General features: G+C 36.7%; 1 protein-coding gene across 1 annotated transcript; it reads right to left on the bottom strand.

Annotated features, from left to right (window-relative positions):
* Positions 1–13,795: 13,795 nt before the first annotated feature.
* Positions 13,796–48,172, bottom strand: LOC131037375 (uncharacterized protein At2g39795, mitochondrial). The gene is made up of 3 exons (XM_057969504.2): positions 47,764–48,172; positions 14,418–14,758; positions 13,796–14,250 (listed from the first exon to the last, which is right to left on the bottom strand). The coding sequence occupies exons 1-3, from the start codon at positions 47,953–47,955 to the stop codon at positions 14,070–14,072; spliced, it is 714 nt and encodes a 237-aa protein (XP_057825487.1). The 5' UTR covers positions 47,956–48,172; the 3' UTR covers positions 13,796–14,069.
* Between the last annotated feature and the right edge of the window lie 23,917 nt (positions 48,173–72,089).

Here is a 72,089-nt window from a genome sequence, read left to right as displayed (position 1 = left end):
AAATCGCATGCCCTTCCATGCCATACAACACATTGTGGGACTCACCATCAGGCTTTTGATGTGGAGGCATGTTGTCGCTTTGCGGTTGACGGAAAACATTTGCACATGGCTAACATTTGTCTGCCACTCTCCCCATCACGCCTCACAAGCACAGCTATAGTTTGTAGCCACGTGTGTCCAAAAAATTTAATTTTAATTTTAAAACTCCTCTCCCGCTCCCGCCCAAACATAATTTCAAAAATATGTGTTTTGAATTCTACCACTATTGCTGCAATTCCATTTTTATTTTCTGATGCTACAATTTCATTTCCATTTTTTGATGCTAGGTTTGGATGTCGTTGGTTGTTCAATCTGTCAGATGTGGATTGTCGGGATCTGGTGAGCAATGAGCATGTAGGAGCAGCCAGATCATTTATGTGATGGGCCAACTGAAGACTTGGTTAACGATCTCTTGATGACAACTGAGCTAATATAATTGCTCACCATAGGAATATCTTGTGGCCTACATCCATTCGAAAAATATGTAGAGATATCAAACATACCTTTTATGTTTTGATCGTTGAATTTCTTGGACTTGTGATACAAAGATTCAATGTCGCTAGTTGTTGGGGAGTGTTGTAGAGCTCTCTCAAAGCACTCACAGGCTAAATTGTACTCGCCAAGTATATGCAGAGCCCGCCCCTTGCGGCATAAGGGTTTGAGGTGCTTTGAATATAGATCTAATAATTTATCACAATCCTCCACAGCAGTGAAAAATTCTTTGAGCATCAATATGGACCCTGCACAACTAGAATATGAATACAAAAGTGCCTTATTTAGATCCTCTTGAATGTTTGAAGAGCCCATAGTATGAGTGGACCAAATTTTCATCCGAAGAAGAAGCATGTCTATGCAAGTGGAGTAAAATTCTATGGCACCTTCCCACTTGCTATCTTGAAGCATTTGTTACCTTCACCACGCAATTGGAGCGGATCAACAAGGAAAGTATCATGTTGAGACACAACAAGAATCTCAATGTTATTAGGGTTATCAACACATACCATAAGAAGACTGTCGTCAGCTCACTTAAAGTTGGTCTCTTTCACATTATCTAGGGGATTCAAACACACTCTGGCTAGGGGATTAGGTGGCATGCTTGGGATTCGAACATGCTTGGAATTGCCTGTTGAAATTTCTAGTGTCACAAAGTCGGAGTTTGATTCGACTTTGCCGCCTGTAGATCTTGAGATCCCTCTTATTTCTTTGGATTGTTTTATTTTTTTGTAATTAGATTTGAGTCGCCTATATATATGATCACACACAAGGGGTTTTGTAAGGGGGATAGCGATTGTTAGGGTTTAAAATCCAGATCAAAATGGTAAAGTGTATGGGCTCATTATAGAGAACTATTCACAATGTAGTGTGTCGATATTACAGGCACTTTTACAGGTATTTATAATTTAAACTTATAAATGGGGTGTATAAATTTGGTTTAATTCTTTTGTATGTTGTCATTTCATTAATGGATGTAATAGAATAAGCCATGGCGATGACTGCTTGTTCAATATTGAGGGAAGAAGATTCAATATGCTTTGACACCACTTGATGCAGATTGAAGAAGCCTCTACTGAATCTTTCTCCATCAAGTAGTATCAAAACGTGGAGGTTGAGTTAGAGAAGTATAGGAATGCAGGAAACTTGTGAGTTTAAGTGAAGAATTGCCCTAAAACTTGATGGCTCTTGAAACTTAAGATGTAGTAGCAAGGTGAGTGTGAAAAACAAAAGAGCCTGACTCAAAATTTTATCCATTGAAGAGGCACGTTGAAGTTGTCATCAAGAAGACATAAGCATGAGTTTGGCACCTGGATAAGGGGAGAGTTTATGTACTATTTTTGTCTCTTGAAAGATCTGAGGATGTAAACTTATTTCACTTTGCGACTTATATTGTTTAAATGATCTTGTAACTTTTGTAATTTTTCATCCTCCGATTTTTTTGTTTGTCTGTAGAAATATCAATTAACCTATGCATGCTAGAAGGACTCGGCGGTTTATACATTTGATCCTTAATAGCCATTTTTAGACTGGGATATTGTGCTTATTGCTTTCTATCTCTAGTAGGGTGAAAAATGCAAGAAAATAAAATGCATTCACATTTCTGATTGTGGGTTTAGTCCACTAAAGAAAACATTTATAAGGACCTCAAGATTAGAATTTTGTTTGAACAAAAAGCATGAATAAAACAACTTGATGATAAAGAGCCCTCTATTATTGGTGTTGCATTAGTTGCTTTGGTGTGTTATGTTTGGGCTTGGTCATTTGAACTCTTTCTTTAGTAAAGAGTTGGTTTCACTTAATCTTTAAGGGTGTGATCCCATAGTATTTTATTAATATTGTAGTATTATATTTTTAATTAAAGATTTGTATAGCCTTATTTATAAAAAAAAAAGAATAAAATGGATGGAGGTAAGAAAGTAAATCTTAGTGATAACAAACCTTAGGTTTAATAATAAGAAAGAGATATTTTAGATATACAAGAATTATTAGGAGATGTGAAACATTCATCAAAATATATAATGACTTAAACTTTCAAAGTCTATTGAGTGATCTACATTTACGATAAGAACTAGATGACTCGCTTCTCTAAAAGAAATGCACAAAGGCAAGATGATTTCTAGGAACGTATTAGAAGGGTAAGATGGAATCATGTATTAGCTTGGACATAAGACCATGAAGATGACTAGGAGATACTACTAAAGCAAAAACTAACACATACTACTAAAAATATAATACACGCTAAATTAAAGTCTAGGTAGAATGAGAAATAGTCATGAGAGATACAAAGTTCTCATGAATTTCAAGATAAAATCTATCATGATTCTAATTATGAACACCTAGATGCAAGATATATGTAATTAAATTTAAAATGTCTACACAAATAAAATAATAACAAAGGCTTCATAGTTTTTTAAATTTTAATGTTAACTCATTTGATGTTATCTCAAATGAATGGTTGGACGCCATAACATTCCTTTCTAGGTAAAAGAAATTTGTGCACCCCAACAAAAGTGTATTCCTCTTTTCATGTTTTTGTAGGTTTGTGATAAAATTACATCGTAAACACAAAGTCATAGGTTAAATTACATATTTTGTCTTTTAAACATGCACAAAGCTTAGGTCATGGTTGGCAAGATGTGTTTTTTTTTCACATTTGATGTTATACAAAATGAATGATTTATATAATAGAATGTTCCTCTTTAGGTAATAGAGGCATTTACACATGAGATTGTTTGGTATAATCCTTGCATGCTTATCACATGTTTATATAATAGAATGTTCCTATTTAGGTAATAGAGGCATTTACACATGAGATTGTTAGGTAATTATCCTTGCATGCTTATCACATGTTAGTACACATGAGATTGTTTGGTATAATCCATGGCAAAATCATGGAGTATTTATTGTTTAAATTAGGGAAAATAAAATGCAATAAAGTTCTAGATTTAGGGTTGAAGGAGTCATTTAATTTATCTTAAATATTTTTTATTGGTGGTGGTGGAATGGAGTGGGTATATATAGGATTCGTGTATTTCACCAAAATATTCTAGCAATCAAAAGTCTTCAATTTTTTGCAAAAAACTAAATGATAGAATTCATTATATATATTTTTTTAATATGAAAACCTTACTTGTTCTATTTAAGAGATAAATATTAAAATTCTAAAGTAAATGTAACAAGTAAATACAATCATATAACTTAAATGTATTAACAAAAAGATGCATACTAGAAAATTGTTTTAAAAATATTTAAATGTTTAATATTATAGAGATGCTTATATTTTGACTCAAAAAATTAAAATATCTTCATCTCCTGACCTAACCATCTTTCCCATCCCATGTTTGATCGAGACCCAACCATACAGTGTTAGCCCATTCATGTTCACTTTCCTTCTAATCCTAATATCCTTCAATCATCCTAGCTCCATCTACTATCTAACCTTATTACTTGCCCATAACCTTTACCCTCTTTTTAGACTACCTTATACCAAATCATACCCCTTTCCACATGCTTAACCACCAAATTCAACTTATTTTCCAAATTGTTCCACTCAAGTATTTTATAGAAAGGACTTCTCAACAAGATGCATGGTTAAATAGTTCAAGATATTTAGTGATTTTGGCATTGAGTATGTGGATTGCAAAGAAATTAAATAATAGATTTTAGTTGTCACCCCCTGCCATAAAGACAATGCTCACACAAAATAAATTACAACTTACATTACTAGTTTTCCTTGCCAATAGCATATAACTAATTAAGGGCCGACTAAAATATAATTAAAAAGAAATAATTTCAAATTATTTGTAAATACAAAAAGGGTTGACTAGATGATAGGTCTTAAGGTAGTGATTACCAAACCTTACCTTCATGTAGTGCTTGATGAAGAGAGGCATCTCTTACCAAATGAAGGGGTGTTATGCACTCTGTTGAGATCTGTTATTTTCGACTTACCTTCGTGTTATGCATGCATTCTTCTTTCTCATGTTGAGTTCATCATAACTCAGATCTGGGATATATTTTATTCTTCAAACATTATAGGTTATTGACAGGATGTCGTATAACATGAAGGTAACCACAAGATAAAATTGCAGATTATTGACCAGATTTTGTATAACACGAAAGTTATTACAAGATAACATGACAAATTATTGACTATATTTCATATAACACGAAGGTTTTTTACATGATAACATGACAGATTTTTTCAAGATTTTGTAATACACGAACGTTATTAGGAGATAATATGATCAGGTTTCACCAAAGTCAATAACACAATGTTTATTACCACTTTTACCCCCACCAGGACATGGATAAACTGACTCCAAAAAATGGTTATAAAAATCATGTTCTTGACTTTCAAATTTTTTTTGCAAAATCAAAGTTGTAGCTAGTTCTAGTGATCATGATCAACAATCTATAATTGATTTGACATGTTATATTGTGAAACCCTACTTCTCTGTTGAGTCATTTAGGGTTTTTTGTAAAACCCTTCTTTCTGTTGGTTGATTTAGATTTTTTGCTTTGGGGTTAATGGGCTTTTCTCTCTTTTTAAACCACTTCTTAGTTCTCAGTTCGGGTTGAAAAGGACGCTGAAAAAAGTTATTATGATAGATTGGTCTCTGTTGGTTCCCAAATTAGCCAGTCCCTAAATCATGTTATTGACTCATCATGTTATTAAAAATGGCAAATTATTGACCATATTGGTATTAAACATGGCAGATTATTGACCATATTGGTATTAAAATGGCAGATTATTGACCATATTGGTATTCAACATGGCATATTATTAACAATGTTGGTATTAAACATGGCAGATTATTGACCATAATGATATTAAACATGGCAGATTATTGACCATATTGGTATTAAACATGGCATATTATTGACCATAGTCATGTTAAACATGGCAGATTATTGACCATATTCGTATTAAATAGAGGAAACAAAGGAAATTGCTTATCCTGCGCCGATCTCAAAACTGCAGTAAGGGGTCGCGGGATAAGAAAGATAAAAGGATGACCAACCATAAATGCTTATCCCATGTGGTAAAAAACATCCCTAAGCGAGGCCCTGTGACACAACCATTAACCCCTCAGAATTCCCCATGTGCTAAATAAATTCCACTTAAGTGTTGGCCTAAGTGTTTCTATAGCGCGGGATAAGCAAGTTGGGCAAGACAAAGGAATAACCTTTCCCCGCAAGTGCAAATTGGGTATGATCTATGTGAGCGAGATAAGCAGGTTGGGCAAGACAAAGGAATGAAGAAGTGTTAACCCGTGACATCCGAAGGGCATCAAAGAAGCAGTGCAGGATAAGGAAGAAAGTAAGAAAAAAAGGAAGTTGCTTATCCTGTGCAGGTTTTAAAGCTACAAACATAGACCGCAGGATAAGTAAGGTAAAGGAAATTATCCATGGGAGACCTTATCCCACGTGGTAAGGTTACATTGCTAACAAGGATGATAGAAGAACGAAGAAGTCTACCCTGCAGGATAATAAACGAGAAGTTATTAAGGAAATCCTTATCCTGTATGATCCTATTACATGCTAGTAGACAAAATGTATCAAACAAAGGAATAGCCTTGCCCCACAAGTGCAAAGTGGATGGGATCAACTAGTGTGGGATATGGAATGGTCTAAAGGGACGGAGAAGTGTTACCCCGCAGCATCCGAAGGGCACCGAAGAAGTAACGCAAGATAAGGAAGTAGCAAGGGCAAGTAGAGTAAGATTAAAGCAATGTGGGATAAGGAGACACAAGGACATGTGAAAGCGAGAATAAATTTATTATCCCACGGGGGTAAAAGAGACTTGTCCAGGACAACGCGGGATAAGAAAATAAGGTGAAAGCAATAGGAGGCTTATCCCGCATAAGTGTCAATGGGTCACAAAAGGTTGTGCGGGATAAGTTTTCAAGCATTTAATAGTAACATTCGTGTTATATGGCAACACAGTCAATAATTTATCATGTTATCCAGTACTAACCTTCGTGTTATTCGGCAACTGGGTCAATAATTTGTCATGTTATCCAGTACAAACCTTCGTATTATTCAACAATTCGGTCAGTAAATTGTCATGTTATCTAGGACTAACCTTCATGTTATACGGAAACACGATCAATAATCTGTCACATTATCCTTGCAAAAAATTGGTTAAGCAGGGTGCACTACTCTTGATAAACTGACTCCAAAAAGTGGTTATAAAACTCGTGTTATTGACTTTAGAATTTTTTTTGAAAAATCAAAGTTGCAGCTAGTTCTAATGATTACAATCAACGATCTATAATTTTTGAGTGATCTCAGTTGTGAAAATCACAATTCATTGTTTGATATGAACATTCAATTTCAATGTCTTTCATCTAAATTGTAGGCATTTTTTAATCAAAATGAAATAGTAAAATGTTTATATTCATATATGTCAAATATAACAAATAAATACACAAATTTTATTTAATGTTTTATATGTTTTATCTAATATATTTTAATTATATTTTTAGTATAATATTTAATATATTTTATTTATATTATATTTATATTATATTTATTTTATTTTTAATATATTTTATTTATATTATAATTTTTATGTTTTAATATATTTTAATTTTATTTTTTTTTTAACTTTCAATACTATTAATTTTTAGTATAAGTTTTAATATATTTTTTATATTTTAATTATATTCTTTTTATTTATTTTTTATTTTAATTAAATTGATATTACTTAATATGTTGATATTAAGTTAATATCAATTGTATGAAGTTAATATCAATTAACCTAAATGATAGTAAGTTAGTATCAATTAAGTAAATATCAATTAGGTTAATATTAACTAGGTTAAATCAATTAGATTAATATCAATCAGGTTTAATATATAAATTTGATCTAAAGATTAATAAAACATTATTCAAATCGATATCAATTATTTTGTTCATTGGCTATTTGGGAATCGATTGGATGCAAAAAAATTATTGTGGGAACTTAATGTCTATGATCAATTATTTTTTGAATTATTAAGTTAATAGAAATAAATATAATTAAGTTAATATCAATTAGGTTAAATTAATCATAATATAACCTAATTGATTTAACCTAGTTGATATTATCGTAATTGATTTAACCTAATTGATATTAACCTTATTGATTTAACCTAATGTCTTTTATTTATTTTATTAAATATTGGGTTAGTTTTAATAAATTTAATTGTGATGGATATAAAATGGTTTATGAATTTGAGTTTTGTATCTTATATTCATCTAGATACATCATTTGAATGATCGTTGAATATGTAAAATTTTGATTAAAGCATTTTATGATGAGAGGTAAATTATTACATTGCCAATTATCGTGAGAACATGATGATCATACTTCATGATGCATTGTAGCTTTAGCAAAGCACTCTAATCTAAATAGAGGAAAAAGTCCTTCATACCATACAAACTTGATAATTTAAAAACAAAAATCACCCTTTGATGACTAATAAGATATCCATTCATATAATTTTTTTGACTCTTATGTTGTTTCTAAATTGTTTCATTTAATTGACACTAAGCTTCTATATTAGTTAGATTGTTATTTTATTGTCACATTATATATATTTTTGTATTTATTATAATATAACAATTAATTTGATATCAAAAATATAACTTATTGTATACTTTCGTAGTCAAAATTTACAAATGTATTTCAAAATTTTAATTCTTAATATATGAAATGTGTTTAATGTATATTATTTATTTAACTATTTTTTATTACTAGATTTTTGGAAGAAGAAAAATACATTGAAACTAAACTAACCATGTAAGACATGTGATAGTTAAATAAATAAGTGTCTCCAACATTTATCTTTACAATGTGCCATACACATTTTGTCTCCTAGTGTGACTAACACGGTGTGTTATATGATGTTTGCAACAATACTTCTGCCAACCTAGGACAACATCATCTCTGTCAATCTAAACTCTACAAGTCTCTCCAATGCATCTTCTCGATTGTTGACATCAATGATGTTTGCAACAATACTTCTGCCAACCTAGGACAACACCATCTCTGTCAATCTAATCTTTGCAAGTCTCTCCACTAGATCTTCTCAATTATTGACATCAATGACAATCTAATGCCAACAATCTCCCCCTTTGACATTGATGTCAACACATAGACCAGGCAGTGCTTCTCTCCCCCTTTGACAACAATGGCAAAGGGCTTGTTTTCACTCTTCCCGTGTGATCCAAAGAAGCAAATAGACTAATATTCTATTGGAAACATGCATTCTCCACCTGTGATATTGTAGAGCTGAGCAAGATGAACCATTATCACAATATAAAAAACAGTGCCAATACAGCTTACAAAATTTTCAAAACTCCCCCTGAGACAAACTCGAGGTTCAAGGAAGAAAAACAGTAAAATAGTATGCTCCCTCTGAGCCATAGACGTCAAAATATTGAGATTCAATCATAAATAACATAGGCATAACTGGTAGACATTTGAATTGAGGCCCCTTTTGGAGGGACTAGGGTCTTGGCACCATAGTCCTCTAAAATATCGACAAGAGAAAGGGGTGGTATAGTATCAAGATCCATAACATAGTCTCTAGTCTCAAAATTAGTATATGACAATAGTAGGATAGGATAGGGCCCAAATAGGCTTAAAATGATCCAAGAGAAGGCATACTAAAGTAGGGGCCCAAGCAGAGTGTGAATCTTGTAAAGGATTACAATTTACAACACTCTAGAATGATAGTAACATAATATAAAAAAGTCCAATTAAACACTCAAATCAAGAATTCTAATGATAGTAACTTAAGGATTAGCTAAGAAAGAAAACACAAACAAGAGGAGGATAATGAGGACCCAAGTCAAACTTTGTTACCACAAAACTAATGCCTTATATCAAAATAATTATAAAATTTACATCTCACAATCTAATTGACTCATCAAGAACCAAGGAAAACTAGAACATTTAAATATAAGATTTGACAATAAATTTGAGTAGAAATAACTTGGGATTCATCGTTCTTTTTGGAAATATGGGGTGTGTATGCGAGGAACGCCATGTTTCTAGCTAGCTTTGTAAGTTATTAGTGAGGAAAATGAATAACACAATCCCACATTATTAGGATGGTATATTATCCCCTCTCTAATTCTCTCCCTTCCTCTCCATCTCTCTCTCCATCACCCCTTACCCATCTCCCTTTATGAACTTTCTCCTTCGTTTATCTCTCATGTCACCTCTTTATCTTCCAGAAACTCTAGACCTATTACTCTCCCTTTCTTCTCTCTATTTCTTCTCTCTCCCCTCTTTAGGTCTCTCCTATACTCTCTCCCTCTCTCACACACCTTCCCTCCTTATCTCCATATCTATCCTTCCTTCCCTCCCTCCATCTCTCTTCTCCACCTATTGTTTCTCTCCACTCTCTCTTTGTTCTCTTGATCACTACCTATCCCTCCCAACCTCTCTCTCCATACCTATTTTTCTCTCTTATTTTCTTTTCTCTCTCCCTCACCTATCTACCTCTTCCCTCTCTAGGTCTCTCAGTGACTCCCTACCCACCTCTCCCTCTCTTCTTAGATCTTTCTTTCTTTTTATTCTTCCCTCTCCTCTTCTCTCTCCCTCCCCTCTCCAAGTCATCACTTCTCCCTCCCCGATATAGTATTTAGATAATAGGTTGTAGGATATAAGATTTACGATATAAGGTACAAGATTGATGGTACATAGTTTAGGGAACATAGGGTTGAAGGTAGCGGTCATATTGATTCCTTCCTCTATCTCTCCATCTTCCTCTCTCTCTCTTCTCTCTCACCTCTCTCTCCATGAACCATGGCCTCTCCCTCCCTCTTTGTCTCGCCCTTCCTTACCCTCATATATATCTTCCTTCCCTACTCTCTCATACTCTCTCTCTCTCTTCCCTCTCTCCATTGTCTAGGTCGTCACCTCTTCCTCCTAGCCTCTCTCTCCCTATCTTGCCTTTCTAGATTTCTCCCTCCTCTCTCCACCTCTATACCACTCTATCTATGTCTCATTAGGCACCTCTCTCTATGCCCATGCATGTATGTCTCCCCTCTCTCTTCCATCTAGGTATAGGGTATAGGGTACAAGATTGATGGAACATTGTTTAGGGTAGATAGGGTTGAAGGTAGCACAGTGGTATTGATACTTCTCTCTATCTCTCCATCTTCCTCTATCTTTCTTCTATATCACCTCTCTCTCTCTTCTATGTCACCTATCTCTCCCCTCCCTATGTCTCTCCCTCCATCTCTATCTCCTCGTTCCTTACCCTCATATATGTCTTCCTCCCTTGCTCTCTCATACTCTCTCTATTTCATCTATTCTAACACACGTGTTGCCCCTTACAAAGATACCTAGAGGGCGAGATAGAGGTTCGATAGCTAGATGGGAAGAGAGGGGTAAGATAGATAAAGGGGGATAGAAGAGGAGAGTTGATGACTTAGGAGAATGAGAGAGAAGAGGAGGGAGAGAGAGCAAAGAGAAAGAGAGGGCTAAGGAGAGGGAGAGGGAGAGGTATACATGGAGTGAGAGACCTAGAGAGGTAGATAGGTGAGGAAGAAAGAGAAGAAAATGATAGAGAAGTTTGAGAAGAGAGAGAGAGAGAGAGAGAGAGAGAGAGAGAGAGAGAGAGAGAAGGGAGGGAGGGAACTAGAGATGGGTTATATAGAGATATAAGATATCTAGAGGGGGAGAGAGACATGAGAGACCTAGATAGGGGGAGGGAGAGAGGGTTGAGATAGATGGAGGAGGATAGAGAGAGGTTGGTAATGAGATATGGATGGATATGTAGAGAAGTGGAGAGAGAAAGAGGGAGAAACCTAGAGAGGGTGTGATGGAAAGTTGATGATGTAGATGGTAAAGAGAATAAGAATTAGTAGGGAAGGGGGAGAGAGATGGGGATAAGGGGGGAGAGAAGGATAGAGAGGGAGAGAGGAAGAAAAGAAGGGTGATACCTAGAAATGGGAGGAAGGGATAAGAGGAGAGATGAAAGAATAAAGAGAGAGAGAGAGAGAGAGAGAGAGAGAGAGAGAGAGAGAGAGAGAGAAGTAAGAGGGGATTGAGGGAGTATGACCTAGACAATGAAGATAGTTAATAAGAGAGGAAGAGAGATGATGAGACAGTGGGGGAGGGAGACAGAGATGGAGAGGGGAAGAAAAGAAGGGAGAGACATCTTAAGGGGAAAAAAATTGGCATCTCAAGACCCCCTTTTGGTACTACAACTTGGTGCACATACCCTTTGTGAATAAGACTTGGACTTGTAAAAGCATATAAAATATATAAAATGTGTCTCAATGTATTATCAAGTACAAGGCTATATTAGAAACATTCCCTATTCAAAACCTTCTTGATGGGTGTTCAAGGTCAATTTTAAGTTACCAATAAATTATAGGCCTAATAGGCTAAAATTTATTAAGATCTAACTATGAAAACCCCATTTATAAATCATCAAAGAAAGTATTAGAAAAATTCTATGAGGTAAATTATATTAGCCTTAACTGAAACCACTATCCTATGGATCTTTGTTATATTCAATAATTTGAAGACTTTCATAATGCTATAATAATTTTGGAATTAGGTAAATTTTTAATGTTGTTTTTAGTTGTGTTTGTCCCTAATTACAATTGGATGTGCTTGTCCCTTATCACATTTGTTGGGTGATAATGATTGGATATGTTTATTCTTAATCATATTTGTTGATTATGATTGGATGTGTTTGTGTCAATCATAATTACTATGAATAGAAGTGTCTCCTATTCAAAAGTAATGACAAATAGAAGTATTTGCTCCCATCCAAAATTTGTGTATGACCTCAAATAGATGTGTTTATCCCTATTCTTGGTTATATGAGTATATGTGTTCTTCCCTATCCTTGGATGAATTCCAATAAGGTCAATCCTTTTAAGGAAGAGTAGTGAGGGTAGATCCACTATTGCTTGTCACGAATAGTGTATTTTTTATGAACTAATGAATGTTTCATCAAGTATTGTTAGTCCACTTATCCCCATTGAAGAATGATGTAATAAGGGAGGTATTGGGAATATCACATCATTTTCATTGGTTTGTTGGTTTGTCATAAAAAAGAACACCCCTCCATATGAGTGCCCCAAAGTAAAAATTACATGCAAATAAGGGTTACACATGCAAGTTGAATGGACAAGATGCAGGTGGCCCACCACCCCAAGTGCCCTTATCACAAATTGTGACCCTTTGGCTTCTACTAGGTGTCATGAACTTTCTACCAAGTATCAAATGGGCCCTTCCAAGATTCCAACCAAAGGTAAACTTCCAAAATGAGAAAGATACCATTTGACCTTGAATAATTTTAAGTGTACATCCAAGATTAGACCACAAAAATTCCAAAATTGCTACCAAAACAAAAAAATTGGTTGATGCTGATTGCTGGACAACTGAAATGCTCCTACATCACCAAAGCATACCCATTGACAATAAATAATAAGATTTTACACTGTAATTAACATCTTCAATTTCTGCACCAAGTTTTGGTTGGGGTATAGAACCCAGTATTGAAAACAAAAAAAACATACAGGTAACCTCGAGCATTGTCAATTGGTTTTCCCTCTGGTATCACTGCTGCAATAATTCAATGAATGTGAGGGATGTCACCATATATTGGTGCTTTAACTCATAAGTCAAATTTGGAAAAAAAATTGGCAACGGTCACATACATACCTATCCTTCCTGCTCACTAAGAAAATATCATTTATGTTGCCACTGTACAAGCACATAGGCACAATAATATGGACTAAAATCAAGAAGCTAGTGGATTGTTATGGTCTGACAACAGACTATTAAAAATAAAAAATCAACCTAACAAAAAATTCGACAAATACTGACCCGAAACATCCTATAAACGAAATATTACTGCAAGAACAGTTACAGTACTAATAGTTTTAGAAAACACATTTAGCAACAATTAGAGAGCTACTGCAATAAACATGAACTAATTTCAGCAACAACAGACAGCAGCCTGAAGAAAGAATAATCTGAGATACCTAGTGCCTGAGTAATTGAAGCATATCATTAGACCTGAAGATGTCTAAATCAAAACCATAAGCTTTAGCAGTTGCTTAACAACACTCAAATATATGATGAATTACAGTATACATTTACTGAAATTAATTTCTCTAATCCTAAGACTGTTTCAGTATTTACTTATGTATTGCAATAAGCTTAATTTGGTTGTGAATTTCTCAAAGCACTTGACATACTCACCATACCTGCTCTAGTTTTGACCAAATACTAATATTGAGCAGTAAAACAAATTGTATCATATATGTGAGCACCAGAGACCCAAAAAAACTGAGTACATGTACTGAATATTATGCCATGTCAATTCATTAATAAATATATCAGAACCCACTAAAATAACCTGTGCAATGTTCATACCACATCCTCTTCTGCAAAAGTGAAATACGTGCCAAAATTTATCCACAATCAATTCAGCTGCACAGTGTCACTTGCAAATGGCTGAGCTTTTGTATTGTGTAGAATGTCTATCAATAAATGATTTCCAACTAAATTAACTGCTTCCAGGAACTGTTTGGTTGGAAATGAAGGTACCAACAGTTTTTAGCCACCGCATTAGATGTCGATGTTCTTTCACATATAGCCAAGCTTGTAGAAATGGAAATAGTTCCTCATTTATGCCACGCTCTTCCAAATAAATGCGGAAGGCCTTCTGGAGTTCCCGATCAAGATCCCTATGGAGTTTTGAAACAGTATCAGATTTCAGACACAATATTTTAGAGACAAATTAGAAGATAACTTTCAATTGCTAAATATTGCTAAATATTGCTACCACACTGGAATTGTGGAGGCTTCTTAACTCCTATAAAACTTTCCTCTCTTAGAAAGGTTTAGTATTTACCGGAAATCTGGTCCTTGATAGCCTTTAGGAAGAAACATTGTTCGAATTGACAGGTTCTCTCTCTCTGTCAAAGATACAGATTGTATCCCCATTGCATCTGGATAAAGGTCACATAGGAACTGCAGGGCAGGCCCTTTATCACCTTTTGCAATGACCACAATCAAAAATAGTTGGTTGATGTTCTCTTCATTAGAATCATCCCCGTTATCAGTCTCTCCAAGATCAGCTAAACGTGACACAGTAATTTTGATCTCCTCCTGGTTATAGTTTCTAGACAAGACTGGACCAGACGAGTCTAGAGAACCCTTAATGACAGCAAATGGTTTTGGAGGGTTTATCTTCTGCAAAATTCAAAAACAATATAGAATAAATGTTAGCCTCTGCAAAAACAAATTAAGTATTTTTATTTCCTAATGGAAATAAATATATTAAATTTTAATTAATTTTGTCAAACTGGTATGATGTATCTGAAAATCCAAAATCAACAACACAAACCCTCACGTGAGCACATGTGAAAAACAATCTACTTGCTGTCACCTAAAATGAAGAATATAATCGATTGCAACAAGCAGCTCATTGGGCCTCTCATGGCCATTATACATTTTCACTTATTCTGTGTTAAACTCGTATCATTTATTGTAACCAGCTACAACCACTCAAGTAATCCAATGTAACCTCAAACTTAAACCATTGAAATTAACTCCCACAATGCTAAACACCTATACCCACTCAAGCATCATATATGTACACTGCTCTCGTTTCCTTGGTTTTGATCTTGGTTCATGCCTTCGGGAATTGAAACTTTGATTTCGAGACTATGTTTGTTAGTAGTCTTATTGAGGAGGCATTTGACACCTGCAGAATCAATTTCGAAGCCTCCAGGAACCGTACAGTACATTTTGGTCTTGTGCACAGTCCAGAATTGCCCTTCTTAGAAAGCAGCCATTCGCATTGGTAAAAGAGGTGATCCAGGATAGCCCTGGACTATTTCAACTAGTAAAAGGGTCAATTTGGGTCCAAAAGGGGGAATCCTAAACAATGGGTAGTTGCCAACCATTTACAAAAAAAAATTCTAAATAAATGTTGTTCCCTAGGGTCTGCTGTCAATGCTTATCATCCTGGTTTGGTCAAGTTTAACGTCCTCTTGTACTTTCTCTCCCCTTTGAGTTGTAAATTGTGCAGTGTGAGGAAATGAGCCATCTCTTGCAAGATTAGGATGACCAAGTGACACCTTACTGTTCAAAATCCTAGTAGACTTTTCTTATGTTTTGAATGTCATTTCCACATCGTTTTAGGATATATAAATGTGTGTTGGTTTATATGATGGGCTGGGACAATGCTCAAGTTTCTTGGACTAGGAAATGGGAATCATTCTCATCCTTTACTTATCCATTTGCAAGAGATGGAAATCGTGGTCTAGTACTCGGTCACACCGCTAGAGAAAACTCTATCCTCTTGTATGGGCATTGAGGTAGTCACACAATAGCATGCACATCTTTTTCTTGTGCTGTCACACTTTGTGCATTGACATTCATGCTATGTGTTTCATTGTGTCGTGTCACAACAGCTGTAATGCATTAAATTTTGTCAGTCTGTTTGTTCACTGTTATTGTCTTGGGTAGAAGCATGGGGCTTTGCACAGTACATGCTTTAACTACAAATATTGCCTTTTTGGGGGTGGGGGTGGGGGGAAGGGAATTGAAGGTCTAGATTTGGATGTTATTGCAGAGCCAAAGAATTTCACCCCACCAAACTGCAAAAAGGAATCATGAACAAATCTAAGGAGAAAAAACCAAGAACGACGAAAATACAACACAGTTCTTTAAGAAGAATTAATGGAACCCAAATAAAAGAGAGAAACTAGAGACTCAAGGAAACAAACTCGGATGCTAAGGTGAAACGGGGATTCAAATGGTTCACATGACTGGGAGTGGGGACAAGGCCAAACCCTGGAAAACATAATAAAAAGCAAAACAAGGTGAAAGCATCAACATGGTCATGATTCTCGTGGAGCTGAATTGCATCATAGGTTTTGAAACCCCTGTGAAAGTCCAGACATGATGCATCTCCTCCACCACGTCCAAACCCTCAACAGAAGCTTGAGACTTCAGCGATGATCCCATAAGAAAAGCAGACCTAAAATGCCAACGATGCAAACTTCATATGAGTATGATTTTAATGCCCATAGGCCAACGAGGAATGATATTGGTGGACAAGACTACACTAGGACAGGTCCACAACATCGCATGCAAAATATTGAAGTTCCAAATTTTGATAGTACACTGACATTTTTTCCATAAGTATGGATGCATAATTAGAGTGTATTTTAAAATGCTCCTCTGTCTGATGTGGGAAAAATTCAGTTTGTTTAGCTTCATCTTTAAGGAGATGCCTACGAATGGTAACATTGCTATGACTCGGATGCAAAATGTGGTGAACATGATGAGTTATTCACTTGGCAAGAATTTATGGATTTGATTATTGATGTTTTCAGCAAAAGGGCTGCAGATGACAAGAATTACGGAGCTTTGTAACCTGCATCAAGGATATCAGAAGTCTGTTAATGAATATAGTACAAAGTTTCAAAGATCATGCCAGATTAGTTTGAGGTATGTCTAACACACAACAAGCTTCCTTGTTTGTTGATGGACTTCAAGAACTGAAAAACCATCTGGAAACACTTAAGACCCAGGGACCTTGATAAAGACATCTCACAAGCAAGGTCCAAAAGAAAAATGCTTAAGAGATGGAGCAAAGGGAAGAGCTTCCTTGCTGCTCCAACAAGACAACATAATCCTCTTAAGACGGTCACCTCAAATGAGGCTAAAAGTTCAATAGATAGCAGCATCAATCCAAATAAACTTGCTCAAGAAGAGCTTTGTAATCAACGAAGTCGTTCATATAAGGAGCCATGATCCCATTACCATAAATGTTCCACTAAAGGTTGAGTTTGGCTAATTGAGGTGGCTGGTGTCTCCACTGCAGTCCACCACATCATTAGTAGCCGTGAGAGGCGTATCCATTCCCTCTAAATTACAAGTGGAGGGCTTTATCAAAGTGAAAAAAGTTGTAGTTTTGATTGACCATGGAAGTGCTCATAACTTCTTCGATTTAATAATATACCCTGCCCTAGGTTTATCAAATACAAAGTTCCTACCTTTGACATTAGTATTGCTGATGGGTCCCACCTTCACTGTCATACATGCAGTAAAGAGCCCATCCTGCTCATGGGGACTTATTCTGTGAAATCTGACTTTTATATTGTCACTAAGTGGTGCTGATGTAGTCTCCGGGATCCAAAGGTTAATAGTCACGACTACTTGGTGATATTAACACAAATTTTCAGGAGCTACCTGTTGTGACATTTTCACACATCGCTCCATTGCAAATGGAGACCCCATTTTTTTGCTTGGTAGCATAGTTGTCTTAGCTTAGTCGTATAGCTTGGCAATAATTTCAAGTCTGTAACCTTTGCTTGTGAGAGATGCGGTGCCTTTGATTGTCAGGAAGTGATCAAGGCAGGCAGTCTAGCAGCAGTCAGGTCTCCCTTTGGATTGATTTGAGGTCCTCTCAGCTCTAAGTGCTTAAGTGATCGATGAGCAGTCAAGCGAGCAAGTGGATATCTTCAGGTTAGAACATAGAAACGAGGAATAATCAAGGAAAGATGAGCAATCAATTGAGATGAAGTGCTTGATGAGGATCAATCAAGGCTGAGGTGATGATGAGGTTGCCTTGATGAATGAGGATAAGGAGGCTTTGAAGTAAATTGAATAAGGATCAACATGATAGTGAAAGTAAATGGATAGGCTTAAGTGTTGAAGTTAGCAAAACTGAATAAAGAGCAAATACTTCCTTCACTGCCTCAAATCCACGGGCAGGAAGGTGGATGATGATTTTTGTCCCTTGACTTGATAGGATCCACGACTTGGCAATGGTAAGTGCAACATTCTGATATTTGATCAAGCAAAGGAATAAGTTTGATGAAGGGTGAAAGTGATTAAGGCAACCATAACTTAAGGGAGGCAAGCAAGTTTTCCACTTCCCCTCCAAATCCACGGCCTTCCTTGACATTTTCCACTTCCCATCCAAAGCCCCGGCCATCATCCTTCCTTTACATGCTCAAATCATCGACCGTATTCAAGAACTTCCCTTACCTCCTCAAATCCCCGGCCAAGGTGGACGTTTTTCCTTTACCTCCTCTAATGCACAGCGTAAGGGTGCTTTTCTCCTTGAATTGCTAGGATCCGCACCTTATGGAGGTTGAACAATTGAAGAATTTGAAAGCAATGATGAGTAATCTCAATACCTTGTTGAGTGATGATGAAAATTCCTTGATGAATGATGATAAAATGCTTTAAAGTAAATTGAAAGAGGAGAGTTCTTCCCTCACTGTCTGAAATCCACAGCCATCATGATCATCTTCCCTTGCATGCTGAAATCCACGGACTTCCTTGCAAAATTCCCTCGATCCCTCAAAACCCCGGCCTAGGAAGAAATCTTCCCTCACACCCCCAAATCCATGACCAAGGATGCATTCTTCCTTTACATGCTGAAATCCCCAGCCATCATTAGATTTTTTCCTTTATCTCCTCAAATCCACGGCTGGAAGGAAGTGGATGACAACCCCAAGGTCAAGAAGAAGATCAAGATAAACACATATTAAGAGGACTTTATCAGCAAACATAAGTAGATCAAGACTCGACATGAAGATTGGGATCAGCTCCAGGACAAAGATGACAATCAAAACCTTGAAGGTAGAGGATGAACTTTCACAAGGAAGAAAACTTCCTTCCCTGGCCAAAATCCATGGCAGTCCTAGGCAATATTCCTTCACACCTTGAAATCCACGGCCTAGGAAGAAGTCTTCCCCGGCACCTCCAAATCCACAGCCAAGGAAGAAAACTTCCTTCTCTGCCTCAAATCCACAATAGTATTGGTGAAATGCAGCAAGTTTGTCTACCACTTGGTAGAAACACCAATCAGACCTGAAATCAGTGTGAAATCAACCCTAGCAATTCAGAAATCGGACGTGTAAAGCAGAAAACAAATCATCATTTCACCATCATTTAGAGCACATATCAGATTGAGGGTTTGTGAAGTCTGTCCATACCATGTGTGTTTGATACATTCTTTGGTTATTTTGCATGATTGAAGAAAAGGATGAAGGTGCAGACTGCAGACAGCATCAAGAAGCTTACCAGTGCAAGGGAAGAATCAACATTAAGGATGAAAAGCTCTGCAACACTTCAGGGAAGGAACTTCATGATATGAGAAGAGACAAGGAATGCTCCAACAAGGCAAGGAAGATCAATCACCAATACAATGGAGGACTTACAACATTGAGATTCATAAGCATGAAGGAATCATGACAGGGAGGAGGCATCAAAGGAAAGGCACTACAAGGCAAGTGTAGAGATCAACATCAAGGAAGGAACATGTGACTATCTTCAATTTCCTTCGGAAATCCAAGAATACTTGTCAAGATAAGGAGGTAATCTAAGATAGGAGATTCAAGATGGGGAACAATGCAAGAACAAGTTCTGGACATCATAAAGGAGTTTCCACACATGAGAAAGAGAATGCAAATGTGATCAAGGCAGAAGATAGTTTCAAAAGAGTTAATCAAACCTAACAACTAGATCACTTTGAGATGATCCAATTTGGGAATATCGCCCACCATGATCACCTCAGGCAATTGGAAATGTGGAGCATCAAGAGATATTGCCCAATCACAAAAGCTTATGATGAGTTACAAGGAGTGAGCTGAGGTGGTGCCTAGTCATCTTCAACCCAATCACATCATTCCAAGTCAAGGCGTCCAAACTCAATGAACTTGACTCAACAAAAGAGGAGGATACCTACCAAATGTGGAGGCACAAAATTCGATGTACCTAACTTCATCATTCATTGGTCACCATTCAAAGAAAGACGTGTCCTATTTAATGTAATTTTATCATTGGTTGAGCATTAAATGTTATGTAATGGATGTAAAAAACCCTAATTAGGGTTTCTATCTTTCAATCTTGATCATTGATTTGGATTTGATCCAAGCCATTCGATTGTATTGAAAACACTATATAAGGCTCCACTCTCTCATTTGTAAAGGTTAACAGAATAATTAGTAAAGTTAGCAACCAAATCATTAGCAAGTAGAGTGGAGTAGGAGGAGAAGGCAGAAATTGTTGCCAAGCTTGTAAATAAACATCCTTTTCATTGAATTCATGGCGGATAGTGGTGTTTTTTCTACATATTGCATGGTTTCTTGTTATATCCTCATGTTAGATGAAGTTCATTGATTGTGATGGAGTAATGTGTGGATGTTTGAAATATCCTAACTACTGATTTTTGATAGAAAGTATGGATTTGACTGATTTTAAGCTCAGATTTAATTCTCAACATAAGTAAATTTGTACATGCAATCGAGAAGATTATAGAAAAAAGGTGATTTCTAAAAGTTCAACACTACTGAGCTCTTATTGACAAAAAAAACAAAGTTTTTACATACATGGGTCGAATTATGGGCTATTATCAAACCAGACTTGCTGTAGGTTTCAATTTGCCTTTTTAACATTCCCAGTCCCTTGATATGCTGCAATTCCCTGAGATTTCTGAATGAGCTGGGATGCTGATTTGTGAGGTGCGATTTTGAGCTGAGAAATACGCCTGATTTGCACTTTGAAACCCTTCAATCTTGGTGTATGATTTCTGATTTCTGTCTCTTCCTTCCTCTGATATGAGAATATAGTTGCAGCTGGCAAAGGTATGACAAACTGAAATATATTCGAACTAGAACCTTGGGTTTGCATCCAAGTTCCAGGCTCAGGGGTTTCGTCCCAAGGAAAAGGCATAAACACGCCTTCTTGCAGAGAGAAAACTCAGAAATAAATGATCCATAGAATGAATCCAATTCCTCAATCGAACCCTTTAAATAATAACCCAGCCACTGCCAAAAAGCTTAGATGCCTCTAGAAGATTCCTCATTAGCAACTTAGGCAAATAATATAAGTTGTTTCAATTATTAAAAGGCCCCCAAGTAAAGTCGCCTAGGAGAGATAACTTTATAACTTAAAAATGGCCCCAACTTAAGTCATAACGAATAATTAAAATATTATGCACAATACTTAAGCTTTTTGGCCTTATTTTAATTATTCACTCATTCATTATTAAACGTTACCTTAGCTCCAAATTGGGGACATTACAATTCTTCCCACCCCGAGATTGCTTGCCCCAAGCAATCACAAGATCCAAATCTGATTCAGATCAGGAACACCAAGCAATACCTGGATCCCAAAGAAGTCTCGGTGCTTCCACTTCAAATCTCCACTGCTCTAAACCAGGGTAAACATGATGATGCCCAAAACTATGAAGCATTCTGCCATAATCCCACTGTTGAAGTGCACTCAAATTTGACCAAACATCTGCTGTCTGTAAAAACAAACCATCATTCCAAGTATTATTACTCAACTGCAAGCCAATATCAGCATCGACAGTCCCTTCCCCTTGAAGAACATTGGTCATATATGATCCCACATATGTATCCATATAGTCAGATGAATCTGGAACAGTAATGTCGTCATGCATACTGATTACACCAAGGGCTGATTCAAGAGATGAATCCACTAAGGTTGTAAAATGATGATGTAATTCTTTTGCAACCGAGGAATTTTCTGAGTGTATACCTTTGTCAAGTCCCATTGCGAAGCATGAAGTATCATCACATGAAGATATTATATCTCTGTTATCTCCATGTACCAAGGCTGTCATGACATGAATAGAAAAAGATATACTGCTGCTGTCATCAACAGGATACTCTGATTTATTCCCATACCTCAAAATGGTATTTTCATCATCCATGTAAGCTTGCAAACACTTGGCTGCCCCAACTTTTGGGTTATCACTTCGGGTAGCTTTCAACACAATTTGTTTACCTTCAAAAGTAAACTCAAGCTCCATGTTATTGAAATCTTGGATGTGCCTGCCAAGAGATTTCAACCATGGTACTCCCAAAACTATTTCAGACCCATCAATTCCAGCAACATAGTACTTATCTCCAAAAGTATAATTATCTAATTGAATGCTCAACCTCGGTATTCTTCTTATGCAATTGATTTTGGATCCATCTGCCAACATGACATTAAACCTGGAAAAGTCTTCTACTTGTAGTCCTTCCCTGACTACAAAGTCCTCATTAATAAAGTTATGTGTAGCACCGCTGTCTACCATACACATAACTTTTTGTCCTTTGACAATCCCATTTAACATGAAAAGATGATCTCTAGATCCACCAGATAGGGAAGCAAAAGTGCCATGTGTTCCATCATCACGCTCATTATCCTCATCGCTGTCCACATCAGATATCACCTCAATAAGATGAACCTTGCCCTTACCAAGACATCTATGCCTTGGTTCCCAAGGTTCTTTGCAATTAAAGCAAAGGTTCTTTCTTCTTAACTCATTTCTCGACTCTTTTTCTACCTTAGCAGATGTGCTCTTGGGCTGAATGGGAGCCTTCTCATCTGATTCATCATCCAATTTCTTATTCCTAAAGTTCTTCTTGTGTGGCTGAAAAGAAGATGAGGTCTCATGATCAAGAGCCAACCCAATGGCATCATGCAAGGTATTAGGCTTATGTGCCTTGACCAAACCCCTTAGATTGTCACTTAGGCCTTCAACAAATAGCATGGTGACTCATTTTTCTGACATATCTCGAACCATTACCGCTATCTTCTGGAACTCATTGATATAGGATTCCACATGTCCCAACTGCTTCAGCTGTGCTAGGTCTCTATAGTAGACTTCCATATCTTTTCTATCAAATTGAGCTATCAATTTGCTCACAAACTCCTCGTACGAGTGTATCAATCCATGGTCTTGTGAAACCAGTCCATGGTGCCACTAGTCATAGGCTATGCCTTCAAGATGCATGGTAGCAAACTGTAACGCCTTCTCCTCTTCCATTGGTTTCAAAGGCAAAAATGTGTCAAGCTTGTGAATCCATGACCAGGCACTAATCTTTCCACTTCCATCAAAGGTTGGCAGAGAGATCTTATTGATCGCATCTTTAAATTCTTGAGGCGGAGTGCCCTGCCTCGTTGGCCCTCTAGGTCTCCTCTCCTGTCTTTCCTAGCGGAATCTGGCTTTATCTCTTCGCTGGTTCATGAACTGATTTAGATTCATTAGCTGCCTTACATCAGCCGGAAGCATTCTATATTCATCGTATGCAACCATAACATCATCAGTGATGTTGGCTACATCTTCTTCCACCTCTGGTGCCGCCTCTTCTTCTGCAAGCCTTGGAAGGAATACAGGTCTCCTGGGGCGATCAGACCATGTTGATGTTCGAACAGCATTAGATGCACCTTGTGTTTCACATCCATTATCACTTCCATTTCCATTCTGATTTTGCACCCGCAGTTATTGGACTTGCAGGTTCCCAATGGCAGCCAGGAGTTGTTGTTGTGACTGGATAAAGGTTTGCATCATTTGTTGTTGTTGTTGTTGTTGTGCAATTTGAGCCAACACGTCCTGAATATTAGCTTGCCCATTACCATCATTTCGTTGCTCAGCCATTCCTTCAAATAATGGATCCTGCATGTCAAGTGCTTCCTCTTCTTGTTGATCCGATCTACTTCTAGTGAAATATCTATGCAGACCAGCTCCTCTAGAGTGCATAAGATTGATTCAAACTGACATGCAACGCAAATCCTCTAACCAAAACTGCTCAGATTTAACATGCAACTATCTTGGTAGTCGCCAAACTGACATGTAAGATCTGGGTAGTCGCCAAAACTGATATGCAAGTTCACTAAACTGACATGCAAGATCTAGGTAGTTTCCAAACTAACATGCAAGTTCACCAAACTGACATGCACTAATCTTGGGTATTCACCAAATTGACATGCAACGCTAAAACCCTAACAGGCAAGATCACCAACTTTGATACCACTGAAATATCCTAACTACTGATTTTTGATAGAAAGATTGGAATTGACTGATTTTAAGCTCAGATTTAATTCTCAACATAAGTAAATTTGTACATGCAATCGAGAAGACTATAGAAACAAGGTGATTTCTAAAGGTTCAACACTACTGAGCTCTTATTGACAAAAAAAACAGAGTTTTTACATACATGGGTCAAATTATGGGCTATTATCAAACCAGACTTGCTGTAGGTTTCAATCTGCCTTTTTAACATTTCCAGTCCCTTGATATGCTGCAATTCCCTGAGATTTCTGAATGAGCTGGGATGCTGATTTGTGAGGTGTGATTTTGATTTGAGAAATACGCCTGATTTGCACTTTGAAACCCTTCAATATTGGTGTATGAATTCTGATTTACGTCTCTTCCTTCCTCTGATATGAGACTGTAGTTGCAGTTGGCAAAGGTATGACAAACTGAAATAGATTCGAACTAGAACCTTGGGGTTGCGTCCAAGTTCCAGGCTCAGGGGTTTCATCCCGAGGAAAAAGCATAAACACGCCTTCTTGCAGAGAGAAAACTCAGAAATAAATGATCCATAGAATGAATCCAATTCCTCAATCGAACCCTTTAAAATAATAACCCAGCCACTGTCAAAAAGCTTCGATGCCTCTAGAAGATTCCTCATTAGCAACTTAGGCAAATAATATAAGTTGTTTCAATTATTAAATGGCCCCCAAGTAAAGTCACCTAGGAGAGATAACTTTATAACTTAAAAATGGCCCCAACTTAAGTCCTAACGAATAATTAAAATATTATGCACAATACTTAAGCTTTTTGGCCTTATTTTAATTATTCACTCATTCTTTATTAAATGTTGCCTTAGCTCCAAATTGGGGGCATTACAATGTTGATAATTCTTTTGGTTCATACTATTTGTGGTTGGATGATTTTCAATTATAGTGCATAGTTAGCCCAAACATTAAAATGTGCTAAGTTCAATCGTGGATATGTTTATTCAAGTTGCACCAGTGTATTGGCTATTTGGATGAACGTTCATTATATGAAAACCTTTCATTTACCTTGGAAGATCGCTTCCGTTTTGTATAGTTGTTGGCAACATGGCGAAGCAAAGCTCGGTAAAGGAATGTGTCCATCCAAGCATGATCCAATGCTATCATTGATTAGGAGTAGTGTAGTCTCTCTAAACCCTCATCCTTTTTCCTTTTTATCTTTTTTCCAAGTCGATTAGATCTCAAGTTCCAGACGCATTCAAGCAAGGGTTCAAGTATCAACATAAGTACCCCTTGTGATTCCAGCAATATCACATCAACCATTGGGCTTATCCACACATCAAGACCTGACATTTGGAACCTTAGAGTCACCTCAAGTGATCACTTAGTTCAGCATTCGAGGAGATTTTGTTCAAGAGAGGATAAGATACCTTCGTATTTTATTCTATGTATGAAGTGCATAAAAAATACATCAACTCTGCCTATGAAGTTTATGCAGGGTTCAATCAAAACAACCGAATTCACAAGTTCAAAACTCCAGAAAATAAGTTGGCTTCAGCACAAAAAAAGAAAGAGTTGAGATGAATAGCCTTGGTTATGTGATCTCATGCAACATCCTTACGGGGCTAGACCAATCCAACAATTCAGAAAACTATTGTGACGTATTCACACATCACCCCATTGCAAATGGGGACCCCTACTTTTTTGCTTTCTGCGGTTTGCTTTCTAGGTTTTTAGGGTTTGTTTGTTAGCCTTTGCATGATGAGTGTTGCCAGAGGGATCACTAGGATGGCAGGCTCTGCTTGAGCCAGGGTGAGTCCACGGGACCCCAGAATTAGGGTTTCTTTGAAAGTCTTCCTTAGGGCCTGGTTTTGCTCTTGTTGTGAATTGTGTCTTGCTCGGTGAGTGAGTATCATCCTTGAAGGTCAGAGCTAGGTTAAGTTGGTGAGTGATAAAGTCTAGAATGTCATCCTGATCTTCAAATGCCCTGAAATTTGGCTAAGTCTGGAATGTCTTTCTGATCATGAAATTTGACTAAGTCTGGAAAACTGAAGAATCATCCAAAAACTAGATTTTGCATTATAACTCCTGGAGGTCTGAAACCACCCTCAAACATCCTGACAGTATATATGGAATATAACTTAAAGATACATGAATCCTGACGGAGAGACTAAAATGTCAAATTTCACTCCCAACCCTTCCAAAGGGTCCAAAACGAATTTTGCTCCTAACCCTTCCAAAGGGTCCAGAGCGAAATTCTCCATAAGACATTCTAGTTTGACCCAAACTTAGAACTAACTCATTCCCAAGCATTATTGAGGGCAAAACACTTGTTTGGATGAAGAAATGTGAGAAATGAAATCAAGATTTGAGCCTAAATGTGAATTTCGCTCCTGACCCTTCCAAAGGGTCCAAAGCGAAATTCTCCCTAGACACCTTTTTTTTTAGGCATAGTTGAGGAGGCTTGGATGCATGTTTGCCTTGGAGAGGAGGTTTAAGACTACAAAATGATGGAAATTAGCCTAGTAGGAATTTTGCTCCTGACCCTTCCAAAGGGTCCAGAGCGAAATCCTCCATTTAGCCTTCTTTTGGCCTTAAAAAACCTAGTTCAACCTTGCCTGGTGCCAGTTGGGTGGTGGATTGTCTTGATTGCGAAAGGAGGAAGTTGATTTGATCAAGTTTGAAAGGGAATGAGATGAAAGAAAGTGAGAAACTAGCCAAGAGTGAGGATTTCGCTCCTGACCCTTCCAAAGGGTCCAGAGCGAAAATCCTTATGCACCTCAATTTCTTCTTTGTCCAAACCAATTTCCTAGTTTTTAAGGCATGTTTGGAAGTGTTTGACATGTTTTTGCCTAAGGGAATGACTAGAGGTGGAGGAAATGGAGGATTTTAGCCTAAACATTGAATTTCACTCCTGACCCTTCTAAAGGGTCCAGAGCGAAATTCTTGAAAACCCTTATTTTCCCTTTAGCCAAAGTCAGGACCAAGATGGAGATGCAAGGAGAGTGGTCTATGTTCGCTCCCAAAACAAGATTGAAGTTTGAAAAATGAACAATCAAGCCCAAATCATGATTTTCGCTCCTGACCCTTCCAAAGGGTCCAGAGCGAAAATCTACCTAGACCTCATTCCCTTCCTTGTTTGACCAAATTTTAATATCCAAGGCATGTTGAAAGGAAGAATGGACATGTTTTTTGCCTTTGGGAATGTTTGAAAGCATTGAAGAGTGAGGATTTTATCCTAGAAGGTGAATTTCGCTCCTGACCCTCCCAAAGGGTCCAGAGCGAAATTCCTTGCAAACCTATTTTTTTAACCTTGCTTGGGCTTAAAACTTTGTTCCTTCGATGAGAAACGATGAAATTTTATCTTGTAAGGAAGAATGAGGTTGAAAGGATAAAGAATCAAGTCAAGAATGAGAAATTCGCTCCTAACCCTTCCAAGGGTCCAGAGCGAATTTTCTCAAAACCACCTATTCCTTTCATATTTGTGTCAAGCCAGGCCTTGACCAAGGTGATAGAAGCCCTTGAGATTGCCCTTGAATGGATTGTTGTCTCCAAAAATGATGATTTTGGGCTAGAGGAAGAAATTCGCTCCTGACCCTTCCAAAGGGTCCAGGGCGGAATCCATTATAGGTCCTGTCCCTAGCCATGATTTCTAGCGAATTTCTTTCTTCTGGTCATTTTGAAGTCAAACAAAATGTTGCAAACATGGGAGAAGGATCCAAGGATAAGAATCCAAGTATAGAAAGTGAAAAAGATAGACCTTGGTGAAGGAAAACAAGCAAATCATGAATTTCGCTCCTGACCCTTCCAAAGGGTCCAGGGCGAAATTCACCAAATGTCCTTTTTCTTCCAAATTTGTGCTAGACCAAGACAATGATCAAGGTTGATTGAGCTTAAAGATTGCCACAAGCATGTCTTAGAAGGGGTTGTGAGTGAAAGAAGTGAGTGTTTTGTCCATGATCAAGAAATTCGCTCCTGACCCTTCCAAAGGGTCCAGGGCAAAATTCTCAATTTCACCTAACTTGCTCATGATAAAGGTCAAAGCATGGATTCCTAGGCTTTGGAGGAAGGAAAGCTATCATATGATTGCCTTGGGAGGAAATTTGGAGTAAACAAGTGATAGAATTATCCTGAAATAGCAAATTTTGCTCTTGACCCTTCCAAAGGGTCCAGGGCGAAATTCTTATAGGGCCTGTCCCTGGGAAGGATTTTGAGCGAACTTTATTTTGAAGTCTTCTTGTTGATGATTTAAGGAGGAAAATGCTTTGTTGAAATGAACATGTCATATGTACTTAATCACCTTTTGGTTTATTTTGCAGATGGAGAAAACCAGGCCAAGGCAAGGGCAAACTCTTCCAGTCCAGCATCATCAAGGACGACCTCTTCCAGTCCAGCATCGTCAAGGACGTTCCACATGCAAAAGGGAAGACTCAAGGCGTTCAAGGAATTGCCAGCTACCTCCAAACCTTCACTTCGCCACACTAAGGAACCACAAGATGACAATGAAAGGTGTTGCCAGCATTTCAAGGAAAAGTACACCACCCATCCATCACGTCAAAGACAGAGGATAATCAAATAAGGTCAGTGCAAGGGTCCATTGAAGAATCAGATAGTTTCAGAAGAATTAATTAAAGTTAGCTTCTCAGCATCATTAAATTGAACATCAATCAAGTTACAAGTGTCAGACAAGGTGGCATCCCAGTCATCACTCCTCCAATAGGATTGGTCCACCTCAGCATGACCAGATTCAATGTACCTAATTTACTGGAGGCGGCACAAACTTCGAGGCACCTACCCTTGCTTCCTATTGGTCCTCACTCCTGGAATGTAATTTTCTCATTGGCTAGAGGAAGTTTGTTGTAAGAAACCCTAATTAGGGTTTCTATCTTATAATCCTAGCCATTGATTCTAAATCAATCAGAGCTATCTATTTGTAAAGGGTTTTTCTATATAAGCCCTGGCTCCTCATTTGTAAAGGTTAATAGGGGGTTGATAGAGAATAGCTAGTTAATAGTTAATAGCTAGTTGGTGAATAGTCAGAGTAGGAAATAGTTAGAGTAGAATAGAAAGAGAAGGCAAAGATTGTTGCCAAGATATTGTTGTAAAGGATTTGTAAACTTCATTGAAGAAATGGTGAATTCTATGGGTCGATTCAACAATTTGCATGGTCTCTATACTTCTCAAATTTGATTTCATGTTATTAGATGAGTGGAAGAAATGTGTATGATCGATGGTGAAATTTGTATATCCATACTACTAGCAGTTTGTTGATTGCAGACTTGCCTTGTGTAGTCAGCTGGAGTCATTCAGCTTAAGCTTAACTTCAATTGTCGCTTCTTCATTGATATGCATCAGCCTGATGGTGTCCATGCCTGTAGCGATGATCTGAACATCATAAAGCTTTCCTCAAAAGATCGCACTAATCTTGTGGAGATGGTCCTGGGATGTCAAAGCAAAACTTAGTTAGAATTTCATCAAAGGCCATTCATTGCTCCTACATTCTTAGTTTTAGAATTAGATCCTTCCCTCGCCCTTATCCTTTTTTCCTTTTTCAAAATCTAGGCCAATGAAATCTTGCGTTCCAGTAATATTCAAAGCAAATCAGAAGTTTAAGTCGTCAAATGTAAGTCCCCTTGTGATTCCAGCAAAATCACATCATACCACAAAGAGCTTATCCACACGTAGAGAACCTACATATTAGAACCTTGGAGTTACTCCGACTGATCCTTCGGTGAGATCTTCAGCAGTCGGGAAACTTTGTTCAAGAGAGGATAAGGTACCTTTAGGTATTTTATTTTGTGTTTGGTCGCGTACAAAAGACACATCAACAAAAACTTGAGTAGATAGAACATGTATGTGACTTATTGCAGCAGTTTTCAGATGTATTTGGAGAACTTCCAGAAGGTCTACCACCAAAAAGGGGTTATGAGCACATCATAGACTTGGAGGAGGGCACCAAGCCAAGCATGACGCAACCCTATTGACAACCAAAAGTATTCTGGGATGAAATTGGAAAAATGGTTCAAGAGATTTACAAATGAGTTATATCAGGCCAATTACAAGCCCATTTGCTGCTCCCATGGTATTAGCACACGAGAAAGATGGATAATTCTCAATGTGTATCAACTATCGGCCCTTAACAAGCGCACAATTAAGAATCAATTTCCAATTCCACAAATTGAACAGCTGAGTAATTAACTGCAGAGTACAGTTACCTTTTCCAAAATTAAATTATGGCCAGGATACCATCAAATTCACATGCACACACAAGCTATGCAGAAGATCACTTTCCAGGCACATTATGGTCATTATGAATTCTTAGTCATGTCATTTGGCTTGACAGATGGACCTGCCACTTACCAATCTACCATGATTGAGGTGTTCCAACCTGTTGTGACCATTTCACACATCGCCCCATTAGAATGGGGACCCCCTCTTTTTCACTTTGTTTTGCTTGTTCTTCTCTCTGCTTTTAGGGTTTTGAGTGAGTGAGTGGTCTGTCTGGGCTAGGGCTAAACCTTAGGGTTTCTTTTGACGTCATTCAAGCTAAGTCCAGTCAAATTTTGAAAGTTGTTAGGCATCCTCCCGAGAATTGAGACGATTGAAGTAAGGTAGATCTTTTAGGAGGGTCAAATAGGTCTCAGGTTAGGTCTAATAAAGGTTTTTGGGTAAAATCCAATTTTGGCTAAGTGTTAGCATATTTTTTGAAGGTGAAATTGTGTTCTTGCCTAGGTGAGTTTTGATGAATTTTTGAAAGCAAGATGATGCCTGAAATAGAGAAGTCGCTCCTGACCCTTGCTGAGGGTCCGGGGCGAACTTCATCCTAAAACACAAATTCTTGTTTTGAGGAGGCTTGCTAACTGGTTCCTGGCCTTGAGAATGACCTAACTCTGCTTTGTGAAGTGATTGGAGACTTAAATTTTGAATAGTTTTGCCAGAAAGGGTAATTTCGCTCCTGACCCTTGCTGAGGGTCCAAGGCGAAAATGTTATTTAAGGCATTTTTGTCACTGACTTTTCTAATTTGTTTTGTGCAGGGTCTCCAGGAGGGATGATTGGACGTGACTTGATGCTTTTGAAGATTTGAAGGCATGAAAAATGATGAATTTTGAAGGCTAAGGGAAAAATCGCTCCTGACCCTTGCAAAGGGCCCAGGGCAAAATTTTGATTTCCCTCATCTTATAGCGAAAAAGGGACCAAGTGTTGGGCATGAATGGAAAATGAATGACTTTCTCCACCCACCTGAAGGAGCTTTAACTTGAAATGATGAAGGATCTTGTAGGAATCATTAAAATCGCTCCTGACCCTTGCTGAGGGTCCAGGGCGAAAAAACTTATTGGAGTCATTCCTGACCTTGTTTGGTCAAATTGAGATATCAAAAGCATGGTGGAGGATGAAATGAGCGTGATAAAGTATCCAGACTTGATTGAAGATGATGAATTGAAGGAGTTCTGCCCAAGGGGAGTAAATTCGCTCCTGACCCTCTCTGAAGGTCCAGAACGAAATTCTTTATATACACATTTTTGGACCTTTCTTGGACATGAATTTTTATTCATAGCGTGAAACAAGATGAAATCTTCCTTAGCAAAGACATTTCATGATGAAAAGTGAAGCATTTTGATCTAGAGGGCAAAATTCGCTCCTGATCCTCTCTGAAGGTCCAGAGCGAAATTTTCAAAAGGCACATTTTCTTGCAAAGTCAAAGTGATTTTACAATTGGAATAGGTGAAAGCAAGTGTGTTTTACCCATTGAATATAACTTGGACAATCAACAAGGAAGCAATCAAGCCAGGTTTGAAAAATCGCTCCTGACCCTTGCTGAGGGCCCAGGGCGAAAAGCCTAATATTGGGCATTTTTCTCCGAGTTTGGACAAATCTAAGCCTAGACATGAGCTCGAAATGATGTTTAAATTGCCTCAAAGTGAAGAAGGAATGTTAAGAATGCAAGATTTGAAGGTAATTATCAAAATCGCTCCTGACCCTTGCTGAGGGTCCAGGGCGAATTTCTAAGTTTCTCTCCTTTCTTTGAAGAATTAAGACAAAATCTTGCTTGGATGAAAGGAGGACGCAATGTGTTATGCCTTAGAGGCGATTTGGAGTCTAAAGGATGAAGGGCTATGTCTAAAACCAAAAATCGCTCCTGACCCTTGCTGAGGGTCCAGGGCGAAAATCATAAAACCAACATAGTTCCTTCAAAATTGTGCTAAGGCAAGATTGTGCTAAGGAAGAAAAGCCTTTAAAAAAACATGATGAATGATGATTTGCCTAGAAAAGTTGATGATGCTAAGCCAGGAAGCAAAAATCGCTCCTGACCCTTGCTGGGGGTCCAGGGCGAAAAAACTTGAAAGAGAATTTTATTGCTTATTTTGGAGGCATTAACACGATCTAGCTAGTTGAGAAGGTGTCTTGATAAGGAAATGAGGATTTGTAGCCAAAAATGGGAAAATCGCTCCTAACCCTTGCTGAGGGTCCAGGGCGAAAAACCTCAAAATCACACCTTTTCTCCAAAATTTGATGGAGCTAAGTTTGCAAGTCAATGAGAAGGCCTAGTTGGAATGTCTGGAAAAGATTTAGAACGTTGAAAAATGCTAATTTTGAGCAAAATTGGGAAAATCGCTCCTGACCCTTGCTGAGGGTCCAGGGCGAAATTCCTCCAAAAGACATTTTTGCCTTCAAGATTTTCCATGAATTTACTCAATTGTGCAAGGAAATTGATCTTGGAAATAACGATGAGGGTTCAACAATCAAATTTAGGTGGATTATAAGCCTAAAATGGAAAATCGCTCCTGACCCTCTCTGAGGGTCCAGGGCGAAATCATCATGGAATTTCACCAAGCCTTGTTTTAAAAAATTAATATCCTCCAAATTGCATTAGATCGCCAAAATTGCTAATTTTGAGGCATTTGAAAAAATTAAAATTAAATTGGCATTTAATAAAAGACATTTTGGCATTTAATAAATTAATTTTAAGCCTTAAAAATCGAACTTCTATCTTGGAGGCATTTAAAATTAATTTTTTATTAAATCAAAATTAAATATGGAGCGCTTAAGATCTTATTTTTATTTATTTTGCCAAGTAGGCCCCTCCTTTTTGGAATTTTATTTATTTTTTAACCTCTTTTTGCCAAGTCGGCCTAGAGGGAGCAAAGGGGTGAGCGCTCTATATATTGGAGGTGTTTGTTCACAATTCAAATCATTCAATCATTGCTTCAAGTGTGAATTTGGAAGGCTGATTAAAGGTGCGAAATCTGGTTTGCTTGGAGCGATTTTCTTTCAAGTGTTGGAGGCTAGAAGGAGGTGGAGTTGATTCTTGTGAAGGCTAAAGGAGGCGCATTTTATTCAAGGGAGAGCTCTGATCTACATTTTGCCTAGCGAAATTCACCTATTTTTGCATCATTTCTTAGAGTTAGTACTCAAGAGGAGGTATGGCGAAATCATCTTGACACCATTGTTGAAGATTTGAATTTTGAACTTTTGTTTTGAGAAGTCTAAGTGCTGATTAGTTAATTAGGAAATGATAACTCTAGACTTATCATGAAGTTTACTAATTAATATCTTTAATCTTCCTTTTGAGTCTTAATTTCTACACATCAAGATATAATGCTTGAGAACTAATTTTGAAATGTTGTGTAGGTGTCAAGATGGCGACTCCAAAGGCGGGAGCATCTACTAGTCGCCCGGCTCTCATGAAGGAAGATCAGAAGAACGAAGAATTGGAGACTAGGATCGTGTCCAAATGGAGCAATATCGGAGATACCAACTTGGGAAACTTCAGTGTGAAGTTTCGAGAGGCCCCCTACATTGGCAAGCCATCACCTGTCGCAAAGAAGATAATTGAAAGTGGCATCATCAAGGCGGCCGGTTTCCCTCCAGCAGTCCAGTGTCATGAGCTGATGATCGAGTGTGCCCGCCATTATGACTCACAATCGAGATCGATCGTATCCAAGGAAGGAAACACTTTGGCTTACCTTTCAGAGGAGGCTATAAGTGAGGCTCTCCATCTTCCAGAGCATAAAGATATGATTTACAAAAGTTTAGAAGGAGCCAAGTCAATGTATGAGGATGATCCCGACACTTGCTTGAATCTCATCAATAAGAATTGGTTGCTCAAAAGTCGTCCTCGCCTAAGCAAGATTCCCAACACACCACATAGGATCGACTTCCAGGAGGAGTACAGAGATTTGATAACTTTGCTCAATCGAGTTACAGGGGCTCCTCAGGCCTTCTACTTCGAAAAGTGGATGTTCTTCTTCATCCAAGTGATAGTCCAAGGAAAAGGAACGATTCATTGGGCTAGAATTATTAGCCATTGTCTAGATGTGCAGTTGAGAAGGCTAAGACCTACTAAATCATTCCACATAAGCTCATATGTCATATATGCCCTAATCAGGAGTTTCGAATATGCAGGGCTACCTCACAGAGGAGTGATCGGAAGAGGACCCGGAGAGGTGAGAGTTTGTGACTCTTATGTTCATTTGCATCATCCTCCTAGAGGTGACTACAAGTTAGTCAATGACACCTTCACGATGAACATCACTAGGATATTGCAAGGTGGGATTCATAATCGACTATCTCTGGATGCACAAGAACTTGTGAAGAAGTATGGTGCATGGTTCATCCAGTTTCAAATACATATATCAGAATTCATGGGTGTCCTTCACCTCCCTACATGTTGCCGAGGTATCCGACAGATAGGATAGTGCTACTTAAGTGACTAGACAGTTGGCAGCTTATGCAAAGGCATCCAGACACAAGTATGGACATGGAGTTCCCGTGCCCATCATATTGGGGAATTCAGTTGAGGTATGTCCTAATACTCAAGCCTTGGAGGATGCAAAGAAGGAATTGGCTTTATATTCATTCACATTCTTTGCCTCGAGGGAGAATTTTGATCCTCATGGTTATATGGAGGAGACAGTGGGTAAGAAGTACGAACACGAATTTCAAGTAGAGGACTTTTGGATGAATCTCTCAAGTGATTTAGAAGTGAAAAAAAAGATGCATTCCAGGCTACCCTTAGATCTCGTCAGGAAATGCAAAGTTTATAGGGTAGCTGATCAAGTACAGGAGAGCGGTAGACATCTCCAGTCACTTATGACAGAGAAGACAAAGCAATGAAGATAGATTGGAATGAACCTGAGGTTTTGGACTTGAGAGCTTTGATGACTCCAGTTTTGTCATGTACTCGCAGATGGGTGGATGTACAACATCAGAAGTTAAGAGAGCAGAACATACCAATGACTTTTACTTTGGAGGAAAGACCAGAAGAAGGAGGAGCGAGCGTAAGTGAAGACAATTCTCATCCTAGAGGCGCAAAGAGGAAAGAAAGACTTGAGAAAAGAGAACCCTCCAAGAGGAAGCAAGAGGCCAATCGAGATCGCCCATCAGGCTCATCTTCTCGACATGGAAAGAAGGCAAGTCAAGCTGAAGGTCAAGAGAAGATGGTACCTGAGATTGATGAATCTATGGAGTCCATGATACAGAATGATAAGCCAGAGAGGGGACAAACACTTCAACATTCATCAAGTCAACCGCTACAAATTGATGAGCTACAGGAGAATCAGGAAAATGATGATGAGGCGACATCTCCTCTCCGAGAAGATGAACCATTACCTAAGGAAATACAAGTGAGAGAGACAAGATCCGCCATTCCGGATTGGTTAAAAGAGAGACTGACAAAGGTGATTGTGATTGAAGATGAAGAAGATGTGATTAACTTAGAGAGCCTTATAGGAAATTCTCAAGAAGTAACGGAGAAGAAGAAGGCCACCAAGATGTCCAAGGTGATCAGAGATGAGACAGGATCCAGGAAATTACAGATAGCTACACCAGTAGTGGACAAGTATGAAGGTGAAATCCTTGCAGATGAGTATGATGTAGAGACATTTGAGCTTGGTCCACTCACTACTCAACAGGCAACGGATGAGGCAACCGATTCATTTGAGGCACTTAAGGGCAAACTTAAAGAAGAAATGGAAAAAAATAGAAAGCTTGAGAGAGAGAGAGGTGCTTGGAGAGGCTATTTTAGTCATCTCAATCAGCCCTTGAGACGTCAGGATCTAGCAGTATCTCCTTTGCAGGCACTTCCCCTTGAATCAGTTGGCGAGGCAGAAAGAGTCAAGAGCTTGGTTCAGCTTATGAGCTCTTGGATTGACAAATCCCACACGATAGCCGTTGAATTTGCAACAAGAATGATGAAAACAGTCCACCGAGCTATCCAGGTCCTTGAGATCGTCCACAACCTAATGATAACTGTAGCCGCTTTCGCTCACACTAGAGATGTTATCATTCCTGTTTTGCAAGTAATCAGGCAAACACCAAGGAAGATCCTAGCATAAGAAAAGATAATGGATGGAGGAGCTCATAACTTACTTTAGTAGTCAACTCTACTCCAAATGAAAGAAGTTCTTTTTGAAGACATCTGCACCAAATGCAATCAAGTTGAAGGTGTCATCCATCCAATTCAGGATAAGGTGTTTGAAGTGTTGTGTACCATTCTTGGCAGGAGGATCGAAGTTGAGACAGATGTGGACCTCAAGAAGTTGGAAGAGAGAGTCAAGGTCATCTTTTGCAAAGATGAGAATGTCATCACAAATGAGCAACGGGATCTAATGTTCACTACTATGCTCCTGATTGAGAAGATCAAAGAACTCGAACCTGGATGGGAAACAGCTCTTCTCACTGCCTTTCATCAGGTTATCCACTTGGAGGAACGAATGAAGAATCTTCCCAAGATTCCTATTGCTGAGATTGAAGGAATTGTGTCCAGATTCGTTGCATATGCTAAGAAAGAGCATTGGAAAGGGAACAAGGTTCTAGAAGAACGGTTGTTATAGAATGATGTGGCATCTTAATTATCATTGGTCCATGTTTCATCGATTTTTGTGCCAATTAAATATTTGGCTATGCATTTAATAATGTTCATCTAAAAAGGGAACTTTTTGTAACAAACCCTAATTAGGGTTTAGGTGTTAGAATCTCAGCCATTGATCTTCTTTCGATCTAGGCCGTTCATTGTAATTGAGGATGCTATATATACCCTCACTCATTTTCATTTTATTATTAGATATTAAGGAGATAGATAATAGTTAGAGCTTTGGAGAGAAGAAAGTTATTTTGTAGCAAGATTGAGTAGTGAAGAAAGAATTTCGAACAATTGTTGTCTATTTTGGCTTTGAGATCAATAAAATATTGAAGTTATGGTGTTTTATTGCAATTCTTGTGGCTATCTTCATGGTTGTTTACTTTCTTGAATCATGCTCAATCGAAGTAGTATTTAAGTTTGAAGGACTAAGTGTTGTGCTCGATCTTTGGTAAGATTCACGTTCCAAACCACTAGCTTCTTACTAATTGTAAGGACGCCTTGTGTGGTCAACTAGAGATATTGAGATTGCTTGAAACTTCAATCGTTATTGAAATATTGATATGTATCTTTATGATAGTATCTATAATTCTTGATGATTTGAAAATCACTAATCACCTTAGAAGATCGCATCAATTCCAGTAAAGTTGTAATTCCTTGGCAATACTGAAATTGGTAGAATCTTACCAAGTCTAGCCTACATTGAGTCGTTCTTAGGATTAGATTAGAATTCATCTCTTGAAACCCTATCTTTTGATCTTTTTTTTGAGAATTTGTTAACATTAGGAAAAATCTTGTTCCTGCAGTCGAGTGAGAGTAACGCGGACCAGCTTTCTCAGAAAGTGCGTAAGACCCCTTGAAGAAACAGCATTCACAACGACCACTGGTGCTTATCCACACGTAGAGATCCTACAACGAAGAACCTTGAAGTCACCCTGATTGATCCTTTTCGCGATATCTTCAGCATTCAGGGGCTTTACTCAAGAGAGGATAAGGTACCCTTGGGTATTTTATTCTGTGTTTGATAGTGTACAAAATACACGTCAACACAACCTCATGCAGATTTGTTCTTGCTCTTTTATGATATTTCAGTTTACAGCAGAAGTCTACAGGATCACATGCAGCACTTGTACACAGTCTTAACTCTTAAGTACCTTGGAAACTCAATGACTCTTTGCAAAAGAGAGCAAATGCACCTTTGAAGCTAACGAAGTTCTGTATCTTGGGCACATCATCAACTATGAGGGGCTCAAGGTTGATGATACAAAGATACAAGAAACACAGAAATGGCCAGAACCAAAGAATTTGATACAGCTACGAAGTTTTCTTGGATCGTGCAGCTATTATCAAAGGTTTGTCAAGGGAATTTCGCACCTAGCTGCCACTGTTACAGATTTGACAAAGAAAGAATGGGGCTGGTAGAACCATTTTCAGGGAGTTGACAAGGTTAGTGTGAGCTTGTCCAATTCTTGATGTACCTGATTTTCAGTCCCCTTCATCATTGAATTTGATGCTTCCACCCTAGTGCAGTTTTAATGCAAAGAGGAAGACAAATAGCCTTTGTGAATAGAAGTTCATTGAGAAGGGGAGGCTCCTCTCCATCTCCAAGAAGGAAATCCTTGCAATTATGTGGAATATTACTATAAGAACTTGAGATTTTTACTTTCCAAATGTGATCTTAATAAACAGCAAGCAAAACGAGTAAGCAAGCTTCAAGCATATGATTTTGACATCTAGTATTGCTAGGGCTAAAAGAATGTAGTAGCCATTTGTAAGGAAAAATGAACCAATATGCACCTTGCAGTACCATGTATTTTTCTCAATCAACATGCTCGATACGAGTGCACACAACTATGCCACAAAGCAGAACTAAGACAGATAATTTCCCACATTAACACAGAAGAAAATAAAGCAGATTTTAGATCTAAGTAAATTTTAGCAACATGATGTAAATTAAGACATCTAAGAACAAGAAGGAAGAGGAATAAAAAGAAGAGAAGAAACACCAATATACACAAGGAAAAACCTTTTGGATAAAAAACCCCACATTGCAAATCATTGAATCAATATATTAATTTGCAACAAAAACATGTTACAATACACTTGCAGACTCAAAGCCTTAACATGGAGTTTTGCATCTTGCTCCTCTAGAAGAAATTTGATAGCATAACCCTACAAAGAAAACTCCTTATGCATCTCGACCCAAACACAAAAATAAACATGTGAAGAACAAACTAGAAAACATTAATGGTTTAAGAAAACCATTAACAATACCAAAGGAGGTATGGCACCCAAACCAAGATAGGAAATTCCAATGCCCTCCTTGGTAAAAGATGATCTTGGCTATTTTTAGCATATTTCTTACATTGTCGTACATGTCATATTTGACTACCCAAACTTGGGCACCCCAATTTGTCTTCATTCAAACATCTAAAGATGCTCCATAACAAGCGTCCACACCTGTCATAATGCTGGTCAAGATTCTTGTAACCTCTCCCTTACATGCTCTTACATGCTTCATAGAATCTGTCATATGTAAACACCATCATATGACCTTGCACGCACCACAAGATGCTGACACATGGCCAAACCATGCCACCTCAATGTGGGATGCCTACCTCCTCATGTGAGAACAACATCCGCTAAATACAAAATTCAGTAAGTCTCCAAATGGGACACCAAATCTCCCACATGAAGCCAAAACAACTAGAAGATGAAATAGTGAATACATACAAAAAGTATTGAAACAAACATTAGGAATGCAAAGGTTGAGACACATTTTCCCAACACCAATTCTCTTTCCCAAATTCCAAGCCTTAATGCTATCTCCATGGTCTTACCTGATTGACAATATGAGATTGAAGTAGAGTATGCAAAGGATGATGAATTCTCTGCATTATTAAAAGATCCACAGGCAGCATACAGAAAAGATGGTAGGTATACTTTCTGAAATGGACTGATCTATGATAATAGAGCGATCCGGTGGAAGGAGGTGCCTGCTGACAATGCCTCATCGGAAAGGCCTGAAACTTGAAGCACCCAGCATTGCAGTTATGATTGGGGACCTGTCAAATCCAGAGGGGTGGACTTGTAATGAACCAACAGTCAGTCAAAGTCAGTCAACAGTGAATTAGCTTCATCTCCCTAAAATGAATGACAGTTTCTACTGAGTTAAAAGTACAGTTAGGATCTGTGCACAATCAAATAAACATATTTAATTCCTAAAATAAGGGGGCAGTAGCACCTAGTTAGAAATATAGTTAGAATTTGTTGTGTTGGTTGAAAATTTTGTACACTTGGGGAAATATACAAAATCGTGGTTTCAACCACAGCCCACGAGTAAAAACTCTCCTAATTAAGGGAAGGCTCCCCCTATCTAACTACAACTTTGAAAATAAAATAGGATGGGACAACAATCTTTCTTCTTTTTTCAAGAAAGACAATATCATTTTCTCTTCACAGAAAATGATAGCGATTGAATATGAACAGCAGTAACCACTTTCAAGTGAAATGAGAGAAAGGAAATGAAGTTTCCTAAAAGTGCAAAGACTTCCGTCACTTCCTTCGGGACGGGACAGCAATATCAAGCTCAAAGACTTGACTATTGGAAGTCCTATCTATCCTTTGCTATACTAAATTTTTACAATGAATAAAAGATAACAGCTCAAAGACTGGAATAATCTATTCTTTCAACACAAAGACAAGAACTAATACAAGCTCAACGACTTGCTGCTATTTCTTATCAAACAGTAATTTTTCCTCAAGAATAGACGCAAGCTCAAAGACTTGCTGCTCCTTCTAGAGATTTTCCTATTTTAATTAATCTTCTCCACTTGCAGCTCAAAGACTTCAAATCAGATTGGACTAAGCTCCTTTAGAAACACTTTGCATAGAAGAAATAAAAAGATTCAAACTCAAACATGTAGCTCAAAGACTCAAAACTTGAGTAATCCTTCTTTATTATTCTTCAAAACCTTCAATTCACATAAATAAGCTCAAAGACTTCTTGCTGTAAATTTGGCAGAGTTTTTGCTTGCTTTCCAAAAGATGATAATTACAATGGACTCCTCAAGTATTTATAGAAGAGGAGCCTTGAGAAAAATGTGGGAGAATCCTAACTAACTTGAGAGATTCTCTCAACCACCAAGACTCATTCAATAACTAACTGAAACTTCATTAACTAACCAAGAGTTACTCCAACTAACTAAGACTTATTCCAACTACAATCCTAATCGGACACAACTTATAGTTGCCTTACATGTAATTACAAAAGTGCAAGTAATGTGTAACTTGCTTTTTACAAAAAATACTTTTACATGTAACTTGTCAAAACTAAATTACAACTAAAGATTACAAAAGAGGGAAAATTCAACTAAGTGTTGAAAAACACTTAAGTTGCATTTTGTGAAGACACAAATCCTTGAAATTTCCGGATGCTCGCTTGTAGTTCCTCGAGATTTGGTTCGTGGGTGTTCTTGGCAACAACCATGGTCTTCACAATAGTGTCATGACACCGGAGGAGTGCAGAATTGTTTTTATCCAGGATAGACTGAATTTCATGCAGAAAGGCTTGGTGTTTCATCAATGCTTGAATCGAAGCTGTTGAGAATTGTTCGCTCCTCCATTCATTATGAATCCTCATTTGTAAATCAGCAAGAACTTCTTCTTCTGGAATCAGCTCTCCATCCTGACTTACTGTGTTGCAAGAGGCCTTTTCACAATGTGAGACAATATCTCGTAAAACTTCACCCCGGAATCTTTTTGCATCACCGATCTCTTCAATGAGGGATTTAAGAACAAGGGTCTTGTTTTCCAGGGGTTCTTCAAATTCCAAGTACATGACCCTGGAAGAGATGATGACGTGCTCCTGTAGAACACTCAACTGTTGTTGGGGCATGGTACGTCAGATTGTCAAACTTTCTTCAACACTTTCCAGATTTTTTTTTAAAGTATTAGAAGTTTGATCTAGTTTCTCCTCAACAGTTTCCAACTTGGACATTATTTGAAAAATGTCTTTCATTACCTGTACACATTGATCATGAAGTTGATCAACCCAGGAATCCAGTGCTTGTACTTTTTGAGCAGCCCTTTCCACTCCACATATTGATTCTTGGGAACCAGAAGAACCTATGGAGTTACTCCCTTCAGCAGCAGGTTTTGTAATTTTATCAACGGCTGCCATAAGTTGTCGGTTTTCCTCTTCTAGCTTGTCTTTCTTTGCTAGAAGATCATCACACCTTTGCACTAGTGAAGCAACAGAAAACTGAGCATCATGTTTAATGACCTCATGCATTTGCTTGCCCAACTCTATCCTTGTAACCTTATAATCAGCAGCTAACATTTCATTAAGTGGCTTATCTGCAATAGGTTCCACAATTTCAGCTACCTTCATCTTGTTGCTATCAACAGTTACCCTGGAGATAGTCTTGGCCTTCTTAGCAACTTTGGATCTAGACTATTTCAGTTGCTGATCGTCAAAGGCGTCAGGTGAGATTTCTTGTTTCTTCCTTTTCGGGGTGAAAGAACGAAGCCATGGAGGCAAAGTCATCAACTCCCCTCCAATAGCAGTCGTAGGCAAAGGAGAAGCAGTTTCTGTTTGAATCACCGTGGTCATCCTGGGAGGAATATCTGTTTGGACAGCGACCACGGTTTGCTCAGTTACCAATGGGCATGAAGATTGCCTCATGAATTCTTCAAAATCAGAAGTGGAAGTATCAATTTCTGATAACTGAATGCAAGTAGGAATATTCTCAGGAACTTTCAACACACTCTCTTGTTGATGATCAGGAGATGGCTCGTATGCTGAAATGGGAATTGCATTCTGAGGAGACTCATCCACAAGCAAATCAGGAGGAGAAAGAGGCGTCTCAATGGAAACTGGAGGAATGACCTCATGAGGCAAGTCTGAAACTGGAGACTTAGGAGCATCATCAGATTGCTGCTCCTCTTCTGGATTATCCAGATCGATCACCTGAACATGGAATCGTGATTTTTCTTTTCCATGAACAGTCGTCTCCTCAGGAGGAAGCACTACTGCACGACTGACTCGTAACTTGATCCTTGTGCCCGAAGATGAAGCACCCTCCTTGTTGTCAATCTGAATCTCAGACTTCCATCCAAAAGGCCTCGTAGAATCATCTTCTTTACCAACCTTGATTTTAATAAGTCTAACAGCATTACTTTTCAGCCATGAGTTGGTGTTGGCCAAGATAGGCTGAAATCTGTCAAGGATGGAGATGCACTCCTTGTGTGACCATTGGATCAAAGGAAGTGGAGCTTCCTCAACCCTCCGTGAAGTGTATTCAGGATCAAGTATATGCCCATCATCAATCATCTCTTATGGGATATCCACCAAGTTCAAATCAACAATTTGCTCAATAGTGAGCCTACAGTAATCCATCTTGAGGACTTCGGCTTTTGTGCGGAGATCTACCCAAATGTCTTCAATGCGATGAACATGCACAAAGGATTTCTTGATCTTCTCCTTCATACATCTATAATCAAAATCAGCTCTAGGTTTAAACCTTTTGAGCTTGATTTCCTGCAATTCAATCTCCATGGCTATAGCCTTCACAGATGTGACAAGGGAATACCGGCCAATTTTCAATGGGTTTGTGGTAGAGATCCCCATTCCAACCTTGTGCTTAGTAGACTGAAAAGTGTGAACAGCCATGATCTGTCTTCCCAACTCCATAAGAATGATCTTGTCAGTTGGGTATCTCGGAAGCATGTATGGTTGACCATCATAGCATCTGATCCTCATATAAGTGAAGGTGGGAAATTGCAGAAACAAACACCCATACTCAGACACCTTGTCCCATGCCTCATCCGATACTCTCTTGTTCCTGAGATTTCTGTCAAACTGACACATGAAATATCCAAAGAATGCATCTTGGACCCTTCTGAAATGCAGTCTGCTGGGTCTCAACGGCAACTGGTCATAATATTCCCAAACTGGTATAAGTGAGCGATCACCCTTGGTAGAAAGACCTGGAAAGTGTCTAAGTGATGCTGCTAAATATACCAAATAAGAATTCATGAAGAAGGTCATGGTGGTAGGAACTGCTGCAAGTTGTTCGCACAAGGCATCGCTGATGACTTCCCCCCATGAAATGTGATGTGACTGTTGTATGAACATAATGAACTGATACATCCATGGCTCAAAGACATTGGAATGCTCAAGGCCCATCATCCTGCTGAGAAGAGTGATGGTGTCTCCTATCTCCCATTTGAAATCGCAGCGGTACAACTTCGCCCACCTTGAGAAGGAGGCTCGTGGCTCTTGGATCCACCTATTGATGTATCGCTTGCAAACTTTTTCCCTCTTCACGTAATATTCCACTGCACTCTCTTTGGTGATTTCCATATAAACAGGTGCAGGAGGTATTCTGAAGACCTTCTCGATCATATCTGCATCAAGACGGATTATAGCTTCGCCATCATCATTTTTTATGACTCTTGACTCTTTGTCAAAATGATGGGCGCATGCAAGAATGAACTCAAGTTCTAGGGCAGCCACTGGGAAGGATGATGCATGGTGAATATGGCTGTCCAACAGCCGCTGCAAGTTATTATCCTGTGGATCTTCTACCCTGTTGATGAATTCTGCCATATCAACGTGCCCTATCTCCGTGTCTCTGATGGAATCCAAAGGAAAAGAAACCTGTGAAGGTGCAACCTCATTCTGATATTTGTCATATTTGTATTTCATCTTCTTTGGAGTTGGAGATGCCGGCAAATCTGAGATTGATTGTGAACCTGGAATGCTGTGATGAAGACTTAAAAGAGTTAAGGCAACATCATAGTCCGCTGCAAATATCATTCTTCCTTCTCCAAATGGGTAAAACTTTGATTCTTGAATTTCACGATTTTGTGAGAGGAAGAGGGGAAATATGTAGAAATGGGAAAATCCAAACTTTGACCAATTTCGGATCTTGGGAGAATTTTCGCAAGTATACCAAGTTGGAAAGAACATACATGCAATCGGGGTTTTAAAACCCGAATACAAGTACACTTGTAAATTCGAAAATGGAGAAATGGACGAAAAATGAGATTTTGACTTGCGGAAAATGACGGAAATGGAAAGTACGGATATGGGGAACATGAATGGATAGAAATGGGAAAATCCGGGAAAGTCATTTTCATGAAAATGGGAAGAACTCTTCAACATGTAATACGGTTTTCAAAACCCGAATTTGCAAGGGAGGGGCATTTCACACTTTTCAACTTGGAATTTTAACCAAAAATGGTCAAATTCCTTAACCGTAGGGGAAGAACGAGAATTTCCAACGAACTTGTAATCGGAATTAGAAATCCCGAATACAAGTAAAGAGGGAAAATTTAGGAAAGAACAATGCAATTCAAAAATTGCATACCAAGGGAAGAATCCTCTCACAAAAAGCGATTTTTGCGGGAAAAACAACACATGCCAAAAATGCAACTAAGAAAGAAAATTAAGAAAACAAGAAAATAATAAAATAAAGGAAAGAAAGGAAAGAAGCCATACCTTTCTTGAAAATGCAAATGCTTCTCCAAAAATGCAACAATCTTTGGAAAGAAGAAGGAAAACCGATAAATAAACCCAAACCGCAATGCACAAACCCTTGCCACGTTTTTGAAAAATGTCTTTAGCAGAAAATCGTGGCACAAAATGCAAACTTGGAAGCACAAGAAGAGGTCAAATCTTCCTCAGACCCCAACGCCTTAGCATCGGAAGCAAAAACGATTCCTCTTGTTAAAGATCCGTGGCATTAAACCCTTCCAATTTGCAGCCAAAGGAATCACGTGGAGGAAAAACGTGGTATCCAATGCATCTTTGATGGATCATTAAATAGCTCAAATCTTATCCCAAACTCCACACCTAGGTAAGATAGTTTAAAACGATTTAGAAGAATGCAGCTTCAATAAGTTCTAATCCCCCAAAATGTGGCATTTTGGAAACACGTTTTTGCTGATTTAGGGCAAAAAACCAGTCAATGTAACCTCCATTTGGCATGAAAGGTGTCCATGAATGCATGAAAATAGGGTAGAAACAAAAACGCCTTTCCTTCCTAGAAAATCTCCGCAAAAAATTGCTTTGAATTCTTCAAAAACCATTTTTTTTTTTCTGCAATTCGGGTTTTTGGAAGACAAGTGCAAGTTCGATTTTGCATAACAAGTGAAAATTGGGTTTTTTGGAGCAAATGACAAGTTATAATTTTCACTTTTCCCTTACAAAGCCAAAATCGGGTTTTTTGAAGCAAACTACAAGTTTTATTTTTACTTTTACACTTGCCAAGTCAAAATCGGGATTTTTTGGACAAATGACAAGTTTAAGATTGTCAAAAATGCACTTGCAAGGCAAAATCGGGTTTTTTGGAGAGGAATACGAGTTTTAATTACTTGTAGAAGGGAAATAAAATCCCTACAACAAGTTAGAAATACTTGCACACATATGTAATGGGAATTTAAAATCCCTATTACATGCAAAAACCATTAAAGTAGGGGTTTTTTGACCAAACTGCAAGTTTACTTGTAATTGGACAAAAAAATCCCTATTTTAACTAAACAAGACCAAAAAACAATTAAAAAAAACAAAAGAAGGAAGGGAAATTTAAAACAAATTGCAAGTAACATCTTTTAATAAAAATGCATATGTAATAAGCTAAAAATTCCCCTACAACCAAAACAATGAATATCATTAAAACTTGCAGTTTGAAGAAAATTCTCCACTTGCAGTCAGGGTTTTAAAACCCGAAATTGAAAGAAAGACATAGCAAACGAACCCAGAATTTGACGAAATTCGAAACACAGTTCGAGAATGGACTAAGGATTAAGCCTGTCCAAGGATTAGTTGAAATTCTGCCTCGGGAAGCATGCCATAGAGTAAAAATTTTCATTTTTTCACAAAAATTTCATATAGTGGTCCTTCATTTTTGGAAACAAAAATGAGGACAACATGTTGCACATCATTAATTAAATAGATTGAGTATGATCAGTCAGTCATAGAGGAAGATGCCTCAGACGAAGAAGATTACTGCCAGAAGAACTCTTCCTGTATCCCCTATCCTTTTCCATTATAAGAAGTTATATATTCATTATTTCAGGGTCTTTTTCGAATGAAGATGGTTTTCCCTGGAATTGTCTATATACTTGAATGAGTGAATCCATTATGCTTTGCTCCATTTATGCCCGTTTGATTTGGAATTGCTACTGTTATCTCCGTTATCTCTTCTGAAATGTCACAATACAAATATTAATTTCTTTATTTACAATGAGTAATGTATGTATTGCGTAGCCTGCAGGTCATCAAGTACTTGCCATATTCACTACTTTGTAACAGCATTGAAGCATATTGTCTGTTTTGTCTCTCTTTCAGATTTTCAAAAAGGGCACTTGTTAATTTATTCCAAAGAGTGGAGACAGAGTAACAAGAGCTAGGGGTCTGTCAGTGTAAGCAATCCTCCCTTTAGTGGTTATACAATGCTTTGATATGCAAATGAACATAAAACCCTAATCTGTGACTTGCCCACTAGTTGTAAAACACAGAAAAAGGCAATGATCAGGTGAGCTTACGGGAGGTGGTTGCATCTTGGAAGCTTCGAAATAGTGCTTCTTCAGGTGGTCTAAAACTCTGCTCTCAATCCTTCCCCCACTGCCGGCAGAAAAAGAAGACGTCTGCCCTCTCCACGCCACTCCGTCAATCGTCCTCTTCCACTTTGTTATAGATAATAGCCTTCTCTGCCCTCGCAATACTCGGCTGCCCATTTGATATTTTTTCTGCGACTACTAATACAACTTGCGTGTTATGCAAAATGATGTAGTTTAATGAAGCTGTACGTTTTCATACTGATTCAACCAGACTTGTAAACTGAATTACTTGTTCTGTTCAGGTGTGAAGCACAATAGATCGATGTTTGCAAACTGCAATGCAACGTTACGGTTGCTACGTATCTACATTAATATGTACTGATTATATATATATATATTACAAAGGCTACGAATGAGAGGCTCTCACTTCATTTTCTGTTCAATTTAGATTCTTCTAATGTCATTTTGGTGTTTAATTTTAGTGGATTCTAGGTAAGGAGAAGAAGAACTTTTACCATCTGTCAGGTTATGGGACAGTCTTGTCGTTATTGATTTTTGCATTTTGGTTCTTTTCATTTACAAGTTGATGATGAGCTTCCCCAATTTCTCAACGGACTCCTCATTGACAAGATTAAGAGTCATTTGTCAACACATTTTCATATTTGCTCCCAATGTCTCTGTAGCATCACATTCCAAAATGAAGTGCCTTTCAAATTCAATTGCCCTGGAGTACAAAAGATGCAGACCCTTTCTTCCCAAATTTCTTTTGACCTTTTCCACCGTCCTGTTTCACATCGAAGTTGATGAGAGTTGGTTCTCAATTGACCAATAAGGATTTTGGCCCTCAAAGGGATACAAGACTTTATATATGCTTTTTGAAAAAGATCATATGTAGTATCAAACTCTTCAATATAATAACTATTTTTTCTCCCTAGCTCTTTACTCCAAATATGCCTCTTAAACTTATCTATAACAAAAGCCTTAATCTCTTTTTTGCCTGTGGGGCACACATTTAAATAAATATTCCATTATCTCATCCATTTGTTGTTTTGTCTCATCCATGTTTTTTTTCTTTTACTCAAGTTGTCTCCAAAAACCATCTTAGGCCATATACTTGCCCCTATTTTTTAAATTCTTTTAAATATACTATGAGACGCATCATAGTTATTGCTTCAATACGAACTACCCCTACTTCACTCAATAAGATATCATAATTAACTGAGCTTTTAATTTTAAACTTGCTTGTGATCATGCGCTTTTGAATTTTCTCAATTTGTTTCCACTTTCAAATAGAGGTGTTGCTAGCCCATAACTCACACCCATATAACACAACCGGGATCGCAAAAAGACCAAAAAGAACCTGAGTAGTTTTCCAATCCCAAAGTTTTGCCTCTCTACATATGTTTTGGAGAGCATATAATGCTTTCCAACCTCCTAAAGCTCTCTTGTTTTTGCAGCCTTCCCAATTTAGCTTGTTGAAGTCAAATCCAAGATATTTGTACTCCTTGACTTCTTCAAGAATATTGCCTCCAAAGTAGAACTTATGCTAAATTAGCTTTCTTTTGCTAGAGAAAATCATGATTTTATAGTCTTGCTAATATTAACTTGCATCCCCATGACATTGCAAAAGCGTTCAAGGGCACATTAGTGGTCTTGCAACCCTTGAGCAAAATTTGCAATCAAAATAAGATCATCATCATAAAGAAGAAGCCTTATCACAAACTCCCCTAAGTAAACCCCATCACCACCTTAAGAGTTTAACCATTCCTCGAGTTTTTCAATATAGAGACCAAAAAGAGTAGGGGATATGGGGCACCCTTGCCTGACCTCAATGTCACTCCGAAAACTTTTTGAGATGCTAATTGAAGTTATGATTTTAACTTTAACCTCATCATAAAGCATATGGACGGGCGCCCTAAGATGCAAAGGAATCTCAAGTTCTTCCATTCTATGTCATAGTTTGTCCCTAGGGACCGTGTCAAATGCCTTCTTGAAATCAACAAAACAGCAAAAGGCTTCTTCCATGTTCTCCCAAACTTTTTCAATTAAATGCCTTAAAGTGATGCCATGGTCAATTGTAGAGCATCTAGGCCTGAAACCTGATCGCCCTTTTGCACGCTTATCATTTTCTTTAGCTCATGTGTTGATTCTCTTTTCTATCATACCACCAAGTGACTTTGCAAATAATGGGTTTATCATAATGGTTCTATAGTTGGAAGGATTATTGATGCCATCGCTTTTTAAAAGAGGTATTGCTAGGTTGGTTAACCATTCCTTGGGAAATCCATGGTACATGATGTTGTTGAATATTCTCATTATGTGAGGTGCAAGAAATCTAATCCCCCACTTTAGATATATTATGCTTGAAGTTCAGCCAAATCCTTTTTTTTTACCAACCCCCAACTTCTTAATACCTATCTCCACCTCTTGCATGGTAAAAAGCTTTATTGTGGTGTTGACCACAAGAGGAGGGACAACCTCTAATTTATGCTCATAAAGTTATCTTGCATATTCAAACCATTGTGCATCCAAGATTTTATTTTTAATTTGTTTCTTTCTAGGCTAGAGTTCTTTCCAAAAGGACTTGGGGTTATTCTTACCAAGATAAATAAGTTCTTCATGTCTCGTGTTCATGAAATCAACTTTTTTCTTCCTCAAAATCTTCTTATCCACTTTGATATTCTTGAGTAATCCTTCATTATGCACGTAAGGGTAAAAAATGGCCATTCATTGTCTACGTTCTAAAGGGATCTAGTTGTGGTCTACTTTCTAACTGTCATTCATTGAATTTTGTTAGTTAAAAGTCTAAAAAATTATCTAGTGGGTCAATAGTCACCCATAAGTATACTCAATAGTTAGGAAAAAAAATTGTAATAGAATCGATCGTGCAACTTGATTGGTATCAATAGCACACAAAAAATATTTGGGGCATTTGTGCATAAGTATTGGATCAATTGTGCAAATTTTGTAGAGGTCAACGAAAACAATTATTGGGGTAATATGGAATATGTATATGACACCAACTCAAAATGACCATTTTTTACCCTTACGTGCATAATGAATCCCACGACATTTGTCAATAACTACCTAGAATCCAAAACAATAGCTATAAGCACTTAAGTCTCATACAAGACAACCGAAAAAAATCCTCAAAATCCGATGTATTGTGTAGGAGCTTACGGTGCATGAAGTTAGCTATAACAACTACTAGTACTCTTCCCCTAGCATACACATTAACAAAATTTAGCTTTATCTTTAACCTTTTACTTGTTTTAGCCCTTTTCATGTAGACTTCACTCATATTTTATTTTCTTCTCCACCTTAATTTGAATTGAGGTTATGATATATGTGTAAATTTATCTAGTTAACTCTCCCTCATAGGTTTACTCCAACCTTCTCAATAATACTAAATTTTGAAATAATCAAGGTGTGTGCTAATCTAGTGTTTATATGATGATGGTGTGTGTAATAACAATATTTATAATGTCAAAACCCTAACCAAAAAGTTACCACAAATGATGTGCGCTTGTGATGAGAATTAAGAGTATGTGAAAATGGTCATAACATGAATACAAAAATAGGAGAAAGGATGGATATTATACATATTAGAGGTAGAAGTATGTGGCAAGAGTATTGGGTAAGGAGGAAGGAAAATAGAGATAAATTATTTATAACTAAGAAATGGAGAACAAAAAACAATTTAAGGATGAGAAGAAAAAGAAAGCTAGATGGCATTCATGGTGGAGAATCATGAAAATGTCCTAGAAAACTTGTATATTGTGGTTCTACCCTCTCTAATGGTGTTTTCTTCTATTTCTTGTGTCTTGTGAGAAAAGAGATGTACTAAATAATGAAAAGTAATTCAAAATACTATTAACTCGATTGTCTTCAAACTTTAGATTATGATCAAATTATAATTTTTTCATTTCAATTCAATTAGCAAACATTATGGAAGAACATGAAATTATACACAATCTACTAAACATACATGAGACACAAGGTTTGATCCAAGATGTTGGAGTAAATAATTCATATATTAATTATTCACTTAATTGCATTAGTTCACTAAATAATTTATTATTTAGTTAATTAATTAATTATGAATAATTAATTAATATTTATCTCCATGCATAATGCAAACTAGGAAAAAGCAAACTATGTTTAGATTTTTGAGAGTTTCATGCATTAATTAGTCTATTATTCTATTTGTGCCTACATGACTAATTAATGCATTGTGTTTCAAACTCTCAATCTATCTTGTAGACTCCACCATTTAGGGTTTCTACCTTTAGAGTTGGATTTCTTTATAAGGATGTCATATCCTTCATTGTAACTCAAGCAATAAGCAATAAGCAATTCAATCAATTTCATTGTTATTGTCTTCAATTATTTTACTATTCAATTTTCTCTATATGTGTGACGGGTATTCTTGCAGAAGATAATTGGGCTTGTGGGATTCACATTTTATGAATTCTAACATGGTATTAGAGCTCCACATGTGAAGATTCATGTTCGCTTTTTTAGAGATTATTTGCATGCACAACAAATTGTTCATCTTGGGTTACTTTGGATTGCACAATTAATTCCAGAAGGCTCGAGAAAGGTATGATCGTCTTTCGTTTCGCTAAAATCCGATATACAAAGTCCATTTTGCAAGGGTTCGAAGTTTGAGGTTTTTTCTCTGTTTCAGAGGGTACCTAAAAATTCTGAGCTTTTTGGGCCCAAAAGGACGTCATGGTTGGATTTAGAAGGTCGATTCCATGAATTTTGATATATAATTCGACCTATTTGGGCATCAAGGGTATGATTATTTATCGGCACGCTTTTCGAGGCACAAAAATCTGTATATCCATACATGCACTTGCATTTGAAATATTTTCCAAAAAAAAATCAATTGGCTGGTGAAAAAAAATAAAAAATTCATTGCTGGGTTTTTGATTTGTTATTTTTTAAACAAAAAAAATCAAGTGGGTGCATGCTATTTCAAAAAGATTAATTTTTTAATCAATTAAAAGAAGTCAAAGTACCAGCCGCTGACATCAACATGATGTCATGCTGATGTCAACAGTACAGGCAACATGCATGGCCCCTCTTTGACCCACTTTGTGCCCTAAAAGAGGGGGTTGGTATTTTGCTCATAACTTGAGCATACAGAGTCAAAATTGCACAAACCATATATCATTGGAAAGCTCTTTCTTAGCCCTATCTAGATATGGAGGTATTTTTTTTTTATTATTTCATTTTGTAGACTTTTTTGTCCGTTGAAGTCAGAAGTTGTTGTTTGCACTTCCAGGGGCATATTTTATGCATCCGGACTCCATTTTTCGCAAACGAGATATCATCAAAAAGCTAATTCATAAATCTATCCAGATCTCAGGTCCATTTTTGCAGATTGATTACCAGCTCACTGTCTCTTCCTTCTAAAGTAATCAATGATTTTGCAGCCCTATAATCCAAGCTCCATCTTTCTTGTCTTAGATCTCTATTTTTTTTAACATCATGGAGAATAGCATTCAGATTCAATGTACCTGTCATACCTCTCCCTTGTCAGCATTATGGGGGGTTACTATTTTTGGTCCTAATACTTCCTTGGTTTCGTGTTGGAGTGTTCTTTGTATTCATTATTTGTTCCTATGTACTAGGAGATGCAACGCGACCATTTACCCATGCATTTCGGTGAGATGGAACACTTATCATATCAACACTCTTGTATTCCTATTTCTAGAGGTTCTTTTTTCAACATCATAACAATCTTCATACGATAGTGTTTTCAACTTCTTCATGCTTCAATTTTTCTTCATGCTTGTCTTTTATTTCTTTTGGAGAGGAGTTTTGTTCCCATTTAGGGGTTCTCCTTTGCTCCATTTCTGAGAGACTTCCATGTTTGTTCATGGGAACCTCATCAGGCTTTATGTCGAGACCCATCTTGCATTCATCTTTACATGTTTTTTCCCTACATCTTTTTTGCCTCTCTCCCAGTTGTGCATTCAAGGGGGTGTTGGAGTAAATAATTCATATATTAATTATTCACTTGATTGCATTAATTCACTAAATAATTTATTATTTAGTTGATAAATTAATTACGAATAATTAATTAATATTTATCTCCATGCATAATTCAAACTAGAAAAAAGAAACTATGTTTAGATTTGCGAGAGTTTCATGTATTAATTAGTCTATTATGTTATTTGTGCATACATGACTAATTCATGCATTGTGTTTCAAACTCTTAGTCTATCTTGTAGACTCCACCCTTTAGGATTTATATTAGAGTTAGATTTCTTTATAAGGATGTCATATCCTTAATTGTAACTCAAGCAATAAGCAATAAGCAATTCAATCAATTTCATTGTTATTATCTTCAATTATTTTGTTGTTCAATTTTATCTGTATGTGTGACAGGTATTCTTGCAAAAGATAATTGGGCTTGTGGGATTCACATTTCACGAATTCTAATGCTTATTGCTTATTGCTTATTGCTTGAGTTACAATTAAGGATATGATGTCCTTATAAAGAAATCTAACTCTAAAGATAGAAACCCTACATGGAGTCTACAAGATAGACTGAGAGTTTGAAACACAATACATGAACCAGTCATGTATGCACAAATAGCATAATAGACCAATTAATGCATGAAACTCTCAAAAATCTAAACATAGTTTGTTTTTTCCTAGTTTGCATTATGCATGGAGATAAATATTAATTAATTATTTACTTAATTGCATTAGTTCACTCTCGGGAGCATATTTTGTGCATTCGGACTTCATTTTTCGCAAATGAGATATCATCAAAAAGTTGATTCAGAGCTCTATCCAGATCTTAGGTCCATTTTTGCAGATTGATTACCAACTCACTATCTCTTCCTTCCAAATTAATCAGTGATTTTTTGGCCCTATTCTTCCCTCTTGTGATCCGAGCTCCATCTTTCTTGTCTTAGATCTCTCTTTTTTTAGCATCATGGAGAATAGCATTTAGATTCAATGTATCTGCCATACCTCTCCCTTGTCAGCATTATGGGGGGGGTGGGGGTAAATTATTTATTGAATTAATGCAATTAAGTGAATAATTAATTGGTATTTATCTCCATGCATAATGCAAACTAGGAAAAAGCAAACTATGTTTAGATTTTCGAGAGTTTCATGCATTAATTAGTCTATTATGCTATTTGTGCATACATGACTAATTCACGTATTAACTCTCAGTCTATCTTGTAGACTCCACCATTTAGGGTGGGTTTCTATATTTAGAGTTGTATTTTTTTATAAGGATGTCGTATCCTTCATTGTAACTCAAGCAATAAGCAATAAGCAATACAAGTAATTCAATTATTGTTATTTGTCTTCAATTATTTTGTTGTTAAATTTTCTCTTTATGTGTGACAGTTATTCTTGCAAAATATAATTGGTCTTGTGGGATTCACATTTCACGAATTCTAACACAAGATACTCTATCAAGAAAAAAACCAATAGCAAAAGAGAGAAAACAATATATTGATTTCTAAATAGAATCCAAATATATTATAGTCTCCTTATTCTACCTTTCTCAATTTCAAGACATCATGTACAAACTTTGCATGCTTCATAACATCATCCCATCATCAATAATCTAAACTTTGAGCACCAACCTATTCCTTCTATTTCATAAACTAGATGTAGACCAAGTCATTTTTTATTGAATCCCGATTGAATTAATATTTTAATTGTAGACACCTAAAATTAATTTAATTAATATTTAATTAATTTAAGCCTCTCCACATAATTAATTTAATTAATTGTGTTGGTCTTTATTCCTCTTAAAATTAATTAAATCTTATTTTAATTTTATCATTGCAACCTTATAGTCAATTTATCAAAATTGATTATTCCCCTTTTTCTTTTAAAATTATTTTATTTCTTCTAAACCCTGCTTAGTTAATCGATTTCAATTAACTAAGTTAATCGTGTGATTCCTACAAATCACTTCTTCTAATCCTCACTTAGCCTAATTAATTCTTCTAGAAGCCTGATTATCATTATTCCTCAATTTTATATTCTTCCACTCATTCTCTCTCCTCATGTCACATCCTCTTAAATTTCTCACTTGCACCTCCAATCACTCATTAAACCACATAATCAATCCCCTTAATCATTTACACATCCCTAATCACCTTGATCCTTTCAAAGAAATTCAAATTCTTTGAATCTCCCCATGCCTCCTCTTCCCAAGGAATTTTTAATTCTTTTATCCATTTAGTATTCCCACACAAGGAATTTTTAATTTCTTTTTCTCTTCTCAATGAACTTGGGAGCTCTTCCCCATGTACCTTGAGAAGTGTGGAGACAAGAAATGCCTTTATGGCATATCTCTCAAATCTCACACCTCGTCCTCTCAATCCTCTCCTCCATTTCAAATCAATCTCAACCCTTCATTTTGAAATCAATCTTGGCCCTCCATTTTGGCCTCCTCCAATCTATAAATTGGAGTCTCATCTCCTCACAAATCATCCACTTTCCATGTAATCTTATGTTGGCCTTTTGAGTTTCAAATCCATCCATAGCGCCCTCATAAAGCCAAAATCTCTCCATAGCCAATCCATATCATCCATAATCATCCTTTGAATCATATTATATCTTGTTGTGTAGTGGAGAGCATTCCACATCCCCATCAAGGACCAATCCAATCAAGTGAGGAAGGGGTGCATTCTTCACTTCACCGAAGGTCTAATCCAAGGAGCAAGAGATCGTCTTCATGAAGGTATAATGGTTTTTGATATATTTGATTATGTGTTTTATGCTTATTTTGAATGAATCTAACCATTAACCCTCTTGTATATTTTCCCTTGGTTCACTAACCATTATGGAATGTCAACTATCACACAACTAAATAGTGACTATATTGTGATGTCATACATGTCACACATTAGTCCCATGAGACTTCTCCAAATGGATAAAATATTCATCAACTTACGTAATTTGACAATGGCCAACTCATTAGTTGTTAAACAAACAATTTTTATATGAAGAAATATTGAGCAATCCTTTGAGGTACTACCAAGATCACTCTTATGGATTATGATACAAACATTATACTCTCATGAGTTGTGCCTCTAAAGGACCTTCTTATATATACTTTGCAGTTATCACATGCACTCTAGTAATGCTACATACATTAGCAATACCATACATACATCAATAATAGACTCTACATAATATGTTCTAACCATAACATAACCAAAACCTTGTATGGTTACTACCATCGCTTCACCAAGGTCCTAGACACCTCTAGGCCATCACAAAGACTAACTTCTACCATCTTTTATCACCAATGCTTATAATACATTTTTATTGTATGTAATTAAAAAATTCCACAACAAGAACTCTCACAATCCCAACATTTTTTTCATTTGAAATAATTATTTGTAAGTTTATAACACACCAAAGCTTCAACATTACGCCACTTGATATTTTTTGCAAGAGATTTACAACATAAACTAAAAAGAAACTAGGTATGAGAAAGGGGTAAACCCATTTCATTTGTCTACCAAAAAAAATCAACATGCATACTAGTTTTGTCAAATAATTGGCTACATTCATCTACAACTTTTTCTTTTTGAACCTTCATTATCATTAACATCATCCCTAATAAAATGGTATTATGCATCTACATATTTTGTATGAGCATGCTAAATTGGGTTCTTTTCCAGACAAATTTCACTCTACATTTTTTTATCATTATCTTTCTCTTAAAACCGATATCAATGCAAAGTATTTCCAACCACACTACTTTTTGTAAGCATGTGTTGCAACCATATACTCTATTTTAGCAATGGATAATAAAACTATGGGTTATCTCTTACTCATATACATTAATACTCCTCCACACAAAGTAAAAAAAACACTAATTGTTGATCTTGAGCTAGATTTGTTTCCTAATTAGAATCCACAAAGCCTTGTATATTCAACACCTTGCTAATATTATCAATCCCATAATAAAATAAATAATGAAAAAAAAATTCTCTCAAGTACTTAAGATTTTCTTTTTTCATGATAAGTGCAATGTTCTCTACCAAGATTCAATATGAACCTACTAAGAACCCCTAATGCTTGAGCAATATTTTTTCTAGTACTGAAAATGACATACAACAAACTTCTTATTTCATTAACTTAAGGAACATTGAACATGTACTATTTTTCTTGAGAATTATGACACTATTCCAAACACAACTTAGTTACTTCAAGTAAAGGGATATTTACAAGTTTATTATCTTGCATTCTGAATTTTAAAACACTTTGAATGTAATACCTCTAGTTCAACCATAGCTCCATGTTAGTCTCGTCTCTATTAATTTCTATACCAAATATGTTCATTGCAAGTCGTAAGCCCTTCATATAATTTTTCTTAGATATCTTACTTTTGAGTTCCTTAAATATTGTCTAGTTGTCTCTAATGATAATTATATCATCAATACCTAGTTACTAATTAATACATGTGATCACTAACTTGTTTGTAGTGTCGATAGTGATCAACTTTGATCTTAGTGAAACCTGGTTTCATAACATATCCATCAAAAATTTAGGGCCACATAATTAGTGTCAACTTCAAACCATACAAAAACCTTTTTAGTTTATAAAATAGATCTTTTTTTCCTTAACATCTAATTATTTATTTTGTTCCATGTAGTTGATTCCCTCTTCTAGATATCCATGCAAGAATACAATCTTTGTTTTGATAACTTGGAGGCATCCAACTCAGCACACATGGTTCACAATCCATCAATATGATTTGACTTGTCCATTGGGCCATGTAAAACCTTGAGAATGCCCCACTCTCAATGTAGTTGGGTGAAATGGGTTTCAAAACTACATTATTTGTTTATGTCTTCCAGTGGCTTGAACAACCAATCTATGCTCGGGGGATTGCAAGAATACAATATTATCATCTATAAAACCTACTTTAATATCAAATGTAACAATAATGGACAACAACAATCTAACAAAATTCAATTTAGTAAAAGAATAAAAGATCTAACTAATGTATATTTCCTCAATATGGGACTACCATTTTGCCACCAATCTTTTCTTGTACCTTTCTAATACACCATCTATATAGATCTTTTTTTATACTCCCATTTGTAGCCAATAGGCTTTCTCCTTTAAATAGATCAAGTAGGTCCCAATTCTTACATTTCTTTGAGGCCAACATCTCCTCCTTCATGTCCTTCTTCCATGACCCATTTTCCTTATGAAAGAGAGCTTCTTCTATACAACTTGTTTCACCAACAATGCAAGCTAGAGAATAAATATAGTGAAAATCTAGTAGACTATACATGTGTAGTATTTTTACTACCTTGCAGACCTTCTCATAGGTTGTGCAAAACCTACCTCGTTACAATTACTTTCTTCCTCAAATTTTGCCTCTAATATTCCTTTCTAATACTCTCTTTCTACATCATCTTTATCTTGTTCAATAATTTATTCATTTACTAATGAATCTTCCGACTCTTTTTTTTTCTCAAAATTCACCTTGTTGCTCATTTTTTCCTTTGGTTGTTTATCCTTGGATAAAAATCTAAGTTTGATCAACCCACAATTATATCTTCCAAACTATAATTCACATCCAACCCCAACTATAGTTTCCCACTTAATTAATCAGTCTCATAGAATTGTAGGGCTTGATTAAAGCCCACTCCCTACAACTCCATGGCGGTTCCAAGTTATCTTAAAAAAACACCTCTTAAGTAGACAACTTTTAGTGCTACAAGATTCCAAAGTTTATACCCTTTTACATTTTCATTATAATCTATATAAATACATTTCTTGGCTTTAAATTATAACTTAGGTCTTATTTCCTTCATGGCATGAGCAAATGAGTTGTTGTGAAATACCCTCAAATGTATAACAATAATATTTTCACCTATTCACATTTCATATGGTTTTTTATTCTCATGTGTAGAAGCAAAAAACATTTTTATCAAATAAGAAGCAGTATATTATTTCAACCCAGGACTTCTATTGTAGCCTTGCATCACTCAATCCATCAAGGTTCTTGTTGACGGGTGTTTTGACACACTCACCAACAGTCAGGTAGTTTATGGGAACACTCACCACTTCTCCTAAAAATCAATAAGTTTCACAAAATTAACTACTCCAAGGTCTCTATAGTTGGGTCTCAACAGTGATGGGCAGCTCAATAGTTGATGTGATTGTACCTGTCAAGGGGTCTGTTGGTTGAAACAAATTCCAATAGCTTAACTTATTTTATTTTTGTATTTTATGATTGAGATTCTCTTCCAAAATAAATGGAAAAAGATAGATTAGGGAAACAAGAAAATAACAATGAAACCAATACAAAAACAACTTAATGAACTACTCAATTAGCACCCTGCAATCCAAAAATCATCAATATCATTCAAACTAGCATTCAATAATGAACCTCCAATAAACATGAAAAGTCATGCAACCTCACAAATTCATGGAAAGAATATCACCACAATATCATTCAGTCACAATAATTCTCATACACCACTTACGTGCGCACTCTGATTCATAAAGAAATAAAACATAAGACCAAAATAAGTTGCTGATTTCAAACAATACACATTACAGATTGCAAAGAATAAATTCATAGCACATACGCATAGATCAGGCAATCTATAAGATGATTCTTGTATTAACTCCAAAGAATGTTTTATAACATCTACTCAAACTCATAAAATCTGCATTAAAATCTCTTAAAAGAATATCTAATTGGGCCTCAAATCATCAATTTGTGGACCCTTACAATGAATCAAAATTTCTAATTCTAATTTATAGTTTCTTGTCCTACTTTCTAGGAAATAAACCTATCACTAAAAAAGCAAGGAGTCGCAGTTGACATGCAAGTCTCTGCCTCGAACTCCAGTTAACTACTACGAAACTGTGACTGGGTGAGCATTACGAAAATGGAGCTCCATGAACCAACACTTCGTGTAATCATGCAAAACTTGCTCAATAATTAAAGTACGTGCTGGAGTATTAGTTGAAGTCCCAGTCACAATGACATGCAAACTTCTTTAAAAATATCTTGCTCTCATTAGCAACTATATGTTTATCTTTCACTTCTTTTAATATCGTTTATAGTTGCTAATGAGGCATGCAACTACCTCAGCAGGAGGATCAACAACATGCGAAATCCGGAATTCAGACTTCTCCAAAATTTGCTTTTCAATATCTTCAAGCTCAATATGCCCAATCTCTATGTCTGTCATCCATTTGATCTGATCCTCCAATTTGGAAGCATAAGTCTGACCTTGGTAGTGGTACTTCATGGTTGCAGGTAGCTTATCCAATTCCTTAACTTTCTTGTTGGAAGTTGGGTCCATTTAATTACTCTCATCTGCAAGAAAGAACCAAAAATTAGCCTATCACATAGTCAAAATATCAATTTTATGACTCACTTCGGGACTCTAGGGTTTCGAGGTGGGAAACTCCTTCAAAAACAATTAACTCAAAACTTCGGGAATCTGACGTTCCGAGGTTAAGATAGGATAAAACAACATGGCCTGAAACTCCAGGGTTCCGAGGTGAGACAAAACAATGGAGCTCGAAACTCTGGGGTTCCAAGGTGGACTTAGATGAAGGCCTAACAAGATGGTCTAGAACTCCAGGATCTCGGGGTTCCAAATTGAAACCGTGGCTTAAGGGGAAAATAACTTCAGAACTTCGGGGTTCCAGGCTTTCGAGATGACAAACAAGAAAACCGAAAACACACCTTGGAACTCCAGGGTTCCGGACTTCCGAGGTCAGGACAAAAAAAACAAGAACACACCTCGGGACTCCGGGGTTCTGGACTGCCGAGGTGAAAATAAAAATAAAATAATAATAAAAAACAAGCGGGGCACCTCGAGACTCCAGGGATCCGGGGTGGAAACACAAAACAACTTCAGGACTCTAGGGTTCTGAAGTTCACAAATGACAAAACATGAAGAACTCAAAATTCTGAAATTTCAAGATTTTGAGGCTTCAACAAAAAGGAACAAGGCAAGACCTCGGGACTCTAGGGCTTTGGGGTTCTGAGGTCTTCACCAAAAAAAGAAACAAAATCCTCCCTCGGGACTTCGGGGTTCCGGGTAAGACTTCAAAAACCAAGCAAAGAACACCTCGGGACTTTGGGATTCCGGGGCAAAAACTAAGAAAAGAAAAACTACAAAAGCAAAAGAGAGGGGACCCATATTTTCAAGATAAGGAAACTAACGGGGCTAGGTATGCAGGGCATAACAAATGATGACTATCTGTGAAAAATGACTCTAGGCATTTTAGAACTTTAGAATCTCTGATATAACATGACACCTAAGGCTACTATCATTCAAAACAATTTATAAGAGCAAAAAGATGAGTGAACTAATGAACAAACAATCAAGTTCAAAACTGAACAATATTAACTCTTAAGTGTGTGTGCATGATTCATTACTCCATCATTCTCAATAATGAAGATAAACAAAGGAAATTGGGCCCAAGCTACGCAGGTGAAGTCAATCAACATGTTTCGCAAAGGTCATCCTAGGCATAGCTCTGCTACCAGCTGGGCGTTCATAGCCCCAATAGAGATACCTTTAGCTCCCGTCAAGCAACGCTCCACTGCCAACCAGGTGTCCATAGCCCTGGTGGAGATTATTTGAAACACCCAAGTTTAGTTGTTGCAAGTGGATAATTTCTTTTCTCTTTTATTATTATTATTTTTTAGATCATTTTTCACATCATAAAGTATAAAATGAGCATTTCTTTGTAACATTTAAGAAACTTTCAAACATTGAAGTCCAATTACTGGGTTGGGAGCCATGGTGGACAACGTGAAACATCTTGACTTCTGATTTTTCACTTGGAAACAAGTTCATCTGATATCTTACAAAATTTTATGATGTAACTTAGTGTGATGGTAGTGCTGAGTAATTAGGTTAGCCTTTTCCAATTGAGAGTCAAGAACTCGAATCATAATTAAATCATTATATATCACCTTGGATGAGTGTAGACAAAGATTTCAAAATTAACCAGACAATAATGAAGCTGTAAAGAGAAAAGAGTCGAAGTCTCTCAATATTCTCCCAATTTTTTATGCAAAGAACACCTATCCTTTAGAATCTTTGAGAATAAACATGTATCTTGACACAACAAAATGAAATTAACAGAATGAGACAAATGAACCGAAGAAAACAAAAAGGGAAACAAACAAGAAGCCAAAACAAAATTGAACAAACAACAAGCAAACCCAAGAAAACAACAAACCAAAACCAAAACACAAGAAACCAAAGAAGACACAACATTGACACACAAGAAGACCAAAAGACAAGAAAGACCAAACAACAAGGAAAAACAACGAAAACAAAAAGGAAACTAAACTAAACCTACCTAGCTAGCCTAAGCTAACATTAAGACAACTTAAGATTCGATGTTAACAAAATGGGACAACAAAAATTTTGACCACTTCTTGACTGATTTTTCATTATGTTCACCAGTAAAAACTTAGTTGGCCAAGTCCTAAGTCTAGCAAATTTATTTTTGTACTAAAAAATGTAAAGCTTTAACAATTTCAATTCATTTTGAGAGCACAAAACTTTAAAGATTGGTAATTGTGGGTTTTCATTTTGATTGCGATATACCCATAAACAAGTTTTAATCTCCCCCACCTCATACTCAAACACAAAGCAATCATCATACGGAGGGAAAAGGAAGGAGGCCACCTGATTTGATTGCATTGTAGGAGCATGCTCTCGCATAGTTACTTTGTCGCTATGAGGTCCCAGCTCAAGGTAGAACTTGGTGTCCCGCTCAGGTTCATACATGTCAAGAAAAGTAACATCTATCAGTGACGTGTTATGCTGACTGTCAACAATATTAGCTTCAATTTCTAACACATCTTTATCATGAATAGCGATCCCAAGTGGTGAACTAAGATATTTGGTTGCCATTGGACTATTTACTTCAAATACTTCTTCTTATAAATAAGAAATATGAGGTTCTTTTTTCTTCAAATTACCTTCTTTAGTATCCATCTTAAAATTTGCAACAACAACAATATCCCAAGCAAGTATAAAATCAGAACAACATACCTCTAGGTGTGAATTCATAAGATGGATTCTTCATGAATCACATACTACAAAATCTACTATATTACCGGAGTATCCTGGGTTGTCCATTTCAACACTTAGCTCTACCACAAGGTTCATCATTCTTTGCACTTCATCTTCTGCAGTTAGTTGAATATAACCTTGAACTTCAACTTGCAAAGCTTGGGGATTCTCGTCTTCTTGCACAACATCAACTTCATCAATTTCCTGGATGGGATCAACAAAAGTAGAGAAAACAACATTAGGTATTTTATCTTTAAATTCATACACCTTATAAAATTGAGAATATGAAACTTCTCCTAAAAGTTCATTTGAATGCATAAAATCAAATTGGTGGAAACACTCCCTGATTTCCCATTGTTGGATTTGTACAGGTAGCTCAACTTCTGACTTTCTTTTGGAAGTATGCTCTCTATCAACATGACCTTCACCATCCTCAGCCTCATCATCAACATTTTGTTGTAACAAATGGTTAGTTACATGTAATAAATAAATTTCGTCAACATTCATCTCATTGGATGGTTTGTTTTCATGGTCGAGGTAAATCTGATTTAGGCATTCATCAAGGAATTTTTGATTTAGATTAATTCCTCTATTTGTGTTAAAGGCTTGATCCACCAACTCATCATCAGAATGCAGGAAAAGATCATCTACAACCTCATCAATGAATATATTGTCTTCCTTCTCATCATTGTAATTCCACTTACTTGAATCATCTTAGCCTTGGAATTCAAGTGAGAAGATTTTGTCATCACCACCTACACATCTGATTTCAAACTTATTACCCTTATCCACACAAATGTAGTTATGATTCACCTTTTCAATTTCACAATATTTTGCAAGATCGATCTCATTACTCACAAAATCACCACACAAATTAGTGTTTCTACATTCGAAATCAGTGGGACTTTCATTCCTTACTCCAATCACATCAAGATTAATCATCAACTCAACCTCTTTGTTCAATGAATCCAAATGCCAATCAATGTTGTTATTACATAGTGGATTCAATTTGACATATCTCTCATGTTCATCGATAGGGGAAGGCGTAGATACCAACTTACCAGCTTCATCCATACTTGTCATAAGTTCTCTATCATACAGGTTCTGATCAAGGAAATTGCCTTCATGAGTAAATGATTGTGAATCCTCTTGTGCCTTAAGCAGTAGGAGTTGTTCTCTCAACTCATTTGTCAAGTCATGGTCCCAATAATCTTATAGGGGAGTGAATACATCCTCAAGTTTAATCATGTGTTTCAAATATCTATCCAATCTCTCAAGGAAAACACAACAATTAATCTCACAATGTTTGTTTGTGCAGTGTATTCTACATCCATCTACCCATGCAAAATCCCCCTAAGACTTAGAGACACCCAGTTGTCTCAACCTTTCATCCAAATGTTTATACGTAGGTGTAGTATCCAACCATAAACCAAAATTTTGCACACCTCCATCATGCGGTTGATCATCATGGTATTCACCTTGACAATGCATATGAAACCTTCCACTTGTTGATTCTTCATTATAAAAGTGTTGGGGCAGTGTTGTGGCAACTTCAACTTCTCCCAAATATCTACCAAAAGTGGTTGTTGAATCACCTCCAAATCTGATTTTCTGCTTGTAATCAGAATTTGCGGCCACTTCTTCTTTATTTTCAAACAAACAGTTCATGTGGCATGACTGATCATTGACTTTTGTAGCTACAAATTCATTATAATCTATTGTTCTTCTTCCTGAATCATGACCAAAGAAATAAGTTGCAGCCATACAAACTTCATTAGTAGATGTAGCATTTTCATTCAGATTTGAAAGTTGTATTCATTGATTACAACTAGGTTGATCTATCATGTTATTTGAAGTCATAATAGGCAGATTTGGCAAGTTGTAGCTTTCAAATGCTTGTTGTTGGATAGGCATGGTGTATGCTTGAGCACAAGTTTGTACATACAAACAATCCCCTAACACAATTTCATTAAAATGGTAAAAATTATTATTCACAGCTTCATATCCAGATTGTGCTAAGATTAAGGCTATTCCAAGTGCCTGATGTACATCATTGACTTCACCAAAAATTTTAATCGTCACTGCAAATATAGTACCAATACCCCAAAAGTAATGACCTTTCAAAAATCTTGCATCTATTACTCTGCTTGTAGATTTAACTCTTTGATATATAAGAAAGAATCTATTATTGAATTGAGCAATTGATTCACCAGATACTCTTTTCACATTTGCAAATTGAATTAGCGTGTCTTCCAATCTTGTGAAAGGATTGAATTGACTTAAGAAAAGGAATTCAAGTTCATACCATAAACAAATTAGGTTAGGAGAAAGATTTGCATACCACTGTGATGTTGAACCCTGAAGAGTTTGAATGAACAAGTTGCAAGCAACATCCTCCAATGTGCTTTGAAGAAAAAACACTTGATGTTTAAAAACATTTACATGGTCTGAAGCACTTTGTCCATTCTCAGGAAAGAACATGGAAAACCCATTATACGCATGATGAGGAATTATATGCACAATCCCGAGTATGCATAATGGACTACCCATTGGAGTTAAAATTTCCCAAGGTCTAACTCACTCTAACTTAAGAAAATAATTCAGAAATCATTACACGCCCTCCTTCTAGTGCCATTTTTTGTTGACGGGTGTTTTGATACACTCACCAATAGTCCGGTAGTTAATGTGAACACTCACCACCTCTCTTGAAAAGCAATAAGTTTTAGGAAACTAACTACTCGAAGCTCTCTATAGTTGGGTCTCAATGGTGATGGGAAGCTCAATGGTTGATGTGATTGTACCTGTCAAGGGGCCTGCTGGTTCAAACAACTTCCAATAGCTTAACTTTTTTTTTTTTTTTGTATTTTATGATTTAGATTCTCTTCCAAAATAAACAGCAAAAGATAGATCAGGGAAACAATAAAATAACAATGAAAACTAAATGAACTACTCAATTAGCACCCTGCAATCCAAAAATAATCAATATCATTCAAACCAACATTCAATAACGGACCTCCAATAAACATGCAAAGTCATGCAACCTCACAAATTTGTGGAAAGAATATCACCACAACATCGTCCTATCACATTAATTCTCATACGCCACTTATGTGCGCATTATGATTCATAAAGAAATAAAACATAAGACCAAAATAAGTTGTTGATTTCAAACAACGGACATTACCAGATTGCAAAAAAAAAATTCATAGTACATACGCATAGATCAGGCAATCTATAAACTGCTTCTTGTATTAACTCCAAAGAATGTATTACATCTACTGAAACTCATAAAATCTGCATGAAAATATCTTAAAAGAATATCTAATTGGGCCTCAAATCATCAATTTGTGGACCCTTACAATGAATCAAAATCTCTAATTTATAACTTTTCTTGTCCTACTTTCTAGGAAATAAACCTATCACTAAAAAAGCAAGGAGTTGCAGTTGACATGCAAGTCTCTGCCTCGAACTCTAGTTAACTACTACAAAACTGTGACTGGGTGAGCATTATGAAAATAGAGCTCCATGAACCAACACTTCATAATCATGCAAAACTTTCTCAATAATTAAAGTATGTGTTGGAGTACTAGTTGAAGTCCCAGTCACAGTGACATGCAAAATTCTTCAAAAATATCTTGCTCTCATTAGCAACTATATGTTTATCTTTCACTTCTTTTTATAGCTTTTATAGTTGCTAATGAGGCATACAACTACCTCAGCCGGAGGATCAACAACATGCCAAATTCAGAACTCAGACTTCTCCAAAATTTGCTTTTCAATATCTTCGAGCTCAATATGCTTGATCTCTGTGTCTGTCATCCACTTGATATGATCCTCCAATTTGGAAGCATACATTTGACCTTGGTATTGGTACTTCATGGTTGTAGGTAGCTTATCCAATTCCTTAACTATCTTTCTGGAGGTTGGGTCCATTTAATTGCTCTAATCTGCAAGAAAGAACCAAAAATTAGCCTATCACATAGTCAAAATATCAATTTTATCACCCACTTCGGGATTCCAGGGTTCCGAGGTGGGAGACTCCTTCAAAAATAATTAACTTCGGAACTCCGAGACTTCGAGGTTAAGAGAGGCTAAAACAACATGGCCCAGAACTCCGGGCTTCCAGGGTGAGACAAAACAATGGAGCCTAGAACTCCAGGGTTTCGGGGTGGACTTAGTTGAAGGCCTAATAAGATGGTCTAAGATCTCGGGGTTCTGAATTGAAAATGTGGCTTAAGGGGAAAAGAACTTTGGAACTCCAAGGTTCCGGGATTTGGAGATGACAAACAAGAAAACCAAAAACACACCTCGGAACTCGAGGGTTCCAGACTTCTGAGGTTAGGACAAAAAAACAATAACACACCTCGGTACTCCGATACTATGGGGTTCTGGACTCCTAGGGTGAAAAAAAAACAAAACAAGCGGGGCACCTTGGGACTTCGGGGTTCCGAGGTGGAAACACAAAACAACTTCAGGACTCCAGGCTTTTGAAGTTCACAAATGACAAAACATGAAGAACTCAAAATTCCAGAATTTTGAGATTCTGAGGCTTCAACAAAAAGGAACAAGGCAAGACCTCGGGACTCCGGGGCTCTAGGGTTCTGAGTCATTGACCAAAACAAGAAACAAAATCCTACCTTGGGACTCTAGGGTTTTGAGGTTTTGAGGTAGGACTTCAAAACCAAGCAAAAAACACCTCAGGACTCCAGGGTTCCGAGGTAGGACTTCAAAAACCAAGCAAAGAACACCTCGGGACTCCGGGGTTCTAGGGCAAAAACTAAGAAAAACAAAACTACAAAATCAAAAGAGAGGGGACCCATATTTTCAAGACAAGGAAACTAATGGGGCTAGGTATGCAAGGCATAACAATTCTATTCATTATTTTAGTTATCTATTGTGTTGTAATGTGGAGGGGGGTGTCCTATATTTAGCAATTTTAATAAAACTTAAAACCAATAAAATAATTTAAAATATCTTCCACAATAATTACCAAGGTTTTCAAATATTATTTTCCTATTTTACCCATTATATGGTACCAAAACATACCTAATTCAAGCTAGCTTACACTAAATGAGGTATAAAAAGTTGATGTTTTTAACTTAAAGAGTGTACCATGCCTAATTCCTTTATCAAACACCAAATTCCTTCTAGATAACTTGCAACCCTTCTAATCAAAGTTCATATGCAATCCAAAATCAATCATCTTATAAATAGAAATAAGATTTACAATACATTTTAGAGTGTCTTTACTCTCTCATCCTTTAAGGAAATCTTCACCTTTCCCCAAAAAACTATTTTGAGAGAATACCTCAAATATGCAATATATTTTAGAGTGTATTTACTCGCCTATGCTTGAAGGAAACCTTCACCTTTCACCAACTAACTATTTCAAGATAATTGTTGCAACCAAGGAAAAATTGTACTCCATCACACTCCTTATACCTATATTATGACTCCTAAGGAGTCGCGTGAAATAATGTGCCTAAGTTAGTTAACCTAGGTCTATCACCGATAATATGAACAAGGATAAAATTGTCACTACAAATTCCATGATTATCTAAGGATTTCTTAGAGAACTTATTTTTCTTCTTATATTTATATAACTTCTTTATATGACCTCTCTTGCCACAACCCCAACACTTTACATTAGATTTACCAAGATATTTGAAACTACCTTTCCCCTTGGACTACCTTTTATCTCCTACTTTTTCTTACCCCTTATATCTTTATATTAACCCTTTATAGAAAAGACATCAATAGAAGAATCATCTATGAGTTTTCTTCTGATTTCTTCACTTAGCAAAACTCCTATAATATCCTCAAGTTGAGGTGTAGAATAATTTGTAATAAATGGCATAACTAAAATTTCCCATGAATTGGGTAAGGAACAAAGTAAAGTTGCATGCTTATCCTTTTCTAATTTCTCTCCAGCATTAGCTTATTTCACTTAGAAAAACTCCTATAATATCCTTAAATTTAGGTGTAAAACAATTCCTTCTAATTGACATAATTAGATTTTCGCATGCATTAGGTAAGGAACAAAGTAAAATTATGCACTTATCCTTTAATTTGGTAGAGAAAGTCATCAAATTCGTCATTGTGGAAGAACTTTTACTTACTTCTTCACACCTACTCTACCCAACCCAAGTAGAATTCATCTTTTTGCCAAATGCAATGGATATTTTGCAATATTATGGGCTTGTTGTGCACATGGTTGTAGATTATGCGAATGAGTATATCTATCTAGGGAAGACTTTAAATCATGTTATCCATGATTATGACCTACACAATTGGAAGGCTCTTGTTGGTGAGTTTTTCAAGTGTAAAGATCTAATGGATAATTATGGATTTTTGTGTACATATAATGACCTTAAACGAGGCTTAATCAAAAGGAGGACTCTAAACTACAAAATGGTCTTGTTTCTCACAAGAGAGAGCTTAGTCAAAAGCTTTGTGATAGAATATTGGAGACCTTGAATGATCTACTTCTTCTTATCACACATCTTTCTCACCCTCTTATTTGCCCTGTGAATGTCGCTTCTAGTAATATTGATGGTTAGTCCACTAATATGAATGAAGAGATATATATATTATTTAATTTCAATTTGATTTGCAATTTTTTTTGGCCTATGTACTCTTCCAGATGCATATTGATTGTTCTATCCAAGATGCACTTTTTTTTTTCATCCTCCTCTTTGGCTTTACTGGCTCTGGTATAAATCATTTGTTACTTCTAGGATGATTTTGTGTTTGCATCCTTCTTCTAGCATCAGTGGCCCTACTCTGTGTCTTTGACATCTTTTGTAAAACCTTTATTTATTATTAATATTACATTTAGGCCTATGGCCTAATTGACTTTATCTAAGTGTAATAGATTGATGTCGAAAGGTCATGCATTCAAGTAGCCTATTAATTTAGATGTGCTCATTTAATGATCAACTAGGGAAGCATCTCTTATTGGATGGTGTTAGCATTGTATGCATAATTGAGGAGATTCTAAGCTATTTTATCGACTATGTATAGGAAATTAAGTGGAAATAACAATATAAACTAAAAACATGACTATGTTGAAGGTAAATCTAACTATACAATAATTGTTGTGGGTAATTGTCTAATGGTACAATATTTGTTGCAAGTAATTGATTGAGATTAATATGTTGTAGTTAATTACAAACAACTTATTTTATCAAATTATTACTAGTAATTAGGCACACTAATTTGAATCAAATAAGTTAAAAATTTATTATAGTAACTAATCAACAATCTACATTAACATTAACAACAACAATTTAATCCACTAAGAGAATTAAAGTACCTCCAGTGGCCCTTTCTTAAGTGGCTATAATTTCAACTATCAATACTCAATCTTCAACTTAAAACTTCATTATTAACATTCAACATTTACTACAAATTTGAGAAGAGTACATAAATTAGCAATGGACTTGTTGATTGATAAAGGTACTAACAAAATCTAGTAGCTAACTGCTAACCAGTAACTTGTAACTAACATCAGCTCTTACAAGATCTAAGATTTATACATGAAACCCTAAGACTTGAATTATTTGTAAACTCTTCACTTAGCTGATCAATCAATTATGTCTATATCCATCATGCAATCAAGTATCTCTCAATTAATTCTTCTCATCAAATCTTGACCACTGATCATCAATTCTTTCTAATCAAATCTCCACCATTGATCGATAACAAAAATTTATAAAATAAATTTTCATTCCATTTTTGACATCTATAATCTTTGAGATTTCATGCTATCACAATGCTAAAATAGTGTTAATATATAATTCTAAGAGCAACATGGTACCTATACTTCAAAGAGAATATAAATGGAGGTAATATTGGTGCATTATTGAAGGTATTATTTCTCGTTTTCATTTGATTTATTACATTGCATACATGTATTCCTCTAATTGTTTTAGATTGAGAACAATAGTATGTTTCTTAGGGTTTGTGGTTGCTCATTGATGTTTCACACTAATTTTATTTCTGATCTCATACACTTTGGAGTATACATATTGTGTAGACATGAATTTCATCATCAAAATACTACCTACAACATGTTAGTTTCACAAAATACAAAGGAAATGCTATAGGAAATCCAAACTCAACCAATGAAACTACATGAAATTGATATAAAATTGTAAAGTGGAAAATCACGATCGAACCCTAGTTGCTCTCCCCTCTTCCGACTCCGAGGAGAGAGAAGGGAGG

Source organism: Cryptomeria japonica, chromosome 6, assembly GCF_030272615.1.
Source record: "Cryptomeria japonica chromosome 6, Sugi_1.0, whole genome shotgun sequence".
Taxonomy (NCBI): Eukaryota; Viridiplantae; Streptophyta; class Pinopsida; order Cupressales; family Cupressaceae; genus Cryptomeria; species Cryptomeria japonica.
This window is presented reverse-complemented; position numbering and strand designations above follow the sequence as displayed.

Coding starts and splice junctions, on each gene's coding strand:
- LOC131037375 (XM_057969504.2), bottom strand. CDS start 47,955: ATGGGCAGCCGAGTATTGCGAGGGCAGAGAAGGCTATTATCTATAACA. Junction 14,759..47,763: donor CCAAGATGCAACCACCTCCC/GTAAGCTCACCT, acceptor TGAATTTTGCAG/AAGATAAACCCTCCAAAACC. Junction 14,251..14,417: donor TATCAAGGACCAGATTTCCG/GTAAATACTAAA, acceptor AAAACTCCATAG/GGATCTTGATCGGGAACTCC.